Here is a 72,089-nt window from a genome sequence, read left to right on the forward strand (position 1 = left end):
CTTCACAAGGCTTTTGGGGACCAGTGGTTGTTGGAATCCCACGCATGTGAGGGATACCCCTCTGAGGAGGGGGTTTCAGTCTTGGAGCTGTGGTGGGGTTTATAGCATCTTTGAAATCATCGCCTTCAGTGCCTAAGTGTGGGTTATTTTTCTGGGGAAAGAGCCTGTAACTTTCACGAGATTCCCAGTGTCTGTGGATCCTGGTGATTAGAAAGAACCATTTACAAAAGTCATACCCCTTCAGTTCAGGAAACTTACTATTATTTCCAACCATGATATGAGGCCTCTGAGGAATGAACTGAATTAGATACAACTGACTCAGTTCATCTCTGTACTGAATAGGGTTAGATTTCACCCCTTATAACAGAAAAATCCAAACAGTAACAACTTGAGCAAGACAGCGTTTAACTTTTGTCCACTGTAAAAGCCTGGAGGTGGGGTCTGGAGCCAGTGCAGCAGCTCGAGTGCCCCTGGGGAGTGCTGGCCTGCTGTCCGCCCTCACTGAAAGACGTCCCTGCAGCTGCAGGTGAGCACAAAAGACAGATGTTTCCTCAGGCCCATTCGGCCTGTCTGAGAGCTTTTCTGGAGGCCTTACTCACTTCTGTTGCGTCTCTGTCACTGTGCTCTCTGGGCAGGGGAGCCCGGGAAGCATGAGCTTTAGCAGAGCACATGGTCCTCGATCACATGGGCTCTAGCGGTGGTGGGATGAGTGTTGGAGGCCGGGAGCCTAGGAGCTGGCAGACACCGCTCACAGAGGAAACTGTCCTCAGTCCTGAGCGGGGTGGACAGCCTGGGAGGACGGTCCATGCTGGGGGAGGAGCTTGAGCGGGTTGTTTGGGGAGAGTGAGCATAGTGCCTTAATTGCAGTCGATGGTACTTTTGTTTAAATAATCCCACTGTGGAGGTGCGTTTCTCCAAAGCCTGATTGCCTCTGCATTTGACAGTTTGCCTGATCCCAAAGGTACTTATTTTTACTTTTTCATCTGAATTTTGATCTTTTCTGTGTTTGACATAGCAGCAACCCCATTAATAAATAGCATTATTTTGCCACTTCTTGGCAAGTAAAATTCTTTCTGGGGTTTCCACTTTGTAGTTTAATAATCATTCACTTATTTTATGTACTTGTTGCCCTGAAATGCTGACCCTCTTTACTCATTTATTCAGCACAGATTCATTGAGTCCATACTGGCTGCCAGGCACAGTGGGTAGTTACGCCGTTAACCTCTGGGCAGCCAGCTTGGGCAGCCCCTGTGTGTGTGAAAGCTGCAGGTGGGCGGCATGCTACGGCTTTAACTGTCGATGGGAAAGTGTTTTCTTGGGGTGAAGGTGATGATGGCAAACTCAGAAACTTCAGCAGAATTTAAGAATATTTTCTTCGTTATGTGTTAATAAGAAACTGTTACTGATAATAAGAGTGAAGGCCCTTTGAAAGTTGTTTTGTGGAAAATTGAATAGGAGTGGTTATTTATGAAGATAGAACTGAAAAATATATTTTTAAAAAATCTCCATGAATGTGACTTGGCCTCACATGTTCTAAGTTTTGATAGTTCAGCTGATCTATAGCTGTTGTTTTGACTAAATGTGGGTCCATGTAGATGTCTGTTTTCTTCTTCTTTCCAAAAGGCTGAATTGATTATAGGGAATATTACTTGATCTTGCTCTAGGAACTGTGAGAAGCCCCGGCTGACAGAGACCCTGAAAACCAAGCGGATCTGGGACATTGCCTGTGGGAGCTCACATAGCACATCCCTGACATCCAGCGGCGAACTGTACACCTGGGCCTCGGAGAGCATGGCCGCTTGGGACATGGGGACAATACAACACAGCTGAAGATGGTGATTATACACATTCCTGTTGCTTTCAGAAAGCTTCCCATCTGCTGATTTCCAGAGGAGATAAGCTCCGACTCTCAGACAGGTCATGACACCCTGTGCAGTATGGCTCTCAGTCTGTGGGGAGAAACCCCCCTGCTGTCTCTGTGCCTGTGCTTGAGTCTGTTTTTGTGTTTGTAACTGAGTAGGTGAACGTCCTTGGCCACAGAGTGATCCAGCTGGCACGTGGAAGCAGAGATGCCCAGACCCTGGCTGTGGCCGATGGAGGTGGGTCCTGTCCTGACCCCGCTTTGCCCTGTTCTCCCTGTGCACCTGTCTCTCTGTCCAGATTTCCTCTTCTCACAAGGACATGAGCCATACTGGATTAGGGCCCACCCTAATGACCTTAACTCATTATGTCACAATGACCCTATTTTCAAATAAGGGCAGTTCCAAATAAAGTCACATTCTGTGGTGCTTGAGGTTAGACTTTAACATGAATTTTGAGTGGACTCAGTTGACCCTTCACCTGTCCCCTCCCCCAGTGATGTTTCCTGAACATACCATGTTGATGCTTCTTACTTGTGTTCTTCCCATGTCTTGGAATGCCCCCTTTTCATTTCCTTTGCTTGTATTGTCTTCATTAAAAACCACCTACTAATCAGAGTTAATGTCTATTTACCTTTTATTGTAAATATTTATGTGGCTATTTCTTACACATTCTTGTAATATTTTTGAAGACATGGAGAAGACTCATTTTTGGAATCATGCCCCAGTTCTTTCTTCCCTCCCCAAAACCACCTGTAGTGCTTTATAACTAGTGGTTACTTGAATTGAATACATTAATGAGTGTGTCTGAGCAAACAAGTTGTAGGTATGAGACATTTTACAAATGATTTATAACTTAAGGAAGGATTGGAGTCTGGAGTCATGGAAGTGATGGTAGTAAGCCTGGTGTGCATTAGTTTATATTAAACAAATACTTACTGAGCCTACCAGATACAGAACCCTTTACTATGTATTAGGAAGAGATAAACCTATGAAAATTACAGAATCTGCCTCTGTTCTCATGGGACTTACTGTCTATGAACAGTTAAGAGGTAAAAGAACAGAGAAGTTGGGCATGAAGGAATTTTTTAAGGAACCCTAGGCAGAACTTAGAGAATGATGTCATGCAAGGTGGAGGGTGAAGGAGCATTAGAGAAGCATGGTGTTAAGCCTGGATGAGTGGGAGAGTGTTGCTGGTGGAGATGGCAGGTCAGGAAAGGCATCCTTTGAGGTGTGGAGGGGGTAAGTTAGTTTGTTTCTGGATAAATAAGCAGAACCTCGAAGTAGAAAATGCCAAAATGAATAGTGAATTGGATAGATGTTGGTCTCATTCTACCACAAAAGGAGAGAGCTTGAGCAGCCCCTTCAAGGGGGGCTGATGGTGGTCAACAACAGGGTTTTTCTGGGCAGGTGCTGTTCTGAAAATGTTTGAAGGAAGAGTGAAAGGGCTGGAGAACTGGGAGGTGATAATATGATGATCATTTCTCTCTTACTAATGAGGAAGCTAGGGCACAGAAAGTTAAGAGAGGTGCCCAGGGATGCAGCTGATAAGTGGCAGAGCTGGAATTCAAACCTGGACATTGTGGTTCAAGGGCCTGTGCTTTTAGCACTACTCTATACTGTCTCTAATAATTTTTCCTTAAATGCACTCAATTATTTAACACTCCTAAGGAAACTATAATAATATTATACAGTTATAAGAACATCAGCCTCACTTGTCTTGAAGGTAGGAGTAAAAATAAATACAGTGGAACCAAAGCAATTCTGTTAAATTATTACAACTTGCAGAATGCCTACCTGAGAATAATGGAACTTTTTATGATCACTTAGTAACTAGGGGATATTCTGCTAGATGTCAGGTAGTTTAAGAAAATGGTGAGATAAACAACTCGCATTTATTAAGCATTTATCGTGCTGAGCATTTCCTCTCGGTATTAGGTGTATACTAGGGGACAAAGCCCTTGGTTTCATGGAGCTTGGATTCTAATGGCTGGAGATACACAGTAAACATCTAAGCAAACAGGTGATGTGGGAGGCAGGTGCAGCCTTCTCTAGAAAGGCCAGGGATGGCCTCTCCAAGGGAGTGCTTTACTTCAGTTTCACTTGACTTGTTTCAGATGAACACGTGTGTCTGTGGAATAGTCTAGTTGATAATGCCAACCACAGTCTTGCATAAGATCTTGCAAACCTATTCTTATATCCAAAACAACTTACCATTTCTCCCCAGTTGGAGGAGAGGAGTGATGGGTGCCCATGTGAAAGCCCAGGAAGCTCTGTGCAGAAGACTGGTCGGGGGGCCGGGGAGAGGGGGGGGCTTAGCCCTCTGCTCTTGTCATTTGTTTAGGGGAAGGGCCTCCTTGCTTTTAAAACAGCGAGTAGATTTTACTACCAGAACTGTCTTCAGCATTAAGAAAAGCACGTAGTATCATGCAGGAGAGTTGTTGCTAGTGCCCAGATGTACCATCCGTGTTTCTTGATAGTTAATGTGGATGAACGCTTTATAACTGAAAGTTTGAGAAAGTTTTCCTGAGCACCAGGCTTCTCAGTTCACTCATTTTGCATAAAATTGATTTTACTGCACTTAATTTAACTACCTCCTAAGTATTATATGTATCTGAAAACATAGACATATTAACTTTTTTTCTAAGACACGTTGAACTAAATGCATTACTATTAAGTACTCACTGCAGCAGGTACCACTCAGGAAACAAACCTGGCAAGTGGCATTTTTCAAAAATTCAAAATGAAAATAGCCTTCAGGTCCATGGGGGGCTTTAAAAAATATTAATTGGCATTATTTTCCTATTTAATAAAGTAGTTAATAGGAAAGATGCTACTGTTTTCCAGCTATTAAAGTATTAGTATCCTGACATTTGAGAATTCATAGCATGAAGGCAACTTTCACACCCTTTATCTTTGAATATGTGTGGTGTTTTAGAGTTTGTGAAATGTGCTCACATGTGTTTACTCACATGAACATCTCGTAGGTGTTGGAACGATTTATCATCCCTACTTTACTGGAAGGGCATCTTAGCCTTGAGAAAGGCCAGGGTCATCACACTGTGAGTTAGTTGAGCTGAGGCTAGACTTGGCAGAGTGTCCCCATTGCCTGCCATGAGCACCGGGTTTGGGGATGCCACCCCCAGGAAGCCCTGGCTGGTGCTCTCCCTTCTTGCTGATGGAGCACCACGTCCAGGACTGGTGGAAGGAGCTCTCCTGTGGTGCCCCCCTTGGAAACTCTGCTGCCTGCAGTTCTTGATAAAAGTCACTGCTCCTCTGGTTGCTGTTGGTCCTGTGACTGTCCCTCATTGTTAGCGCTCATCATCCTCATCAGTTACAGTGATGCCTTGGCAAGGGAGGAGGGGGCACTTGCCATTTGACTATAGAAACCTAGGTTTGTGTTTAATAATCTCTCTATTCCTGGTAGGAGAAAATTGGTTCTTTTGTATCCCCCTCCTTCCTGTTAATCTGTGTTTGGGTCTCAGGAGGTGAGTTAGTTGAGCCAGGCAGTGATGGTTTTTGAGTGCCATCTTGTGCCCACTCACCAAAGATTTGTCAGTGAATGAAGCAGCATCCTTAAGGGCTTTGTATTATAGTTGGAGTAAAAGAGATAATAACACAAACACAGGTACTATAAAAATAAACATATAAACATACAATATTTTATATGATGTGGATAGGTAATATATAGGTATATAAGCGTGTGTGTGTATATATATAATTTCAGTGCCTCACACTAACTTTGCTGCCTCTGAAGCCTCAAGACCCAAATCCAGCCTGTTGCTTCTTTTTAATAAATATACAGTCACACTCATTGGCTTATGTATTGTCTGTGGCAGCTTTTATGCTGTAAGGACAGAGTTGATTAATTACAACAGTGTATCCTCGATAAAGCCTAAAATATTCGCACTCTGGCTTTAAGAAAAAGTTGACTGACTTCTTGCTCAAGATCTTGCCAGCCATTGTACTTGAAGGTAGCGGTTCAGCCTCAGAGCTAGAAAATAAAGCTCGATTTCAGAAGCCACCAGAGATGACAGATGGTTGGAACTTTGGTGCAGAGAGGATATTTTCCATCCACTAGGTGTGGGTCACCATGAACTCAGAGGTGGACGTGACTAAGGAAGTTTTGCTTCGAGGTGGGGAGCCTGTTCTGCTTTCAGAAGAGCATTTGTTGTTGGTTTTTTATAGTAGTGTGAATTGTTCATGGTGATTTTTCAAATGTGATCTAATAAAATTGTGTACAGATTAGATAATGAGAGTTGCTCCTATTTCCTTAGAGTCCCACTCTTCAGAAATACTCATTAAGAGCTGTTAAGACATGGATTTTTCCCTCTGTCTAAATATTTCCTTCTATCCAAGAGTTTTAAAAAGATGTTTTCTGATTATTTTCTTTCACGTTGTGACCTGTTAGTTGACTTGGTTCCTCAAAATGCAGAGAATTAGGGGTTGTATAGTTGAGTGTTCATTACATATAATACTAACATAAAATATTTTGGAAAGAATTTTAGTGTAAGTCTTCCCATCAGTTATGAGTTACCATTGTAGATTTTTAAAATTATGCTTTCATGGCAAATATTAAAGCACTTTTGTGCTATATCATCATTTTAAATCTTACAAACTTTCATCAAAATTCTTCTAGTGGAAGCACCCCGTAATCTGGTCACCTGGTAAATCTTTGAAAAATATTGATGTCTGGTCCCCATTTCAGGCCTAAATGAATCCATATCTTTAGAGGCTGGGATGTCATCTTTAAGAAAGAGCCCTCCAAGTGAGCTATTGAGCAGGTGGCACCTTGTATGATACAACTTTCTTTCCATAACGAAAATTTATAGGCAGATAGGAAGGTTTAACATGCTTCTAGTATATAGTTCATGATTTATCCTGGAAAAAAATTTATATACTGAGTTCCTTTGAATCCAGATGTTGAACAAAGGAAGGAAATACATATAAAAAAGGGATTATGTCACTTGATTTAAAGAGTCACGTTAATTTACTCCCTCCCACCCTCTACTTTTGTACTTAATCACCAAGAAAAAGTCCTTTCAAAATCAAAAACACATTTCTTAACTTTTGGATGGTAGCTTTGTTTGCATTACTTTACTAATGGCAAGTGACGTACATCTGATCATTGTTTTCAGTGAAGAATTTACTAACTTCCCTAGGCAGGTGTTACTTTCTGTTTTCATTGTGCTAGGCTAACTGGTGTAACAGACATGTGACATTTCATTGATTTAAATTAGAAATTTATTTCTTGTTTATGTAATAGCCCAGTGACTGGCAATAACTGTTTTGCTCCATACAGTCACTCAGAGACCAAACTGGATATTTTTCCTATCTTACATATGATGTCCAAAGGTGGCCCTGGGTTTTGGCATTCAGTCATTGGATTGAGGGAGAGCATGGAGGTTTATGGGTCAGGCCTGGTAGTACATACGTCACTTCTGTTGATGTCCCACTGGCCAGAGCTGAGTCACAGGGCCATGCTAGCTGCAGGGGAAGCTGGGAAATGACTAGTTGCCTCAATCAGGGAAAAAAATGCCTTTGGTTGTCAGTTAGCAGTCTTGTCCATGTGGCATGTGCAGCCACTGTAAACACCAGCAGGGTCTTGATTTATTCTGTGTAACATCTTCTCTCATTGTTCCTTTTCTCATCCCCCTTTTTTGAGTGATTGTCCCTTGTTGTTCATTTATGTGCGACAGTCAGTGTTCCTGGATGCAGACAACAAACTCATCGTTGGCTAATTTAGGCAGAAAATGAATCAGCTGGCCCACAGAATTGATTGGAAAGCTGGAGACTGTGCTAGAGAAATAAGTAGGAGGCAACGTGGCAGGCAGCAGCAAAGGACACAGCCGGGTCAGGCCACAGGCCCGGTCTCGCTGCTCCTGGCTCTTTGCAGTCAGTTGCTGTGTGAGCTTCTTCTTCCCTTCCCTGCGGGGAGCACACTCACACTGCCCGTGCACCTTGCAGGAGCTGCACCTCCAGTTCTCAGGCTGCGCAGGAATGTTTGACCGTTCAAACTTGGGTTGCTAGCAGGGAGTGAGGATGAGAGAAGTTCTGTTACTATTTGGCTTTTATAGTAGGAGACACGGCTTTTTCTGTCTTCTGTGATTGCCACAAAGCATGATGGGTGTCCAGATACTGAGTGACCAAAAAGTGACAAACACCTACTTCAGGACCTTTTCATCAGAAGAAAATGTGCCATGTTGGGTGTAAGATAGGAGACTGTCCCAGTCTTGATTTTGCCACTGACCTTTTGGGACAAAACATAAAACTTCTCTGGGTCGCAGGTGTCCCCTCTATAAATTGAGATGGGGAACTTGATGTCTGATAATGCTTGTTCATCTGCACACTCATTGAATAAAATATTTATTGAATGCCTTTATGTGCTGGCATGAAAGAGAAGAGTGAGAGAGGCATGCTGGCTGTCTCACCCTTCAGAGCAGAGAAGTCCTTCTCGCACAGTTGTGGGGGTCCCAGCAGCTCCTGAGGAGCCCCTCATCTGGATGGCAGGGTTGTGGGCAGGGGGTTCACGGGTCTCTCTGCTTCGCTCACCCACTTATTTATTGTCTATTTTAAGCCTTTGCATTGTTGTATTCATGAGAATATATAAACAAGTACAACCAGTCCTTCCCTCAAGGGTTCTAGTTGTGAGGATGTGCTGATTACTTCAGCACAGCACATGTTTGCTCTGTTAACAGCAGAATAGTAGGAAAGAAACGGAGTAGGGGAGCAGCTCACTGCAAGATTCTGGGAATGTTTCTTAGAGAAAATGACATTAGATCTGGGTTTTAAAGTTTGAATCCAAGATTTCTAGGAGCAGAAAAGAGGAGAAGAGGGACCGCATTCTAGATGGGGGAGCACTTCTGCCTGGGCACTGTCAGTGCAGCTCAGAGGGAGGCCGTGTATGGGGGGCACAGGACGGAGAGACCTGGTGGGCAGTGAGACGAGATGACATGTAAACCTGGAAGCTCTGGATCCCTTAAAGTGATGCTGACCTTGAACCTTTGATAAGGAAGCAGACTGGCAGCAGTGGGGAGAGGGCACAGAGACTGGGTAAGCCTCGGGTGCTGCAGAATCGCCCCTTCATCACTTTCACTTTCTTCTGAATTAGAGCCTGACAGAGTAAAGAAATTCACAGTTGGATTTGTGAGACATTCCTGAGGCCAGTCTCAGAATGTAGTTTGTGTGTACAGGGAGGTGGGGATGACAGAGAGTTTCTGGCTCGAGTGGATGGATGGGGGATGCAGTTCATAGAACTGGGTGCACACGGTGGTCCTCTCTGTGCTCCCGCCTGGGCAGGCAGAGCGCCGGGCTTTCTGACCCGCTCAGGTTAGCCTGGGGGTGTGTGAATGTAACAACATCATGTGCTCCGGACAGCCGCTGCCAGTCTGTCTCAGCTCGTGCTTGACAGGAGACCTTGCTGCACTCTCTGTTGTGAGAGACAGGAGGTGAGGTGGAAGACACAGCTCCCCTCCACTCTCAATTTCTCTTTTCCTTGTTTTATTTTCTTCAGAACACTGGTCATTTTCTGACATTACCGAATTCACTTACTTATTTTGTGAGGGATCGTGTCCTCTCCCAACCAGCAATAAAATACAAACTCCAGGAGGCCAGAGACTTTGCCCTTCATCTTCTCTTGTGTCTTTAATGCTAAGAACTTTTTCTAGAACAGCACTGTCCAGTAGATTATAACACAAGCCACCTATGTAATTTAAGCTTTTAGGAGTCACAGTTTGAAAAATAGAAAAAAGTAAACATTAATTTTGGTATCTTATTTTACCCACTATATCTAAAATACATTATTTTAAAATTGAAAGTTTATTGATATATTCTACATTCTGTTTTTTGTACTAAGTCCTTGAAATCTTGCATGTGCTTTGCATTTGCAGCTTATCTCAGTCCCAGATAATTGCATTTCAAGCACTGAGTGGCCACCTGTGACTAGTGGCTACCGTACTGGACAGCTAAGGTGTAGAGTGTAGTTGGGGTGTGGTAAATGTTTGTTGAATGAATGAATTAGAGGATAGATTGGTTGTTAAGGGGGAGTGTAGAATCCAGGAATGTCCCATGTGCCAGGTACCAATTTAAACATTTAGTCTTTGATTTTCATAATAGTCTTGAGGTTTGAGTACTGGCTTAACCCATTCTGCAGATGGGAAGGGAGGCACAGATTTATTTACCCAGTCACTCAGTCACTGGGTAGTACATGGTGAGATTGAATCCAGACACCCCAGAGTGTTTATCACTGTGACTGAAAACACAGCCAGAGCGATGTCACTCCTGGCATACCTTCCCTGGTGCCCTCATAGCTTTTTTTTTTTTTTTTTTACAAAACCCAGATTTCTTACCCTGGTGGAGGGACTCTGGTCCAGCCTACCTGTGTATCCTTACCTGCTCCTCTGTCTGTACTCCATTCTCCAGCCAAGCCTGAAGTGACATTTGAACTGCAGTTGGGAGGGGAAGTGGGAGTTGCTCAGGCAAAGCAGCAGAGCCAGGAATTCCGAGGTGGAGGGTGTCCCTGGTATGCTGGGAGCCTGGGGTCGGGTCTCAGGGGGAGGCCGCAGGGACAGGGCTGCTGGACTGTGGCTCACTTCCTAGTCTAGTCTTTTCTCACAGGTCAGTTTTGTGAGCTCATCACAGAATTCATGGTGACTAGAGAACTGGCTTTTCTTTTTTTTTTTAAAGGTTCTTTTGTAAAATTTGATGTGAAGTTAAATCATTTTTCCTAGACTCCCTTTTAAATTCCCATCTCTTCTGGCCACAGCCACCCATTCGTCTGCATTCACCTGCATTCAAGTAGGTTGCACGTGGGAGGGGACATCTCTCGCAGGGGGCTGGTTCCCAGCCCGATTTCTTTTCAGACTTGCTGGTTCAGCTTCTCTTCACTCTTGTGAGGACCCGTCAGTCCTGTCTCGCAGGGGTGCTCCCCGAGTCTCTACTCCCTCTGTCTCTGAGGAGGGTGGACCCTGGAGGGTCTGGTTTGCCTTACCACCACTGACCAGCCCCAAGCCCATGAACGTGGGACCACCAGCTGCCAGGCCCAATGAGGCTGCTGGACTCTTTCCTTTCTATGTAAAATGTAACAGATGCTGTAATAATGCCACCTGATTTGTGGGACTTGCGTGGATCTGAGGCATACTGGCACAAAGTTTGGCATGGAGAGTGTGATGGATGTTCCTACTATTTTTTACTTTTATCACTTTTTCTTTAATTGTGAAGCACTGCTAGCAGAGCGTTCTGGTAAAGGGTCATAGAAAGCTGCTCTATCCATACTGTTGTTATTCAGGGTATTCTGTCTGGTTTGGAAAAATGTGCTTGTTTGAGAAGTAAATGATGAAATCTTATTGTTACTTATCTATGGACTTACTTTTTGACTTCTAGTGAATTTGAAAGTTTTTCCATATACTTACTATTGGTTTATGAGAATTTCATCTTTTGCCTGACTTTTTGGAGGGTGGGGGCGGGAGGCAGTGACAGATCTTAGTGTTTTTAATGGTATCACTAGGGAACTTTATATATTCAGCATATTGTATAACATTAAATACGGTAACATTTTCTATGCTATTTTCATTTGGTGTGGAACTCAGCCACAGATTTTAAACACTTGCACAGCACATATGGAAGAAAGAAAACTAATGATGAGCTCTGAAATGATGTGTTTATTTGCTACATAAGTATACTTTTAACGAGGGTTACTTTTTTTATATTATTACATTTTATAACGTCTGTCTAACAGTTAACAATTTGCTCGGTGCTTAACTTTTAAAGTGTCTCTGGTCAGATGAATATCTTGCCTTTCAAGCATTTTGTAATGGAAAATCCCCATAAATATGCAGTGTTGTAATTGGAATCACAAAGCCAAATGGTTGCCTCATTGGATAATTTTAAGTATTCTGCTGCAATTCAATATAGGTACCCAACCAAGTACTTGACTAGATTTAAAAATATCTTGTATGTTTCACAGCTGTCTAGCTAGAACTAAAAAAAAAAAAATGAGGAGAGGAGTATGTGCAGGGTTCTCCTCTTTTCTGCCTGGGGCAGGAGAGGGGAAGTTGTAAAAAGTGGCTGTGTCCCTCAGCTGCTGTTGGTCTGCTGGCTTTGAGAGAAGGCAGAGGCAGAGATGAGGGAAGGTTTGAGGCAGCTTTCTTTCTGAAGACACTGAATGTGCCTGAAACTTAGTAGCATCTTTGGACACTTCTTAAAGTGACACGGTTGTGGCCTAGCTGAAGGGGATGGCAGCCTGTGGTAGGTGAGCTTTCCACCCGTGTTGTACTCCTGGCTGCCTCTTTCTGTTTCCTGGTTCTTCTTCCCTGCAGGGAAAGTCAGCTACACAGGAAGTGTCCGGCTCTTCAGTAGCTTCATAATACTTTAGCTTCTAGATGTGTTGCAGTGCATCATGTCTCTTCTGTTTGTACTTTCAGGTTTCTGGAAGGCAACATCAGTGTGTGTGGGCCCTGGCAAAATTACGGTCAAGAGAGATGAAGAAAACTCCTGGAGTGGGGTGGGGGAGGGAGCATCTTTGGGTGATTCAGGTTTTATATGTATGTACATATTCATACACTGTGTGTGCGTGTGTGTGTGTGTGTGTGTGTGTGTATAAAACTTTGAAAGTTTTTTTTTTTACTATGTTTTTGTGTAGATTCTTTAAAAAAGGAAATAAGTTAGAATCTAACCACCATTTATTAAAATGTGTCTTTTCACCTCTAAACAGAGACTTTTGAGCACAGCCTTTCCTTTCCTCTGGCAGTGATCTGTGTAACGTTTCAAATCCATGGCATTTTATGAGGGAAGGACTACTTTGCATTTATGTGACAGGGCAAGATGGTGATGAATCTTACTTCATGTATTAGGAAACTGCCTTGTTTGTCACCATGCTGCGTTTATGCTGGGGTTACGGCAAGTGATAGGACGTCTTAAACCCTAGGTCAGTGTGTTTCTGCGTAGCAAGTTGAACTTTCCAAATCATGTATTTCTCATTTTACCTGTTTTGTAAATGAATATACTAAATTTACATGGTACAGAGGAATCTGAGATACAGAAAGACCACGGGGCTTCACAAAGTTGAGTATAAGCAGCTTGAGACCCACAGCTCTCCCATCCAGAGGGGTCCAGGGCTCTCCCTTCACTGCCCAAGGATGACTCTGACCTGAGAGGTGAACACAAACCCCATCTTCTGACTGAAAATAGGAAGTGAAATTCACCAAGTGCACAAGTTAGTTAGGCTGAATTGAACTGTTCCATGTCCATCAGCTACTGCTGGCCCTGTCTCAGGTGACTGTCTTGTAAACCATAAGTGAGGCTGCATCATCTGACCAGCACTAGTACAAGGGACAGCTGTCTGAGAGCCTTGAGCTCTGTGGTCATTTCTTTCATTGAGAGACACGCTGGAGTCTCGGGGTCTGTCTTACCATCTAGTCTGAATGGTAATGGTTTCCTAGCTTGTTTGAAAGAATTATTTCTTGATTATAACCAGTATAGTTTGTCAGTTTGAATGACTTCCGTCATTTTTGTAAAACATCTGGTATCTTCATCAGTGAAAGTTAAACTTACCGCAGGCCAAGTGACTGCAGTGAATGTGTGAATCCTTCAGCTAAATAAGTGATTAGCATCTATACAAGCAGGTTCTTGAAAATACTTTTATTCTTACAGTAGTAGTAGATTTTCTTCCCTTTTTAGGAGCTTCATCTCAGTTTAGCCTGATTAGTTACCTGTTGAATGGATCATGTTATTCTAATATATGGCCAGAAAGAAATTTATGTAAATTAGGTCCTATGTTTGTATGTAACACTGTGTCTGTACTGAGTCACTGACATTGCCTGTCAGCTAATTTCATTATTTCTATCATTTCTGGGTCTGCTAATGAGTTTTTGTTGTTTTTTTTCTCTTGAATACAGACCGCATTTTTGCTGCTTCTCTATGTGCCTAGTGATTTTTGATTGGATATGGGTGTTAAGAATGCTGAGCTGTTGAGCTTCTGGGTTTTGTTATCCTCATTTTAAAAATGCTGAATTTTGACCTGGTAAGCCATTAGTTAACTTGTAGATCATCTGGATCCTTTGAGGCTTGTTTCGGTCTCTGCTAGGACCTGTAGGCAGCAGCCTTTGCTGTAGGGCCAGTTGAGCTCTCCTCCTAAAGCATGGGTTTCCTGGGGTGTCTGGAACGTGTGTGGTGGTCAGCAGGGTCTCTCCCACTAGGTGATTTGGTCACTCCGTCTGCCGTCCTGTGCTATTTCTAGTAGTTGTTCAGCTTTCAGCTCCCTGCTGGTTGTTCTCTGCGTGGCTTTCTGGACCTTTGCCTGATGATTGTGCAGCTTAGTATTTGGCCAAAGAGTCAAAGTGATCCCTGGGTACAGATTAGTGGAGCCCCTTCTCTACATACATAGGTCTCTTATTTCTACTGCCTGCCCCACAAATTCCAGCCAACTCAGTAGCCTTGAACTCTCATCTCCATCTCCTCAGCTCATCAAGACCACTGGGTTCTTTGGAAATTGTCCCTCCCTACACTATGCTCTGGAAATTGTCTCTGGATAGAAAGCCAGGGTGACTGTGAGGCTCACCAAGTTTATTTCCCTTTTCTCGGTGATCACAGTTATGAACGGCCTGTTTTCCACTGTCAGAAAATAGTTATTTCATATGTCTTGACCACTTTTATAGTGGTTTGCGGTGACTGAGGTAGTTTAGTGCTAGGTACTCTAAAATGGTCAGAAGTGGAAGTCTGATATTACAGGCTTTAAAGATAAATGTTTCACCCCATCCCATTGTTATTCCTAACAATTTAATACACAGATTTAATCAAAGTATCAAACTGATAAACCTGAGCATTTATTTAGATCTTATGAGCAATTTCATCTTGTTTGTAGCTGTTTTGGTTTGTAGGTTAAAGTGTGTGTTTGTGTTCTGTGGTGATATACATTGGCCCCTAACTAGAAGGTTGTAAGAAATCAGTTCATTTGTCCTTAAAATTAGATAATTTACAGAAGCATAACATAGTTTCACCTTAATATATGTTTATTTAACACCTGCTGTGGAGGCAGGAACTGTGCTCTGTGTATGAGTAAGAGAAACTGACTTTCAGCAAGAGATGTACATATCCTGTGCTAGGATCATGCTGTTCCTTATTTCTGACTCATAAGCCCCTCCTTTTAAAAATTCTTCTTTCATCCTTATCCTCTGATCAGGTTTCTCCCTCTCTTTCTGAACCTTTTCTTCACATTCTAAATATTCCTAATGGACTCATTCATTTTTTCATTGAACAAATATTTATTGAATGCAGACCACACCCCAGGCACTGTTCTTGGTGTTAATGATACCCTGCTGAACCGAACTTCCTCGTGGATGTCCATTCAGTCACTCCCTTTGTGTACCTTTCTTTCCAGCCATCATTAAAAGTGCAACTGGCTATTCAGCATTTTTCTTTCTTTTGTTACAGATGTGTCTTGTTGCTAGGGACCTTGCAGATTTCTTCCCACCTTAGCTTGGTTGCCCTTCCCTTGCTTCTTAGAAGATTCTGTTTCAGAAACTTGGCCTCATAAAAGTTTCCACCTTTGAATGCTGTAGTTTTAAATAACTGGAATTATTTTCATTTATTTTTATTCTTTAATATTGTTCTGTCTCTTTAAAATCTAACGTGGATTAATACTGTCATAAGGGTGGTCCCCTATCAACATACTAATAACTAAAAGAAATTCAAGTTAGCTGCAGGTGGAGCTCCATGTGGGTCTTAGATCAGAGATTAAAAATGGTGGTTATTTTCACTCAGGGTCACCTCCCAGGCTTTTCTCTTCGGTGTTTGCTCTCCTTTTAACCCCTGCTGTTTTGAGTCTTGCTGTCTCCCAGTCTCTGAGATCTGTTCAAGGAACGTTTCTCTCTAGAATCAGTGCTAATCTCTACTAATGTTATGGTCTCTACTTATTATAGTTTCTTGCTAGAACATAGTAACTTGGCTGGAATGAGAAAGCTACTTCATTTTTTAGTAAACTGTTTAATTACCAACAACATTTTAATGAACTTTTTTTAAAGTTTCAAAAATATCCTCATAGTAAAAAAGATCCACATAGTTCGGAATAATGTAAAAAAGTGAAGGTACGACCCTACCTGCATACTTTCTACAAATTGCCTTTTGTAATATTTGGCAGCAATTTAAAATATTATTTTGAAATTGAACTACAAATAATGATTTTGAAGATAATTTTGAATTAAATATAAGTTTATCATTAAAATACCTGATACTGCAACATGTGACACATTCTAGGGCTAAAATATTGTAGCTGATTTTCAATTTAATTGATTACAGATTATGTAATATGGTAGACATAGAGCAAACCGTATGACATTGCTATTTTGTAGGCCAACGGAGGTCTGATACTAGCAATTTCATTTAGTTCAACCTAACACTTTATTATCATCAGCTCTGTTATAGGATCAACTGAATCCTTTTTCTCATTAACATTTGGATTAAAAGGGGAGATGGAAACTTTAGAAAGAATAAAAACCATGATGATTTGCTTAATTATAAAATCAGGTTGGCAAGAGAGTCCCACATTATTTGACTTTTTGGAGTCTTACTCTAGGAGAGGAATGGATGAGTGAGCACCTTAAATGCTTTCTGGCATTGGAGGAGGAAACTGAACTTGAGTCTCTTTGTGGATTTCACACACAGCAGTTGAGCTGAGAAAGGAGGCAGTGAGCCTGTGGCAGATGTGCCCAGATACAGACCATAAGTCGTGAGGCCTCAGCACTAGAAGCGTAATCTTCTTTCACATCACTAAACAGATGGTAACGTTACTAAGTAGTTCTAATAGATGGTGGAGTAAATAGCCTTAAAAAAAATCTCACAAGTGAGAATCATAGTTATTGCTAGTTAATCCACATTTAGATTACCTACAGCAAATTTTAAAAGGAACGTCAGATTCTTTATCACCTTCCTTACCACCCTTACACATCGGGGTGTGTATTAGTCTTTAAAAAAAAAAAACCAAACAAACCAAAACCCACAAACCCCAAAATCTTACCTAGGAAGGTAAATGTATTGTGTGTGTGGGGGGTGGCTATAGTGTATTGTGTAGTCAGAATATAGCTTATTTTTGGGTTATCTGTTAGTTGCATTAGTTGGAAAATAGCTTTCTTTTATTAAGGTGAGCTGTTAAATTTTTTAAAAATGCTATTCAAAGCAGCATTGGCATGATCTGGAGGTTGTGGAGATTCTCAAGCCCTACCCTAGATCTATGGAATCAGAATCTGCAGGGCTTTTTGGTTTAGTTTTAAGAATCTGCAGTTTTAACAAGATACAAAGGCAATTTGTAAGCATGTTAAAATTTGAGACACACTGTTACAGATCGTGCGTGGCACTGTTACCCCACAAAACAATACTGTGGTTAGTGTAACCTCAGTAAGTGCTTGTTGATTTTAATGCATGTAATTGGCTGGATCTAGATTCAGAAAATGAAACTAGTATTTTAGGAGTATAGTTATATAATAGTAATAATCAAGCAGCAGCTATCTATTTCTTTGTAATTCTTTCCTAGCTGTCTGGATATCACAAAATACCCATCTGTCCCTCTGAATGTATCCTTGAGTCTGATTCTGTTCATGCTGGATGATTAGTTGCTGTCTTGTGACTGTGTGTGTGTATACATACACAAGTCAACAATAGTACACAAATTAAAGGAATAATTAGATTTTGATGAGTCAAGGATATGTAGTATATATTGTAATGTATGAAATAACTAAAAATAATAAGTAATTTGCATGCAAGGAGGGGTATAAAAAGATTAATCCAGCAGAAGGTAAGAAAGGAGCATAAAACTGTTGGAATAGGTAGAAGGGTTACTAGTGTTCATACATGAATTAAACCCATAGATAACTGTTTATAAGAGGTAAACCTAAATTATAAGGAAATGGAACAGTTGAAAGTGAAAGGATGGACAAAACGCATACATGCAAAGATGAAGAGTAGGCTTGGTGTGGTTATTAGTATATATTAGTATAGCAGAGCACTACTGGAAACAGAGGGACAATTTATAATGATAAAAGATTTTATTCATCAGGTAGGTATCTATAACAGCTTTAAATTTATGTAATCCTGTAACATAACTTTTTAAATGGGAGATTTTTAATACACCTCTATTGCTAACTCATAGCAAGGATGAGTGCAGAAATAGAAGATACATATAAAAGAATATACTTAATAAAATTAATAAACCTTTGATTTATTAATCAAACTGATCCCAATCAAAGGCTTATCACACAGAAGAAAGAGGTCATCTTAGCCAGTATTAGGTGAAGGAGCTGTCACTACAAACATTGAAAAGCTTTCAAGAGAGGATGTTGTGAGGAAAGTGGTACCAGTGCATTTGAAATTTAGACGAAGTTTACGTACTATCAGAAAAATACAACCTACCAAAACAGACACCGGGAAATATAAAATCTGAATGGTCATATTAAAGAAATACTATCTTTAATTGAAAAATCTACCCACAAAGAAAACTCCAGGTCCAGGTGATTTCACCAGTGAATCTACTACAGAAGGATACTTATGACTAAACAATTCCAGGAATGCACAGTGTATGGCTTACCATTCCTAAACCAATAAGTGTAGTTCACCACATTAGCCGAGTAAATCAGAAAACTCATGTCATTTCAATGGATGCAGAAAAAGCATTTAATAAAATTCAGCATCCATTTGAGGAAAAAGTTTTAGCAAACTAGGATTAGAAGGGAATTTCTTCAACCTGATAGTCATTCTCAGTTAAATAACTACAGCAACCACGATACTGAAGAGATATTGAAACCTTTCTTTCTGAGATTGGGAATACGACGATAGCACCTGTATCTCCTCTTCTAATCACCACTGTATTGGAGTTCCCAGCAAGGAGAGTAGGGCAGAGGGGAAAAAAACTATTGAAGTCCCCAGTTTTGCTAGTAGTCACTTATTAAACTGCAGATAAATCCATCATTGCAGAACATTCTGTTGGACGGTACTGTTTGAGACAATGCAGATTCAATCAAAACCCCAGCATGGGTTTGTTTATTTTGGTGAATTCGATGAGCAAATTCTAAAACATAGATGGACACACCAAAGGCTAAGGGTAGGCAAAACATTCTTGAAGAAGAACAAAATTCTCTACTAGATATTTAAACTCCTGAATCTGCTATAATTTAGACAATGTCTGGTTCTTAGGCAAAGACATAAGAAATCTAGGTAAGTCTGTATCCATCAGATCAAAGAATCCAAAAACAGATCCAGGCATGTGTGGGTATATGATTACTACAGGACATTGGGGAAAGTTTGTCCTTTTAACAGTTGGTTCCTAGTTAATTGGATGTCCGTTCTGGGAAAAGTGAAACTTGATCGCTATCACAAACACAGAAATCAGATCCAAGAGCATAGCATTGCCCGTCTCCATGTGTGAATGGTAAAATTGAACTTTTGGAAGATAACATAGAATTTCTTCATGACTTTGACATAAGGAAAGATTTCTTAAAACAGACAGCAAAAGAACTAATTTTAAATCAAAAGTTGGTAAAATTAAGAGATCACATTCATAAAAAAACACTAAGAGAGTGACAGTGCAAAGCATCTGTAATCAATAAGGGCTTACATCCAAAATATGTTAAAAATAGACTTTTTTTTAAAAATGTAGAAATTTGTACGAAAAAGACTCTCTTCATAGAAAAATGGAAAAACAATCTGGGCATTTCACACAAGTGGCCAGTAAATAAATGAAAAGGTGCTCACCGTCATCAGGAAAACACATTAAAATCACAATGGAGTACCAATACACTGTCATGGCTGAAATTAGAGATACTGATGATTCTAGGTGTTAGTGAAGGAATGGAGTGGAACACAGGGAATTTTCATAAACTTCTAGGGAAAAATTAAATAAAAAACAAACAAAAAAATAGGACAGCATCTCTGTATATTCAGAAAGATGTATAACAAAAATCTTCCCAGTGGTAGTATTCATAATAGCTATGAACTGGAAATAATCCAATGCCAGTCAAAAGGAGAATGGATAAATAAATCGTCACCTGTTCATACAGCGGGGTACTATAAAATAATGATAATGAACAAACTGTAGTTTGTTTAAACAAATTCACTTACATAAAGTTAAAACTAATCTGATTATGGAGGTCAGAATGCTAGTGACTTTTGGGGGAGAGAGAGTTCAGCATTGACTGTGAGGGGTCGTGCACCACTGGTGGGGTAGTTCTGGAAAGATGGCAGTTTTTATTCCTGCCTGACAAGTTCAGTTGATGATAATTGTTTAAGCTGTATTCTAATTTCTGTATTTTTATATATATAACAAACAAGTTTAAACACAGAATTTAATAATGGCACTGATAATAGAAATAGAAATTAATTTTTTTAAAGTGGTTATTATGTGCCGGGTTCTATTCTGCGTGTCTACTTGTGCTATCTCATTTAAACTTTGTGACAGACCTAAGGGACTGGGGTTAGTGTAGTGACACCTCTGCTGGAGGCAGGGAAACTAGGGCCCAGAGTGGCTGTCCTTATGATGCAGGACCTTAGTCTTTTTACTCTTTATTTCTGAGTTGTTTGTATATCAAGGATCTCAGTTCTTTTCATATATATTTTTATTTATTTATATTCCTTCCCAGTTATCTTTTGTTTTTAACATGCAGATTTAAGCATACAACCCCCACCCCCACACCAATTATTTGACATTTAGATTTCCAGTTGTTTGCTGTTGCAAACAGTACCAGGTTATATATTGTTTCCTAACTGTCTTTGTGCACAGCATCTATTATTTCCTTTGGATATAATCCACCCCCCCCTGCTTTTAAACTGAACAGAGTTGCTCCTCATAAGTAAATTAACTGAATGTATTTTAAATTCTGATTAATGAATTGTTTACACAAGTTACCCCATTTGTCATGAAGACGTGGTCCTTTTACGTGTTCAGCAGACATTTATCAGTCATACACTCTGGGTCAGTTAAGGGCCTTGTGCTGTGAAGGAGGGGACGGAGGCCGAGGTCTAAAAGCAGAGCTAACGCAGGTGATGCGCACGTGTAAGCGGGGGTGAAGACTTGAGATTTGCACTTTAGAAAAGCCTCGGTAGCCATCTCACTGAAGAAATACAGAATTTCAGACGGGCAAGGTAAAGACAGAGCGAGCTGTTAGGGATTTGCTCCAGTTGTCTGAGTGCGGCATGCGGTGATGGAGGCGGGAAGGAGAGGTGGCATCCGAGTGTTCTGCAGGAGGTGGCATCAGCAAGGCGGGGCTGTTACTTGCGTGAGGTGGTCTGTGGGCGGAAAGAGCTCTACTGTGACTCCCAGAGCCTTGGTTCTGATTGACTCATGGGAGACAGTGGCATTCGCTGTGGGAGAATATAGAAGTGGAACTTCTATTTTGGGGGGAGTTGAGCTTTGTTATCTTTAGTTTGCAGAATCCGTGCGACATTCAGGTAGAAGTTGTATGCTCCACGAGAAGGATGCTCATCTCTTCATCGTGACTGAACTGTCAGTGCGGTGACTGCAGCAGATGTTAAGCTGGCTGTCAACGCCAGAGCTGTTCTCAGTACTTTACACGTAGTACTCAACCTTCACCACAGCTGTTTGAGGTACATATTATCATTATCAGGACATTAGGTGTGCAAGGCCACCCAGCTGGTGGAGTGTGGAGCTGAAATTTCAAACTGCAGCAGCCTGGCTAAGAGTCTGTGCTCTTCACTTTTCCACCAGTGCTGGTGTGTGTTTTGAAACAAGTCAGCTTGAGAAAAATACCATGGTGCTGAACAGTGTGGTGAGAGTTCGCTGGTTTACTTAAAAAAGAAAAAAAAGGTATTCTGGGCCAGTGTTGGTTGACCAGGGTTTTATGCTTTGCCTTCTGGCTTTAGTTTGTGATTGAAAGTTTTGTTGACTGTAAGAAGAAAAGCCTTTCTCTTTTCTTAAGGAAAAAGTAACTTTTGTTAGTTAGCTAGCAAGTACTTTTATGGACCAAAATGTTACTCTTCCATGTCTACCATGAAAAATCATGACCATGGTCTCAGCCTACCTGCGAAATAGTTATTGATTGTTCATTTTGTGGCAGGCTTGCCTGGTCTAGGTTCTCTTGGGACAGTGTAAGAAGCGTCCAGAGGAATACAGCAGCCTGTGAATTTGTTTCCATGTATTGTGTGCTCAGCCTTTAATGACCTGTATCAGTGGCGAGCACCATTAGGACGAATTTCTCACCTGCTTTGGAGGATGCTAGGGAGACTGTTTGCCGTACACCTGGCAGATGTAAAGCAGAGCCTCAGCAGTGTTCCTCTGAACTGATTTCTAAAGAGCTGCCCCACTGGACAGGCCTGGTGCAGGCATTCAGAGATTACTTTTGCAATTTACGGTTCTCAACTGATGAAAACCTCATATGCGAAAATAAGTATTAAAGGTTGTTTCCATTGCTTTACAAAAAGATGTGTTTTAAGATTTTCTCTTAAGACAGATTTATAGATACTGATTTTAATCACTACTGGATTCTGTACCATTTAACGTACAACAGTTGTGTTGAGTATCATATCCTTGTTGGTAGTATTAAAGGTTTTTAATATAATTGAACATCCTAAAGTTCTTAATTTAAAGAACTATCAAATAGGTCAGAAGGTACAAACATTAGGATATGAAAGCAAACTTTAAGCCTCACTTACTATTTTCTTGTAGGAGGAGAGACTTCAGCATGCAAACCTCCATCTGTTTGGCTTGCACTGTCATTATCATTCCATGCTGCTGGCCTTCAGATGGCTGCACAGATGCCCCATTCACATCAGTACAGGGACCGTCACCATCCAGACATAAGTGACCAACAGGTTTCTGCCTTATCTTATTCTGACCGGATTCAGCAACCTCTAACTAACCAGGTAAGTTTACGATGTATCAGATAAGATTTGTTGGGATGATCATTTATTCTCTAAAATGCTGTAGTAGAAAACAGGCAAATACCTTAATGGTTTTCAGTTTTACATGTCACATGGGACTTCAGATGAACAAAATACGATGTTAAGAAGTTTGCATTAAAATTTTTGTTGGTTTTTTCTCCTTCCCCTATGTTTTCCACTTTAATTAAAAAACACATAAACATAAACACATTCTCTCATTTTGCAATAAGGGGGGAAGTTATTTCTAAAGAATATTAGTTACAGAAACTGAAAGCTTATTTTTAGGGAAAGATGGTTAAGTGGAAAAATATGTTACAGGAAAACAAGTCAGATTCCATTATAACTAACTTACGGAGCTGATTTTATGCTGTTATAAACTACTTTATACACATACCTACAATTAAATATGAAACTCCTTAAATTAATGTAAATTAGTTATGCTGCTCATTCTAATATTCAGACTAGAGATTCAGTAATTTTTCATAAGAATAGTATAAAGTGAATAAATGCTGAACCCTCTTGACATACATACATATATGCATGTGTGCATGTATTTTTAATATCTTCCTGAATTAACTGCATCTACTATGTTGATTTTTGGTTTGGGAAGAATTTTTTTTTTTTACTAGCTATAGTTGTGGTAAAGTTTCTTTCCCCCTGAGGAGTGTGTGATGAGCACTGAAAGTGGCTGTTTTTCCATGTACTTAGGAATTTGGTTTGCCGCTGTTTATTTAGGTCTTTTAATATGATCAAAAACTTGGAAAATTTCAGAGTAATTCTTTTACTGGATTATTTGAGGGAAATTAATTTTTCCTAACTTAATATGTGGTTTTAATAAGCTATTGGCTACAACTAAGTAATGCCATTATTTGAGGACACCCTTGTAGGTATTAAAATAAAATATTGTCAATAGTTGACCTGATTCTACATTTATAAAATGTATTACAGCATGTAAATATCATTCACAATAAAATAGTAAGATAAATTATGGTAGGACTTAAGAATTCTTTTATGCAGTAAATTGAGGAATTGTATGTTTGAGAATCAGAGTAGTTGGTCAAAACTGGAAAGTGTGTGTGTACCAGAAGAAAATTCTCTGGACTTCCACACAGTAGTAATAGCATAATGATCCATCTGCACTGTACTTGTAAGAAGCAAAGTATGTTTGAATTCATTTTCCTGCTTGTTCAGAAGCATCCTATCAGGCAGGCTGCCTGTTTTTAATCTGTTTTGCAGCTGAAGGGACTGAGCTGCCATTTGTGATCTCTCCAAGTATGTAGGCAGTAGACTCTGGGATCCAGCCCAGGCTTCTTTCTTTTTAGATACAATGCTCTCTCCGCTCTAACACCCAGCATGTGCAAAGGACTAGGAAAAAACCCAGTCCTTAAAAGTTATTTTTATGGTTGTATTATTGTAGTAGATAATCTAGTTAGCTAGCAGAGTATCTATTTTTAGATACAACTAACATCTTATTTGTGGATTATTTTCAAATAAAAGAAGTTAATTTAGTATCCATTTTAAGCTGTAAAATATTTTTAGATTCATATTTTGTAAAAAAAACTCTTTTAAGTAATAATATTCAGCCAGATATTTTTGCCAAACTCCAGAAGTTTCTGAACCTAAGGCAGTCAGATTAAAAGCTTTCTTATAACTGAAGTGTAAAACACTAAAACTGTGTGCTGATGTGGCCTCGTCTACCAGATGTGGGTTCCAGATCCTGACTCATGATCTAATTGTATGACTTGAGTCAGGCCACATGGACCCTTCTCTCTGTTCCTTGAATGTAAGATTGGACTAGACTCGACATCCCCCCCACCCAAGTGCCTTCTAGCTCTAAACTTTGGTAATTTCATTATTTGATTTCCATTGTTACTTGTTAATCATCCTATCAGTGTCTTTTCAATAAGGTTTATTGTACAAGTAAATTGAAATGAGCTTACTTTAACATTTCATTTCTGGTAATTAATCTTTCTAATATGAGTGTGTTTCACATAAATTTAAACACAGTTTTGTTCAAAAGATAAATGTAGTAAAAGTGTAGAAAAGTGTGGTTACTGTTTGGAATGCTGAGCCTGTTTGGGCTATTACAGTTTTCATGGCACCTTTCATGGTTCTTAAACTGTGTGTTCTGCATGTGTGTTATGTATGCTGTTCAGCTTTATTAATAGGTCTCAAGATAGCAAGAATGGCAGGATATATTGTTTCTTACTCTTTACTATATATGAAAATATGAGGTAAATGTAAATAAAATGGATGGAATAGGTATTATTAAACTAGGAAACAATTTTTTAATGAAGTCCTGTCACTTACACTATGGAATCTTTTCAAGAAAAAAAGATTGTTTTAGCTCTTGTAACTGATCTAAGCAGGAGGTGAGAACTACTGCTTTTTTTTGTTTTGTTTTGTTTTGGGTCTTTGTGATCTGTGTCTTCACACAGAAAGGTCAGGAGATTTAGAGCCTTGGGGGTGTGGCTGGTTTTGGCTCCCAGAGCCAGATAGCTGAGGCAGCAGGAGAATTATCTCAGCAGCAATCCCTTTTGCAGGGAGGACATTGAGCAGCAGTGTGGAGGGGAGCTCGCTACCTGCAGCAGCTAGGTGAGCTCCTGGGTCCTCTGAACCACTGGGTTTTTTCACCCAGCTGGGGAAGGGAAGAAGGGAGCTTGTTACATTACATTCTCCTGACTTTGTGACTGTGGAAGTTGGAAGTGGACAAAGCATCAGATGCTTAGGGCTGGTTTGAGTTTGAGTATAAATTTGTAACAGTGTATTTGGAAAAATTATTTTCTAATCCTGGATTTGTGATTATGGCATGACAGTAGTGAAAAACAGAAAATTTGGTTACCTAACATGAAATCACAATGAAAGTTAGTGAAGAAAGTGTTGTTTAGTTTGTAGGAATTAATTTGTTCTTCCCATGTGTTTTGAGCATCTACTCTGTACAAGGCACTATTGGAAGCACTGAAGTACAGTCTGATCCAAAAGCCAATTTTTTTTTTTGTGGATGGAATGCATCTGGTTTATATATACATATGTTCCTGAAATAGTAACTTCTGTTGCCAAAAGTCTGTAAGAAAAGTAAGATATTTAGAATTAGCTAATCAACTTGGCCTTGTAGGTGGTTTGGCCAGTTGTGAAAAGGTTAGCAGTGTCATGACATGCCAAGTGCATAATGCACACTTACACACTGTGTGCATAAAAATGTGGTAGTCAGAATTACTTTTATAGCCAATTTCAGGTCTGTGCAGTACATTAAAAAATATTTTTTTGATTGTGTGATTTTGGTGTTTTAAGTGAGCATAGTTACTCCAGGAAAGACATAGCCATTGGTTCTTTTTTCCAGTGTTTGAAATACCAGTGGAGTTGTAAGTGGCCAAGTTGAAAACTTAAACATATTTATAGTTTTGAACATAACTGATTTTAATAAATGCATATGTTTATTTTATTGGTATATATTATGCATGGCTCAATTATTTTGCCCAACAAATAGCCTAAAAATGATTCTGCCAAGAAGCTAGAATAGACTCCTATAATTTACAGGGAGCCCCTGGCCCAGTGCTGTGATTCACAGCATGGGGTTTGGTGTGAGACTTCCTTAGTTCTCTTCTCATCTGTATTATTTTACTGGCTCTAGGACCTTGGTCAAGTAATATTACATCAGAAACACAGGTTTCTCATTTGTAACATGGTGACAGGGACGTTACTTATTTTCATGAGATTGTTGAGAAGATTACATGAAAGATGTAAAAATATGCATGCCCAAAATACAGTGTATAGCAAACACTTGCTGCTACAGTTATTATTTTATTGTTAACTACTTAAGTAATTCATTCATTTCTAATGGTAGTTATACCTTCTGTCAACTCTTACTACAGTGGTAATGAAGTTATTTCACTGGTTCGGATTTTGTGAAACCTCACAGTGAGGCTGCATTCCAGTAGTCCAAGAAGGGTCTTGCTGAGAAAATTACCTGCTTGAAAACAATGCCATGCCAGTGCTTAAAAAATAAGAAAGGAGATAGATTATGAGAAACCTGTTTCATTAACTTAAATGCTTACAGCTTCATTTGCATGAAAATAATTGACATGCTTATACTGATACTGTCTGTTCCTTCAGTCTCCAAGGACTGATATGAGAGCTAAATACTCTGTGAACCTAGTTGTTCCTGTTTATATTTAAAAAAATAAAACAATATGTATTTTAAAAATTAATTCAGATTATCTTATTAAGTCTTACTATATTTTCAGACAAATAGTTATAATCAATGTTTGTCCCCTTAAACCTTATTTGGAACTTTGAGAAGAAGAGATCATGGGAAAAGATCATTATTAACTGAATACAGTAATTCAGTGAATTTGCTTTCTGGGTAACAACTTTTAGAATTTGAGTATAGATGCAAAGGAGACTAATGTTAAGATCGGTTTGATCACTGCTGTGGTCACTCCATCTTCTCACGCTGCCAGGATGGTGATTCTTTACTGTTGCATCCATTGTTAACTCTACCCTCCTCTCTTCTTTTTTGTTAGTGTGAGTTAACTTGGTTAATTTCCCCAATACTCCAGACATTTCTGTCAGGCTTTAGTGTGATGTGTTTGCTTTCTCTCTGCCCCTCAAATTGACCAGGGTGTTCTTTGAAAGGGGCTGAATCAGGGGCTCCTGGCTCAGTAGATTTTGCTGGTATAAATGTCTGTAAGAGAGCTAGACAGGAATCCAAGCGTGGCTAGTGGTAGGGACTGTAGGTACCTTGATGTAATTAATTGGTTTTGAGGATCAGGATCTCTTGGCTGCAAGAAGCCCCACTGGGAACCCCTTTACTGAGGCTTGCCACGTGGCAGAGTCGGGTGGGAACAACAATCCAGGATCATTGGCGTGCTAGTTGTAGCGTCCCTGGGTGTGCTTGTATATGGAGGACATTCGTGTTCCTGCTCCAACCCCCATCTAGCAGGAAGTTAACAGTTGTACTCTGACTGCTTACTGGATGATGAAAGACATGGTTTAGCGTTGCGCTGGGAGTACGGCTGAAATGAGTTTTTTGAAAGAAAGTTTCATTAGTTTTAAGGTGTCCTCTGGAACTTATTTGTGGTCAGCTCTTAGTGTAATCAGAAGTAGAGATACTAGTATTATGGATTCATTTGTTTGTTCAACAGATATTTATTAAAGAACCTACTGTGTGCCAGGCACTGTTGTAGGCAAAGGTAATACAACATTGAACAAAATCCCTGTGTCACATGGAGTTTTCTTTGTAGTCAAAGGAGAACAAACTAAAATCAGTAAATGAGCAATTGTATACTAGCATGTCAGGTGGTGATAACTCAGCAGGGCGGGGGCCAAGGGAACGTGGAGGGCAAGCCCAGATGTGTCAGGTGGAGGGCGTGCTTTACTCTATTATGTTACAGAAGTGAGTGCAGATTTCAGCCTTGCTTACATTATAGGCAGACGCTTGTTGGAGGGCAGGCTCCGGGGGTGTTGGGAGCTGCACTTCTGCAGCACCAAACTCCATCTCTGCACTTCTGCAGCACCAAACTCCATCTCTGCTTCATGGTGCCAGCTGGGTCCTAAAATCTTGTCTTAGGAGGCTGGAAGATGAGTAAGTCTTTGCCTGCTGTGAGTCAGATCAGGCTTAGGAATAATTCAGAAGTTTTTCCTTGGCTAATTGTATGTTGGAGAAGCCCTCTTGGGCAGCATATCATGCATGTCTCCTGAACCAGGGGTATGTCTATAATGCTGTTATTTAATTTGGGGAACAGAACTGAAGCCTTGGGCAGCTGGGCATATTATCTTCTTTCATTATTTTTCCAGTGGTTCTCTTCATTGGATTCCAGTTAAAAGAGATAACTGAAACTTCTAATGTAGATGTCTTTTTTTTTCCATAATACATATACACAGGTTACAAAAGAGGAAGATCATGTCAGTACTGTATAGTTAAAGTGCTAGTCTTTTCTGTCTATTTAAGGTGATGCCTGATGTTGTCATGTTACAGAGGCAGATGCCCCAAACCTTCCGTGATCCAGCTACTGCTCCCCTGAGAAAAATTTCTACTGACTTGATCAAAACATATAAGCATATTAATGAGGTAAGACTATTGATTTGTTATAACACCATCTACCTTGCAATAGAGTAGGGGAAAGAAGTTATTTTGTGATGTATTTAAACATACTAAAATTTTTTACTCCCAATGATTTGTCATATTGATGACTATTATGAAGACTGGTAATTTAATGATTTATGGATAGTACTATTACATAAAAGAAAAAAGGCATATTAACAGGGACTACAGAAAATTAAGATAATTAAGGATAACTTTTCTTCTTTTTCAAAATGTTTAATATAGGCTGAGTTATCACTTCTATAATAACTCCTCTTCAAAACAAGAAAGGGGAAGGGAGGGAATAATGACACTGGAAAAGACTGAATATGTTAGAATTTTGATTGAATTTTCATTTATCTGTTTCCCTATTGCCGTGGATGTCAGGAAGCTCTGAGATGTATTCAGTACCCAGGTAACAGGCATCTGGCCTAGTTTATCTATATAATTTTCTTTTTAAATTGATATGTGTTCTTTTATCTGTGTCTTTTCATTGTAAGATATCCAAAAGCCTTTTTGGTGGAAGTAAGTATGATAAAAAAAATACACTTTGAATAACTCATCTTCCAACTTGACTCTTTGTGTCCAAAAATTATTTTTCTGGTGTTGTCTTAGACCTCTGGCATGATTGTTACTTGCTTCTAACCGCAACTCTAGCTCTGTAATTAATTATTAAATTAGCTTTTCTGGAGAAGAGTGACTGTGCTTTCTTTCCTTTTCCAGGGGGCCCTACATCCTTTCACACTGAAGGCTTATCTTCTACCAGTGTTAGAGCCACTTATCTAAAAAGACGTTCTTATGTGTGTATAAATTTTATAATAGTTTGATGGCATTTAATGCCAGTATTTATGTTACTGTGGCATTGTTGCAAGATATTATTGGAATGAACTCAATGAGGAACATTTCTAAATTGGACTTTGTACATAGTTAATGTGTTATAAAAGATGTGCCAAGCCAGCTTTGGTTATCTGAAAATATCTGATAAAATTGTCAACACTTTATTAATGTCAATTTGTTACTATCTCATAAATTGTTAAACTGTTAACAGTAACTGTGTTGAAGCTTGTTTTTAACTGTTTTGCCACCTTGTAAACTAGAATTTTTGTGATGTTGCTCCTTGCAGTGTAACTTACAGCTTCCTCAGTTAGTTACCAATCACTTGGACTATTGCCTAGTCCACCTATTATTTTTTACCAGTCTTAGAAACTATAAGAAAAACAGATATAAGGAAAATAACTCATTTTGTGATCAACCACAAGGTTCTTGGCCTTTAGTGTGTGTGGGATAGGTAGGGAGCATATCTGTTTTTCATTAATGTGTTGTTATAGGCTTAAAAACTGGGCATGTCTCAGAGGCTCCTTTTGTATTAGTAAAATGTCAGTTCATATACATTTAAACTTTCATTTTTAAACTCTTTTGCCTTAGGATCAAATATAAAATTGGGATTGATTAGAAGGGGGCATGAAGGAGCTTGAATATAAGGAGGACAAAAATGTCATTTATTTTGTTTGGGATTTGTTGATTGCATCAACATGAGCAATTTTCCAAAATCCCTCATATGATACACTCTTGAGATCTATGCCATTTCACTGTATATAAATTATATCTTGGTTTAAAAAAATAAATGTAGATCAGATCCTGTTACTCTTCTTGAATGGGAGGCGTTGCTCCAGTCACTTAACATCTATTTATAAAATGTATAAACTGTATAATTCTAAAGAGAATTTTACTGCAGAAATTTTCCCTGGTTATATATTAGTGTTATTCTGTAATTCAAATAGCAACTATAGAAAATTATTTATTTCATTTGTGTGTGTGTATGTGTGTGTATGTGTGTGTTAAAGAATAGAAATTCATCTATTTCCTACCTAGAGTAGATTTGTCTCATATATACTCTTGATATATGGTGTGCGCACCCCCTCCCAGTGATTTTAATGACACACTTAACACTGCATATTCTCATTTTAGGTTTACTATGCAAAAAAGAAGCAAAGACACCAACAGGGCCAGGGAGACGATTCTAGTCATAAGAAGGAGCAGAAGGTTTATAATGATGGTTATGATGATGATAACCATGATTATATTGTAAAACACGGAGACAAGTGGATGGATTGTTATGAAATTGACTCCTTGATAGGCAAAGGTTCCTTTGGACAGGTAAGTTAACAGAAAATGCTGAATTTTATAGTTAGAAAGAATGTATTAGTGAATCATGTTGTTACATCTTTTTCTCAATAGTACACTTTTAATGTTTGTAAATAGATCTCAGCAACGGACATGTAAGTATTTGGATTGTCATTGTTCTGTGAAGGTACTAATACTGCATCAGCTCTAAAAACTCCATTAGCAGTTTTTTGTGGGTTTTTTTTTTGAACTTATTTTCTGAGGCTACCAGGTAGCTGCTTTACTAAGTGGTTGATTTTAATCACTGATAGATAGTATTGCCTCTTTCACAGGGGCTTTGGATTCTGTGGGTGGTTCTTCATTATGTATGTTAGAGATAATTGCGCTCCTGTCTGATATTCCTCTTGAAAGAGAAAAACATTTACCATCTTCAGCTGGCTCAGCAGGTGCCCTCTCACTTTTTCAGAGGCTTGGACGCCAGGGGCTGTGCCTTGACTTTGTCTCTTGGCTCCTCTTCTAACTCTGCCAGACCTCTGAGTGGGCAGACTCTAGGATGTCCTTCTCAGGCCCCACAGTGCCAGCATGGCTAAGGCTGTGACTGGTGGAGTTCTGATGGGCAGGACCACTCACTCGGGCAGTGCGGCTGCTTAGGAAAGTGAGGAAGGAACTCCAGAGGACCTGGTATTTTCACTTCCTTCCTGGCCTCTTCTCTCTACCCATGAATCTCCTCCCCTCACTTGCCCATCCTGCCCAATACAGAGGACAAAACCCTAACTGCATCAGTGTCTTGCATCAGCTGAGCCCAGACTAAGCTGTCAGTCCTTAATCCTTGCACCTCATGAAGCTTTTCTCGGGCTGTGGCTTCCCAAGCTGTTCCCACTCCTAAGTCCCCCGTCTCATTGGGTCACTGCAGAGCTGTTTTATTTGAGGTATGGTTTCCTGTTCATCCCATTCTCCATTGCCTTGCAACTTTTCTGTAATGAAGCAGTGACAGAAAGGATACTGGAAGCCACTAGCAGCCACAGGCTGAGACCAGGACACATCTAAGCGATGAAACCTGAAGGAGGTACGAACAAGGTTGTTAGCAGAGCTCTGCAGCTCTGGGGTGGCTCTGCCAGGCCCTGGTGTCACGTGTACAGTATGCCTGCCCCTTTCCATGATGTCAAGGAATTTTTGTAATTATACAAAATTCAGGGCCCTTTCCCTTGATTCTAACCTCTTTCTTCTGAGTCAGGGGTTTCTCAGTGATATGGGAGCCCTTCTGTATCAAAATATTACTTCTTGTCAGAAGCAGCTTCTACCTCTCTGTCACAGCCTCTTAAGGAAGGGTGTTTCTGAGGCCTACCGCCTATGTAAGTAAGGCTGTGAATGCTCCGGGTGGAGTGATTTCTGTCTCCACCCTCAAAATCACACCGACACTCTGGCAGTTGCCCCCAGCAGGGCATCATCTGCCTTCTGTGATGCCCACTGTGCAAGTCGGGGCCACGCGGCTTGCTCTTTTAACTTAGTTTTCCCTGGCACTTAACCTTCAAGCTTGCAGTGACCTCCCCCCTCCCCTTTGCCTTTTCTCATACCCTGATTTCTAAGAGCACGCTAGCATCGTATACTTGTGAAAATACAGGCCTGTTTGACATCAGGATTCATTGTCCCTGATGAGACTGATTGACGCCTTTCTCCTAGGCTGAAGTGTGTTCAGGGTCAGGGCCTGTCACTCACCAAATAAATTCTTCCTTATTGATTTTGTCAGGCTCTCTCTAAATTCTCTGCCAGGTCCTTGTCAAATAAGCAGCTCCTTCATTTCTTAGGCCAGTGTTTATCAGTCCTGATTGCACATTGAAAATTTCCAGGGAGCTTTGGGGCTGGGGGCTGGGGTGGGAGGACTGATGCCTAAGCTCCAGACTAATGAACTAAGAATCTCTGACTGAATTCCAGACATCGGCATTCTTGAAAACTGCCTATTGAAAGTATAATTCAAGGTCAACAATCATTGTTTTACCACTGAGCCAGTTAACTATTTGCAAAGTCAGTAAATAGTTGGGGCCCTGTTAGTGGCCTTTGTCCTGGAGACCATTAGGATCTGGGCACTAAACGGCCACTCTTGATGTAGTCAGTATGGTCAGTGAAAGAGAGGAATATCAAAACTACTTGGTCATGGTCAGATGCTTACATGGGTCACCTCTGATTTAAAAGGCAGTAAGCAGTAGTTTATTTTAGAATTGGGTGAAACCAGAGATACTGCACTTTTTATATTTCAAGTTTGATTTCAGCTAAACCATTTATGATCTGCCATTGACAATAACCTTGACTGATGTGGATCTTGGACCATGCATCCATTCTCTTCCTCTAATCCAGTGATGCTCAACCAAAACATTGGAATCATTTGGAGTTCTACGTGCATCTCCAGACGTTCTGAGTATGCTATAAAATGTGTCTAAAGCTATTATCTATTTAGACTGTATATAATATTACAAAAGTAAGAATATTTAATCAGGTATAGTGGTTATTTCTAATTTGTATAGATACAGTTTTCTTTTATCTTTGTATTTGTTTCCTAGTTTTTAATGTAAATTTCTTTGTCAACAGTGTGAAACTTGTTTAAATGAGTAAAATTGAAAATGAGAGGTGTGCAGTCATTTGTTCATGAACACTTCAGTTTCCTTAGCATTAATTCTAATTTTAAAACTCAAAACCCTCTAATTATGGTATTTTAACTTATTTTCTGCTTACTTAAAAGCAATTTTTTAGTCTGAAGTAATTGTCTTATATGCCTATGAAAGTCTAATTTAAATTTAGAAAGTTATCTACATTTTTCAGATGACTTACAACCTTTTAAATATCTCACATGTATACTTAGAATTTAAACCAGGTTTTTCTCGCATTAAAAGAATAGTCGGACGTATTGTTTTATAATGTTATTTAGTAAGAAAGGTGGAAAACCAAAGTACTTGTCAACATTCATAATTTATTTTTGAAAGAGGAAAATAGTTATTCTAATTTTGTTAAGAAACTTACCTACTTTGTGGATGTTTAGAAATACTATAAGGATGCAAAAGAAATCCAATTGAAAAGATTGACTTAAAGTGACAATAAAGTAGTAAATGGATGCTGTTAAATGGAAATGAATAGAATCTCATATTTAGGAAGGTCAGAAAAATGGGAATTAGATAAATGTATAATTAACATGAATTGTAAATTGTTGTTAATGAAATTGATATTATTTATCTTTTTTTGCTTTTAGGTTGTAAAGGCATATGATTGTGTGGAGGAAGAATGGGCTGCCATTAAAATAATAAAGAACAAGAAGGCTTTTCTGAATCAAGCCCAGATAAAAGTGCGACTTCTTGAGCTCATGAACAAACATGACACTGAAATGAAGTACTATATAGGGAAACAGACAGACAGACAAAGCATTGCGCCCTGACCCAGACCAAAAATTTGAGTTAATGGTTATTTTTATATGATAATATGTTGATTTTATCTTAAAGTGATTGAATAAAAATCAGTTATTTCTGTTGGAGGGCATACAGATCTATATATATTACTTGATCTGGCCGTGGTATTTTAAATCTTTAGGAATTGCGTTCCAGGTGGTACATAGTCTAAAAACAAATAAGAATAGTCTCTCTCTCTCTGTCTCTTTTTTTGCAACTTATGAGTGCCATTTGTTTGCTTTAATGATACATTAAACTCCAGAGATTTCTTCGTTTAACTTTAATCATTTCTGATACAGCTCAGAAATTAGAAGTGAGGTACTATGTTGTTAATGATTATAGAACCATTTTTGGAATGTCTTCCTCAAGAAATAACAGCTGCCATGTCTTGAACTTCTACCATATTGCTTATGCTTTTCCTCCATTGTCTCTAATAGTCATAGCAGTCCTGTCAGGAAGGTGGTAGAATCCTTGTACTGCAGATGGTCTCAAAGAGTAACATACCCAAGGTCCCAGGGCTCTGAAAAGAAACAAAAAAAAGAGACAAAAGAGTTATGAAAATAGTGACTTCTAGGGCCAACTGATACATGGGTAAGCTATCTTCTAGTTATACATTCTTTAATACTATTTTTAATCAAATCTAAGACGCCAGTGATCTCCAGACATCATTGTTTTATTTGATGACACTGAAATGAAATGCCACCAAGAAGAAACAAATTGCTGCCAAGTATAAAAAAAAATGCTATAAATTTTAAGATAGGATCATTTAATTATATAATTTAAAAAATAAGCATATATTAGCAACTCATGTTCAGTAACGCTGGCTGGTTTACCTGGTAACCATGAGGTTAAGTTTTATTAACAAACTCCTTTTTAATAAATTAGGAGAGGGCATTGTGGCCTCCAAAATGATAGAAATAAACACTGATGTTTAAAGATATATGGTCCAGAGACTCAGATTAGATTTCATATATGAAACACCTTCATTCTTATTGTTGAAATAAAATGAGCTTATCCTATTCATTTTTATTCCTTAGTGTCTTTACAGATCGTCCGATACAGTCCATAGAAGTGACATTTGCATTTGAACCGTTTTCTCGTCTAATTCACTGAATGTTTGGTCTTCACTGTTAGTTACAACTTAGTATAAACTGGGAACATTTCCATTCAATGGGTTAGAAGGCCAGGAAGGATATTGTGAGGATGCTTGTCTTATAAAGGAGGCATCTGAACATATCTCACCTCTTCTTCCTCTTCACACTTATATTTAATTTTGAGTTTTTGCTTAAGTGGTAGACAAAATATTGATAGCATTATATAGCATTTTAATTCTGCCCTTTTGAAAGAAAACATGAAATGATAGCTACTTGGTTATGTTACAATAATGGCTGTCATTTTTGTTTTTAATAAACTAACTATAGTGACCGACTCGCCGAGGCATCCCCCTTAGCTGCTGTGCCACCTCCGCCTCTGCCGCCTCTGCCACCGACCTCTTCCCCTGACCTCACCACGCCCGCTCCCAGGAGCAGGCTGACTTCAAAGGCTTGAGTCCGGCGAACTTGGGGTGCAGAGGCCGCCCACATGCAAGGCAGCTAGGGAAAAGGGAGAAAATCTTCTGGCTAGCAAGGGCACCCTATTCCCCCGTCGCCGCCGCCGAAACAGATCCCCGGACCACACCCCGACTCTAGTGTGTCTGTCTGTCTGACTGCCTGAATGACTGACTATCTATTGGAGGATGGGAGAAGATAGCCTATGTGTGTGTCTGTCTGTTTATCCAACGGAGGAGGAGGCGACTAGTATGTCTCTATATTTGCCTGCCTATCAATGTATCTACGTATCTATGTATTTATGTATCTATGTATCTATCTATCTATCTAGGGGAGGCATAGCAGTAGGTTAGTGTGTCTTTTATTGGTCGCTCTGCTGGAGGAGGAGGTTAATGTGTCTATATAAGTATCTACCAATTTGAGGAATAGGAGGAGGCTAGTGTGTATATGTGTGTGTGTGTGTGCATGCTGGTCTGTTTATGTATCTGTAACTAAAGGGGAAGAAGGCTACATTATCTATCAGTCTATGTAGGCGTCTAATGGAGGAGGAGTAGGCTGGTATGTCTGTCTGTCTGTCTATCTAACAGATATCTATGTATGTACCTATATCTAATCGAGAAGAAGGAGGAGTCTAGGGTATCTATCTCTCTGTCTGTCAGAGGAGGAGAAGACTAGTGTGTCTGTCTCTCTGTGTGTCTGAGAGTTGTCTCTATCTGTATCTAATGGAGAAGAAGGAGGATTCCCATGTGTCTGGCTATCTGTCTGTCTCTCTAACAGGAGAAGGTAGAGGCTAGTGTGTGTATCCATCAATTTCACATTCTATCTAATGGAGGAGGAAAAAGAGTCTATTAAGTTTGTCTATTATCTAATGGAGGAGGAGATTAGTGTGTCTCTCTACCTACATAATTGAGGAGTAGGAGGAGGCTAGTGTGTGTGTGTGTGAGTGTGTGAGTGTCTGTCTATGTATGTATCTGTCTATCTATATAATGGATGAGGAGAACGTTAGGATATATGGCTGTTTCTAAATGGAGGAAGAGGCTAGTGTGTCTGTCTGTCTATTTATTTGTCTCTGTCTGTCTAATGGAGGAGCCTCCCAGTATTCGACCCACCTGGAGGGATGCCACTTGCCACCCTGAAGCAGCAGAGGGCGCCCACATTGCACGCTGAGGGGGACACTGGATGGAAATCCATAGGCTTGCCTGGGCAGCCCGGGCCACCTGCTTCCGCCCTCTCTGTAGTCGACCCCACCCCGCCCCCGCCCCGCCCGCTGACCACCACGCACCCGCCTCCCGGGAGCCGGAAAACAAAGAGATGTGCACCTTGTGTACCTAGGGTAGCAGAGACCGACCCTAGGACCGGACAAGGGGGAGATCTGAGCAAACACACCGGCTCGGTGGGGCAGCCCCGCCTCCTCCGTGCAGCCCCTGATCGCACCGCGCCTGCCTTCAGGCCGCAGGCTGATATGGAAATATGCATACTGTGAACTTGGGGCAGAAGAGGCCGCCCCCCCAGGCCAGGCCGTTGTGGACATGGGAGCAAACTGATCGGCTCACCCGAGGCCGTCTGCTCCCCGCGACATCCCTGTCCCCTGAACTCACCTCACCAGCATCCCAGGACCTTGCTGAAAAGGAGAATTAAATCCCGCAAACCTGGGGTTGTAGAGGCCGCCCCGAGGCCAGGAGAGGGAGAGATGGGAGGAAAATGACCGACTCGCCGAGGCATCCCCCTGAGCTGCTGTGCCGCCTCCGTTTCTGTCACTGACCTCTTCCCCTGTCCTTACCATGCCTGCTCCCAGGAGCAGGCTAACTTCAAAGGCTTGAGTCTGTCAAATCTAGGGGAGCGGAGGCCGCCCCCAGGCAAGGCACCTAGGGTCATGGGATAAAATCCTATGTCTCCTCAATGCCACTCCTGTCCCTTGTCGCCGCTGCTGAACCCCGTCCCCAAACTGCACCCCGCCGCTAGTGTGTCTGTCTGTCTGCCTGCCTGCCTAACTACCTACCTATTGGAGGATGGGAGAGGCTAGTGTATTTGTGTGTCTCTGTATCTAACGGAGGAGGAGGTGACTAGAATCTGTCTATTTTCCTGCTTATCTATCTATCTATCTATCTATCTACCTATCTATCTATCTAGAGGATGCATACCAGTAGGCTACTGTGTCTTTTTATTTGTCTGTATATTGCAGGAGGAGGTTAGTGTGTCTATCTACGTATCTAACTATTTGAGGAAGAGGAGGAGGCTAGTGTGTGTGTATGTGTGTGTTTGTCTGTCTATGTATGTATCTGTCTACCTATCTAATGGATGAGGAGGAGGAGGTTAGTATATATGTCTGTTTCTAAATGGAGGAAGAGGCTTGTGTGTCTCTCTGTCTATTTATTTGCCTGTCTGTCTGTCTGTCGAATGGAGGAAGCCTCCCAGTATTCCACCCACCTGAAGGGATGCCAATTGCCACCCTGAGGCAGCAGAGGGCGCTACCAGAGCAGGCTGAGGGGGACACTGGGTGAAAATCCTCAGGCTTGCCTGGGATGTCCGCGCCCCCCGCTTCCGCCCTCTGTGTAGCCGCATCTCCACGCCCGCATCCCGCCCCCTGACCTCCCCGCGCCCGCCTCCCTGGAGCCGGAAAACACAGAGATGTGCACCTCGTGTACCTATGGTAGCAGAGACTGATACCAGGAGCTGCCAAGCAGGAGATGGGAGCAAATACACCGGCTCGGTGGGGCATCCCCGACTCCTCACTGCAGCCCCTGACCGCACCGCTCCTGCCTCCGGGGGGCAGGCTTACTTGGAAACTTGCATTCTGTGAACCTGGGGCAGGTGAGGCCGCCCCCAGGCCAGGCCGTTGTGGAGATGGGAGCAAACTGATCGGCTCACCCAAGGCAGTCCGCTCCCCACAAAATTCCTGTCCCCTGAGCTCACCTCGCCTGCATCCCAGGACCTCGCTGTCAAGGAGACTTAAATCCCGCCTACTTGGGGTAGCAGAGGCCGCCCCGAGGCCAGGAGAGGGGGAGATGGGAGGAAAATGACCAACTCGCCGAGGCATCCCCCTTAGGTGCTCTGCTGCCTCCACCTGTTCTGCTGACCTCTTCCCCTGACCACACCACGCCCGCTCCCAGGAGCAGGCTGACTTCAAAGGCTTGATTCCGGTGAACCTGGGGGTGCGGTGGCCGCCCCCATGCAAGGCTGATAGGGACATGGGAGAAAATCTTCTGGCTCACCAGGGGCACCCCATTCCCCCCGTTCGCCGCCGCCGACTCCATCCCCTGACCGTGACCGGCCTCTAGTGTGTCTGTCTGTCTGACTTCCTGCCTGACTGCCTATCTATTTAAGGAGGTGAGAAGCTAGTTTATGTCTGTGTCTGTCTGTTTATGTAACGTAGGAGGAGGCGACTAGAATGTGTCTCTCTTTGCCTATTTGTCTATGTATATATGTATGTATGTATGTATGTATGTATGTATGTATGTATGTATGTATGTATCTATCTATCTATCTATCTATCTATCTATCTATCTATCTATCTATCTATCTATGTAGTGGAGGCCTAGAAGCAGGCTAATGTGTCTTTTTATCTGTCTGTTCGTTGCAGGACGAGGTTAGTGTGTCTATCTACGTACCTACCTAATTGAGGAGGAGGATAAGGCTAGTGTGTGTGTGTGTGTGTGTGCGTGCGCACGTGCGCGTGTGCGGGTCTGTCTATCTATGTATCTGTAACTAAATAGGGAGGAGGCTAATGTGTGTATCTATCTCTCTATGTATGCATCTAATGGAGGTGGAGTAGGCTAGTATGTCTGTCTGTCTGTCTATCTATCAGATATGTATGTATGTACCTATATCTAATCGATAAGAAGGAGGAGGCTAGAGTGTCTATCTTTCTGTCTGTCAGAAGAGGAGAAGACTAGTGTGTATGTCTGTCTGTGTGTCTGTGAGTTTGTCTGTATCTATATCTAATGGAGTAGAAGGAGGATTCCCATGTGTCTGGCTATCTGTCTGTCTCTCTAACAGGAGAAGGTAGAGGCTAGTGTGTGTATACATCAATCTCACTGACTATTTATCTAATGGATTAGGTGAAAGGGTCTATTAACCCTGTCTACCTAGTATCTATTGAAGGAGGAGGTTAGTGTGTCTATCTACCTACCTAATTGAGGAGTAGGATGAGACTTGTGTGTGTGTGTGTGTGTCTGTCTATGTGTGTATCTGTCTACCTATCTAATGGAGGAGGAGGAGGAGGTTAGGATATATGTTTGTTTTTAAATGGAGGAAGAGGCTAGTGTGTCTGTCTATTTGTCTGTCTGTCTAATGGAGGAAGCCTCCTAGGACTAGACCCACCTGGAGGGATGCCAATTGCCACCCTGAAGCAGCAGAGGGTGCCCCCAGAGCAGGCTGAGGGGGACACTGGGAGGAAATCCACAGGCTTGCCTGAGCAGCACCTGCCTCCCGCTGCCCCCTTTTCTGCAGCCACCTCCGCCCCCTCCTCCTGACCACACTGCACCTGCCTGCAGGAAGCTGACTGACCTGGAGATGTGCCTCCGGTGAACTTGGGCTGGTTGAGGCTGCAGCCAGGCCAGGTATTCATGGAGATGGGAGCAAAATGACCACCTCACCGGGGCAGGCCCTTTGCTCCCTGTGCCGCTGGCTGTTGTTGTTGTTACATATTATTAAGAGTTTCTATGTGTCAAGAATCCAGGCGTTGCTTAGTTGAGTCCTGCTTCAGGGTCTGTTATGAGTTTGTAACTAAGTTTCATCCCGGGCTGGGGTCTTCTGTGAACACTCAACTTGGGACGTGTACATCTCCAAGCTTACATCATTGTTGACAGGGTTTAGTTCCTCTAGGCCTGTTGGACTGAGGGCCCAAAACAGCTTCTCACTTTGTCAAAGTGTGTAAGTCTAGAATGCATTAGAAAGTCTAATTGTAAGATGCAAACCGCAGCTTTACGATATATAATCATATAATTGATAACCTCTCTCTTTTGCCATAGTCTATGGATTAGGTCCCACCCACACTCATAAAGTCAAGGCGTTACACAAATTCATGAATGTCAAAGGCAAGAGTAATTGGTGGTTATTTTTAAACTTGTAACTACAACTGCCCTTCCCACCTGTGTGTCTCCCACATCTGGGTTAGGAACTACCTTTGTATGCGTTAAACTCACCCAGTTATTGGGTATATCAATCACATTATAATTATACATATTTTTTCCCTGCTAGCATATAAACTGAATGAGGACAAAAATAGTCTATCTCTGTCATTTCTTTATGTTACTTCACATAAAGTAAACTTTTATTGACTGTTTACTTGTTCCTCTGAATAGGAATCATTTAGCTCTATTTTCAGTGCTTAGTACATTAGCTGTTACATGGTAGATATTCAACCCAGGTTTGTCAAAAGACTGCTTAGATGAAAAATGTTATTATTGAGATAATTCAGAAGAATTTTATTCAGAAAAAAAGAATTTCACTGTAAATTTAACATTCAGAATCACTCCTTAAAATACCAGTAACCAGGGTTACAAATATCCACACTTAAAGATAATAGCATAGACAGTATTAGACTGCAGGGGCAGAAAGGGATTTCCCGAAGAACAAGAGCTATTCTGTGAATCCCATGTCTCCTGCTTCTCTGATACAGCTGCACATATTCTGGATTATGGCGAGGGAAGTTCTACACCTCAAACCACGGGCTTAACTTCTCAGTAGACACCAAGGCCAAGCAGCCATGCCCTGTGAAGCAAAAACAAACGCCATTGCTGGCATTCTGCTCTCCGTTCCCTCCCATTTACCAGGCAGGTTGCATGGCTGCAGCTTGGGCACCGTCACCTCTAGAGTGGTTATGTTCCCTTGTCCCTGAAAGCTGAAGATGGTACTTTCCTATAGAAATAATAGTATGCATTTTGACTGGCTTCCTTGGCCAGCCTACAATATAGATATAACTCAATAAATGGCCATATTACCTTTTTTGCATTCAAAGTTCTAGAATTCAACATTTGGCAAATTTATCTGAACTACCATATTCTGTCTACATTATAGGTTAAATAGACTAGGTTGGAGCCTGAGCAATAATTGTAAACCTCCGTCTGAAATATGGTTCTCTCTGATATTCATTAATTAATTCATTAATTTAATGAATTTTTATGAGGACATTCCCATGCACAGCTAGAGCAACATCACCGTGCTGTTGTTAGAGCCCCAGGTAGATGGCAGCGCCAGAATGAGACACACTTATACAAACTGATAATTACGATTTAATGTAGAGTTTGTGTGAGAGGAGAGGTGAGCATGCAGTGCTCTGGGGCACCAAAGAGGGAGTCTGCCTAATGGAGACTTGACTCTATCTTGAAGAATTAGGAAGCATTTATCCTAAATAGAAAGATGTGTGTGGCATTTTAAGTCAGAGGAATACCACATGCAAAAGCCACAAACTTCTGAAAGGCATGGTGTTATTTAAAAATGACCAGAAGAAATCCAGTGGTGATAAATAATGAGAAATGATGGGAGATGCAGAAAACAGTTGTCAGAGCCTTGACTGAAAAGGTTCTATGATCAAGAGTGAAAATATTTCAAGAAGGGCTTCAGTGAAGTTTATGTGGAAGAGTGACTAGGTATGATTTGTTTTGTAGGAACTTTGGGAGCAGAAATATCCAGTAGAAAACTCCTGAAAATGTCCAAATGTGAAACAATGATAGTCTTATTTTGGCAATGGCAGCAGCAGAGTTGAAAAGGAGGATGTTTATGCAAGAGACAATCCTGAAGTAGACATATCAGAATCTGATGGTGAACTAGGGAGGCAGCGGCAGAGGACAGGAAGGATAACAGTGTTGGAAGAAATGGGAAAAAAGAGTAGAGGATACTGCAGAGATTTGTGTTTGAGGAGCTTAGGAAATGTGCTCGTGAAATATGAGAGAATGAGCTGAATTGGAGTGATAGATAATGAATAGGTGATGCTTGGATTGGAATTACAGTTTTAAAACTTAGGAGCCTACATGATTTTCTGAAAATCTCTTCCAAGTTTCAGTATCTCCTTTTACTTTTTTCATATCTTGGGGCCCAAAGGAGTGACTGATTTTCATTTTATTCTCAAATGTGCCTTCTAGCCAATAGACACCAATCTCAGTTCAGTGTTCCTTTGGAATCTAAGCGAGGCAGAATGACCACCCTGCCTTGGGCCCCCACTCTACTCCATGCAGACAGTTTTATTTTTGTTTGTTTTAATGAAAAGTTGTCAAGACCTGTATCTTATATGATGTATGATTTTGGCACCCAGAATAAATGGGTAAATGAATGAATAAGCTGGGTTCTGGTTCAAGATGGTGGTATAGGAAAACCTTGAACTAACCTCCTCCCAGAGACATACGCAATTACACCTACATAAAGAATAATTCATCCTGAGGAATACCTGAGGGCTGATTGAAAAGCTTCTGCCCAAGGAAAGATAGAGGGGCCACACAGAGATGGGTAGGAGAGAAAGAGACATGGTATCAGTGGGAACCCCACCCTCAGGCTGCAACTTGTAGTGGGAAGGGATATCACTGAGGGTCCAGCATGCAGACTCATCCACCATGAGAAATAGTGGAAAAAACAGTCATTTAAAGGGCACCTAGACTATGTGTGAAGGAAATCCATTTGCTAGCCCTAGAATATCTGCCAAACAGGCAGGGAGCTGCTAGAAGTCTCTTTGGGCTTGGAGGAGCTCAGGAGTACTATGTTTTGCATTCTTCCAAAACCTTGATCGTGCCAGGGGGAACATGGTTCAGGCACTCTAGCCAGCTTGCCAAGGTTACCGCAGAGTGCCCCAGGGCCATGGCACACACCAGGTACAGCCATTCCCCCAAGGCAGCCCTGGTACAACATGCCCTTGGCTCCCCTGCCCATACCCATTCCAGCGCCATCTGTCTCACCAAGGCTGCCCCATCACAGCACACCCCAGGACCCCAGGTCCATATATTTTCTAACTTGAGCCATTCCACCAAGGCAGCCCTGTTGCAGTATGCCTGGGACCTCTGTACAGGTTTGCACACACTCCATCTCCAGCCAGCCAAAGCTGCCCAGAACATGCAGTCTATCTACACCAGGAATGTGCCTACATATACAATGCCATGCTTTCAAAACCAGGTGAGGTAACTATTTTGCCTAATTCATAGAAACAAACACAGAAAGTCAAACAAAATGAGGGGACAGAGGAATATGTTCTGGGAAAAGAACAAGCTAAAACCCCAGAAAAACCCTGATGAAATGGAGATAAGCAATTTACCTGATAAAGAGTTTAAAATAATATTCATAAAAATGCTCACCAAACTTGGGAGAATGAAGGAGAAAAGATCTTCAACAGAGTTAGAAAATGTAAGAAAGAACCAATCAGACCTGAAGAATATACTAACTGAAATTAAAAACTTAGTATAGAGAATCAACAGCAGAAGAGATGACACGGAAGAACAGATCAGAAAGCTGGAAGATGGGGGACAATTTTAAAAAGATAAGAATAGTTTAAGGGATTTCTGGGCCAACAATAAGTATACTAACATTCTCATTATAGGGGTTGCAGAAAAAGAAGAGAGAGAAATGGATAGAAAACTTATTTGAAGAATAATTCCTGAAAATTTTCCTAACCTGGGGAAGGAGACAGATAGTCAGGTCAGAAGTTCAGAGTCTCAAATAAAATGAATTAAAAGGGATCAACACCTAGGCATATAATAAAAATGGCAAAAGTTAAAGAGAGAATTTTAAAGGCAGCAAGAGAAAAGCAGAGAGTCACATATAGGGGGCCCCCCATTAAGTTAGCATCTAATTTTTAGCAGAAATTTTGCAGGACAGAGGGGAGTGACATGGTGTGTTTAAAGTGCTGAAAGGAAAACACAGTCAAGAATACTCTACCAGGTAAGACTGTCATTCAGAACTGAAGGAGAGAGAGAGCACTTCCCCGACAAGCAAAAGTAGAGGAGTTCATCACCACTAAAGCAGCCTTATAAGAAAAGTTAAAGGATCTTAAGTGGAAAAGAAAAGGCCATAACTAGAAATAAGAAAATAAATGAAAGAAAAAAAAAAAACACTCACTGGTAAAGGCAAATATATAGTAAAGGCAGTGATCACCACTTTCAGCATGAAGACTGAAAGACAAAAGCAATAAAATCACTGATACCTACAATAAGTAGCTAAGGGATGCACAAAATAAAAGATGTAAAATATAACATCAAGAACATAAGATCTGGGGAAGGAGGTAAAAATGTAGTACTTTTAGAAGGCATTTGACTTAAGCGACTATCAGCTTATTAAATTAAGTGCTATATGAATAGGTTGATATTCACAGGCCTCATGGTAACCACAAACTAAAATGTACAATAGATACATGACAAATAACACTAAAGGGATTTGTCAAACCATAAGGGAAGAGCTCAAGAAAAAAGAGAGTGGACCCAAATAAAATCAGAAGAGAAGTTACAACTGAGCACAGAAATGCAATCATAGGAAACTACTGTGAACAATTATACACCAATTTTTCTAAAGAAGACATACTGATGGCCAGTAGGCACATGAAAAGATGCTCAATATCACTTCAACAGGGAAATGCAAATCAAAACCATAATGAGATGCTACCTTACATCTGTCAGACAGGCTTGTATCAAAAACAAACAAACAAGAAATGACATGTATTGGTGTGGATGTGGTGAAAAGGGAACCCTTGTGCACGGTTGGTGGGAAGATAAATTGGTATAGCCCCTACGGAAAATCATATGGCGGTTCCTCAAAAAATTAAAAGTAGGACTACCATACATTCAGAAATTTCACTCCCGGGTTTTTATCCAAAAGGAACAGAAACACTAACTTGAAAAGATACATCCACTTCATTGTTCATTGCAGCATTATTTACAATAGCCAAGCTATGGAAGCAGCCCAAGTGCTCATTGATAGATGAGTAAAGAAGATGTGGTGTAAAAAGCTACAATAGACTATTACTCAGCTCTAAAAAGAATGAAGTCTTGCCTTGGCAACATCATGGATGAACCTAGAGGATATTATGCTAAGTGAAATAAGCCAGACAAAGACAAATACTTAATGATTTCACTCATATGTGAACTCTAAATAACAAATGAACAAATATGACAAAACAGAAACAGATTCATAGACTCAGAGAAAAAACTGGTGATTGCTAGAGGGTGGGGCATGTGGTGGATGAAATTGATGAAAAGGATTAAGAGGTACAAATTTTCAGTTATAAAATAAGTCAACAGTATATAATACACAGCACAGAGAGTATAGCCAGTAATATTGTAGTGATTTTGTACGGTGAACAACGGTAACTACACTTACTGCTGTCATCATTCCATAATGTGTAAAAATATCCAGTCACTGTGTTGTGCCTTGATACTTATATATATTGTAAGTCAATTATACTTCAGTTAACAAAAAAGAAGAAATAAACTGCAGTGTTTGCCATCATTCCTAGTCTTTTAATTCAGTATCAGTAAGGAATAAACTGGAGAAGTAGAAACAGTAGCAATATAGATGTATTTTTTGTTTTTATATTACAAATCAAAGGCTTGCTTACAGGGAGTTAGCTTGTGGGGCTGGATAAGCAGTTCCTACCAGGCCGTCTCCGCACCTGGTGCTGGCCTGACGTTCAGAGGGTGGGCGGTTGGGAAGCAACAGTCACTAAGCAGACTAGAATCACATGAGGATGCACTGGAAGCTCATAAGGATGGATGGAAATCCATGTTCATTCTTGCTGCTTCTGACTTGGTGATGTGGGTAATCTGCAGAAGCTGAGACCCTTCATCACAGAGCCAAACACATACACCTGACCCAGGCACTGCTTCGTACAAGTGAGTTCCGTTCCCAGACTGGCTTTGAAAGCTTTTTTAAATACAACTTGGACATCATGTTCTACAGTTTTTGTTACTTTCACACAAGCTAGAGAAGCAGCCCCATGTCCTTCAATCACACTTACTTGGTTCTTTCCTAATCTTGGGTAAGCCTCAGAAAGCTTAGCTCTGTCAGTGACAGCGACATCACTGTGCCAGCTGTGCTCCTGAGTATTTATGCCGCCCAGACTGCACTGGCTCTTCACTGCTCGTTTCCTACTTGTTTATTAGTTCACACTGATGACTTGCAACTGTGTCTTTTCTGAGCCTTTTTCATACTTCTCAAGCTCTCAAATTTAGCCTCAATCTTCTAACATGGACTATAACCTTATCTCTTCTATCTCAGAGAATATGAGAAATAAAATCATGTGAAATTCCTGAATTTCTTTTCCTTCTCTGTGGCCTCAGAGAAAAAGTATCTGAATCCTCTCCTAGGCAAGTTACTTTCCTAAACCTGGTGATAGGACTTCACTACCTCAATAATCTCTTCTTCCTTTTGAATCTTTTCTCTCTTCCCCTCCACTAAACTTATATACATGATCACATCATCCATTTCCTTCAAAATGTATCTTGAGTCCCACCCCTATTCCTTTTTTAAACCAGCTTCCACCACAACCACTCTATGAAAAGTCCTAAAAACAAATAACCTCCTAACTGGTAAATGTAACAGCCTCTTTCCTGTTGTCATTCTCCCTGGCCTTTCTGCAACCTGTGGCCAAGTTTCCATCTTAATGCTGTCATCTTCAATCACTCCCCAGTCTCCTTTATCATCTACTCCTCCTCCTTTCCTGGCTCCTAATGTAGGATTCTCTCAAGATGATCAATATTCTTTCCTTGGCCTACTTACTCTAAGCTGTTCCTTTTGTGATCCTTAAGAATTCAAAGGGTTCCTTTATGTGAATAATTGTCCAACAAAGATATAATTCAAGCCACATATGTGACTTTAATTTTCCTAGTAGCCACCACAGAAAAAGTAAAAAGAAACATTAATTTATCATACTTTAATTAAATATACCCATGATACATTTTAACATGTAACCAATTAAAAATTACTAATGAAATATTTTACATCCTTTATTTGTAACATGTCTGTCAATATCCATTGTGTACTTTTACACTTAGAATACATCTTAATTGGTACTAGTCTTATTTCAAGCACTCACTAGTCTCATGAAGCTAGTAGCCACTGTCTTGGGCATTCCAACTCTGGAATCTACAAACCTGTCCTGAATTCTGAGTTCCACAGCTGGAATCCAACTGCTACTAAGATCTAACATTCATCCTCTTGTATAATCTGTCACTCATAGTGGCAGCAATTATCTGTAAAAGTATGAGACAAAGATTTTACCCCATTACTCACATATCTTTATGGCTTTCTACTTGCCGAATGAAAGGCAGTATGATGAGCATAAATCTTGGAGTCACAGATAATTAGACAGATAATTGAATCCAGGCTTCATGGATAATTTGTATGCAATTTGGGACAAGTTACTTAACCTTCATGAGAGTCTGTTTTCTCATCTAAAATGGGGAACACAGTCTTTCCTTCTGGGTTTGTTATAGGAAGACGTTGCTATTATTTCTCGCACAGTGCATGACCCATAGTAATGTCACAATAAATGCTAACTGGGCCATTAACATGACATTCAAGGTTCTCCACTACCTGTTTCTAATATACCTTCCCAACTTTGTGTCCCACTCTGACTTGTACTCTCATTCATCTATGCCTTCATACTTTCATTCTTCAAAAAACATGTACTGTGAGCTGGGCCCCATCACTAAAACTTTACTTAAAGAGCTTATTTATTTATTTATTTATTTATTTATTTATTTATTTATTTATTTTCTTGTTTGTTTGTTTCTTTGAGACAAATTGATTAAACATTGGTTTGTGCTGACTTCTTTTTAGATGCTTGAGATAAACTACTGAATAAAACAGACAAAACATTTGCTCTTGAGAAATGGACATTTTAGTTGGGAAGACAGAAAACAAAGAGTAAACATAATTAATTAGAGAATGATAAAGAGTAGGAGAAGCCTATCATGCTGTGAGGAAAAAACAAAAACAGAACAGAGTCAGTGAGACTGAGGAGGGGAGGAGTCTCTTACCCACTGTTAGCATCCTGGATACAACAGTTTCTCTTATGCATTCACAATAGTACGTAACTAGTGCTTTGAATGTAATAAGGGCTAAATAGAGAACTAATGAATTCAGTGGGAATGCATGGGGAAATGAGATCTAATTTCTAACTAAACAGTTTAGACATGCACTTTATGAACACTTTCTGTGTTAAATTGGAGCCCTTTTGATATTCTCTAGCAGAGTTCTTGGAGCTGGCATTTTAACGGGTACCTTTGTTTCCCCATAATTTTAGTCCTTCTGATGGGGTGCAAGGAAATAACTATAGGGGTGGGGTATGGATCCTGTGCTAATTGGAACCGAGAGCCTATGTAACTACGGATAGTTATAGTTCTACACAAACAACATGGTGGGGCTGGTAGTTAGCCCCCGAATTTTGGAGCAAAGTCAAGCAGCCTTAAATATGTGAATGTATCTTAGACTCTCCAAGAAGACTACTGCATATAATACACAGCATTTCTTAAAATTAATTAACCATAGAACTCCTGGTGTATAGAGAAATTAGAGTTTAGGTAAATGTACATTTGGAAATGATACTCTAAAAAACAAATGGTAATGTAGTCAGAAGTATTTAGATTATAAAGAGGAAGGTCATATAATTTATCATTTAAGACAGACATTTTTAAGAATGAAATGGCACTGCTAATAACTATGCCAGGAAAGCAGGAGTCAAACAAGGTTATCCCAGTAAGTTAGAACATGTGGTCGCTGCAGTTACAGTTTACTGCACATTCATATCTTTCCCCCAAATACACTTTCTAGTTTCTCCAGCTCCCTTGAGAGGTGGGTCCAGGGGAAGCCCTGTGTGTAAGGAGACAGAATAGCTGTGCTCCTTTTGGAGGGAGGTCTTTTGAAATCCTCAGCAATGCAGTGCCCCTAAAAAAGAAAATTAAAAATGAAAACTTCGAGGAAATACGTGTTTAGCCTTTTCAAGCAAAATAAGGAATTAGGTCTCCCTGAAGATGCTAATTTACTGAGACTTTTCAGCTTAAGGAATTATTTTGGTTACCTTTCCAGAGATACTATAAAAAAGATCATCTTAGATATATTGATAAATTTGTGGCTGTGTTTGATATGGGGGTCACTATCAATACCTATGGAGTAAGGTTGAAAAAAACCTTTTTATGGGTTCAGAATTTTATAATAAAAAGTAAATAATAAGAATATAATGTTCATTAAACAACAAAATAAATTTTGCTTTTTAGTAAATACATGAGTGCTCACTTGTATATTTACATTTCATGCATCTCACTGTAAAAACCTACACTAAACTAAGGAATATATCAAACTACAGTCTTCTGCAACATGTTATATTTTTGTTCTTCATGTAAATAGTCAACCAATAACTTGCCATTCTCAAAGTGGAATTCAGTATTCCTTATATTAATTATAGCCTTCCTTCAGCAAACAGTTTTTAAACACAGCATCTAAATTCAGGATCATTGGGCACTAAAAAAGAAAACCTATTCAGAAATGCTCCATAAGCTAAATGGGGTAATATTTTTATAGAGTTTTGGATAAATGTTGTATGACTCTCAGAAGAGAGAAGTTCTAATTTTATTAAAGAACATTTTGTCCTCAAATCTCCTTTCCAAGTTCAATAAATAGAGAAAGCCCCCAGTGCAAAAGCATGAAGTGCCTACATATCCACCAGAAAATAATTATGTTAAGAAGACAGTAATATTTGTAACATTTAAAGAAATTCATTATTAAAGAGAAAACTTCTCTGAGTTGGGGTGCAGGACAATCACATTGTAGTTTTTCTGAAACAGCATGAACATCATGATTTGCATTTTCTGTTTCCTTTGACCTGATAGTCTGATTGTCTCTAAATGAAATAACTGGCCTTGATGTGTATAGACAGAGGACATGGTTACCCTGGCAACGGGTACCATGGACCACATGTGACCCTTTTCCAAAGAAAATCTATGCCTCTTTTTTAAAACATAAAACAAAACAAAACAAAGTCTACTGTCTCCTACTTAAAACAGAACAAAATAAAATCCCAGTTTTTTAACACTAACAGAAGAATATTCCCAACTAATTTCAACTTCTTTATTTAGCAACTCTTTTCCTGTGGATTTTGAAATGGATCAACATCACTTCTTTGTGTTAATCTCATCACCATGAGTGAATCCAATTGGTTGGGTAAATGTAAAGTACTGAAAACTCTTTCTGGCATTCACAGTCTGAAGATCCAGCAGAGGGAGCCCACATGTTACTGCTGTTTTTTAAATGTCAGTCTAAAATGATGATACAACTTTAAAAGTTCCAGTAATAGAACTTTTTGGGACTCTAGAGATAACTACCCGGCAAAGTGTAAATCCTCTAATGTCATTTTGTTATTGTTGATGTTTAAATCTAATGAAGTGCCAGCATTTTTAAACTTATGTTTATGTAAGTAAAGAGTTTTTAGATCCATTTATGCAACCAATTCAAGGCTACCTAATGGGACAAATCTAACCTTTATTTCAGATTTCCCAAAAGTTTTTAGTCATATCCACATCTCCATAAACACGCATCTCCTAAAATGCTGGCTGCAGACAGCCAGGGCACACCCATGAAAAATGTCATGGAATAGTATTCTAACTGAGAATAAAAGACATGAGGAATCCCTAGCTGGTTCCGTAAAAAGAACACAAGTAGTTTTCACGGCATCATTTTCATGTCAGGAAAGATGTCTTTGAAAATGACATGCCTTCCATGGGAAGCTGTGGGGCCCCAGGGCCATCCTTGCTCCTAGAAGACACACAGACATGCTAGGTGATGCTCGTCATCAGCCAAGGAACAGTCACTTGTCCAATCTTTTCCTTCAAAAATGTTACTTGATTTCCTTCTCTCTTCTGGTTACTGTTTCAAGTTTGGAGAGCAGAAGCATAATAAAAATAGCTACCATATATTGTGTTGTTATGATGATGTAGACACTGTGATGCGTTCTCTCTTCCTAAGGGTTACAATAGCTAATTTACTGATGAAAAACTGTATGTATCTCAGAGAACTTAAATAAATTGCCTACAGTCCCAAAGGTAGTAATTGACAGTTTGCATTTGAATGCAAGTCTCTAAGACCCTGCAGTGCCCACCGGTAACCACTGTGAAATACTGCCTTACTAGACTAAGGAGGTTCACAGCCCATCAATTTCACTCTTGTTTCTACTGAAACAAGAATTTCTTGTCCTTAGCGCAAAGACTTCTAGAAAGGAAAATGAAAAGTGGAAAATATTTGAGTGTTTATCATGAGCCAGTCACCACATTAGATGCCTTATATGTCTTATTTAATCTTTACAGCAGCCCTAGGAGGTACATATTATCCACATTTTACACGTGAAGAAATGGAGGCCCAGGAGATTATACAATATACCCAAGATATAACATGAACTCAGGATTTGAATCTAAATCTTTCTGATTTTAAAATCTTCATGGTCATCCTGCTTCTAATTACACAATTATTTCTTTCAACAGTTTCTCAAAAATATAAAGTGTCTCAAGTAGTTATTTGGAGTTAGCTCAGTAAGAAGAATTTTTAAGGAAATTTTCTAACCTTCAACTCAAATATTCATTCACAATTAAGTTTGTTTGTTTGTTTGTTTGTTTGTTTGTTTCTTTCCTTGTAAATTTATATTAATTTTTACATAGAAACATGGTTAATTTTTACATAGAAATCATGTTTCTCATCATATAATCTAAACAGAACAGAAACAATCATAGGGTTTAAAAACTGCAGTCAGTGGGCCTTAGTACTCATTAAGTCTGATTCTCTTAGATTATTAGTGAGAAAACTGAGGCCCAGAGAAATTGACTTGGTTGATTTCCTATCATTACTAAGTGACAGCACAGAACTACCATTCTAACCCAGGAAAGCAACATTCCCCTTACCCTGCTTCAAAAAGAATTTAAGATGACTTGTATTAGAAACAGATCTAATCCCTGAGTAGTGACCTGGGTCATAACCTGGCATTGAGTTTGGAAAAGTTAAAGTCAGTTTTATGAGGCCAGTGCAGGATTGTACTCAAGGCATGAAAATAAAAACTAAAGCTAGTTTTATTCAAAGGTAAAAAAATAAAATGGACTCACTACTCAAAATTTAATAAAATTAGTTTCAAAATTCTTTTAAGATCAAACTAATGAGCCAAAGATAAAATTTATAGAGTTTTTAATTTGGGTAAAACAGCAAGTTGGACCATATAATGAATATCGCAGTATCAAGCTCAGAAGATGTGATTATGTCATTGATTTACTATGCCACACCACTAATTTTAGCTACACATGTATATTGTACATTTTAATTCAGCATCACATACAATTTTTGTGGGTCCCTTCTGTTATTTGCAGATGGACAGTTTCCACAGATAAGTTTCAAAACACACATGTGTACAAGCACACACATGAACACACACAGTTTTTAAAGCAATCCATGACACCTGCCATGTGTTTAGAGTTACAGCAGAAAATTTGGGTGTGTGAGGACAGGACAGCAGCTAAATCCTGTTGAGATCGTGACCCCTAATATCTTGAACAGTTCTGAAAAAGTCCAGTCTGTTGGGGTGACAACATCTGATTAGGAAGACAAGTTAGTTTTTAGAGGCCTTGCTTTCATAAAAGTCCCCTAACCCGGTCAGTTTATACAGATGTCCATAATATGAAGTCAGCAGTGATAAGACTCATGTATAAGAAAGTCTGACTGAGCCTTAACTACGTTACTGGTCGAGTATGTACCCCCTAAACTTTCAGTACTGGCCTGTGGCAGAGAAAAATTAGTCAACCACAAAGTAATCATTGTATGCTAGGAGCGACTCAAAGGGAGCTGCAGATGTGGCATACAGTTTTAGAGGAGCTCATAAGCCACTGGCGGAAATAGGGCCAATGGAAAAATACCCAAGTTCACAAAAATTTAAAAAATGAAATAAAACTTAAAAATAATATTTTAACCATATTATCATCCTATTTTAGTCATTTTTTATTTGCTACCCATAGCTTAGTACCTGGTAATTGTAAGCATTCCATAATTGTTGGTTGAATGGGTAAAACCTGGCAGCCAAGATTTATTGAGCACTTTCTGTGTGCTAAACAGTAAGAACTTCTAACTGCATTATCACACTTAAATCCATGATAATTCTATGAGGTCTGGTTGTGGAAACTCGACTTCTGTTACATATCCAAGGTCACCCAGTGAGTGCGGGAGGCAGGATTTGAAGCAAGGTCTGGCACTCCAGGGGGGTTCTTTTGATCACTAGGATACAAATCCTTAAAACAGGTTAAAGTTGGAGTGTTTCTATCAGGATCTAAACTGTTGGTGAACTCTTGTTCTGTTCACACAAATTTTGTTATTTTTTTAATGGTAATGATTATAGCATGGTCATATTGTTGCTGCAAGTTTTACTGGCTTATGTAAGGTATTTTATTTGGTTTTCTATAAATGCCTTTTTAAGAAACTTAGGGACACTGTACTTAAATGTAACTTCAGGTCACTGGTTGAACCAGCTCCAAAAATTCCTGTGAAAATGTCGCTTCCCACAGGTAAAAGATAAATTCAGGATATAGGAATTGATGCACAACATTTTAATTCTTGCTACAAAGCCCAGGCTTCTGCACATAAATGGGCTTTAGATCATGTCATGTTATAGCAGTCTACCACTGTGTCACCTGGATGTCACCTTCCTGACATTCAAATTCCAGGAAAGCTAGAAAAATTTCTTTTCCCATTGAACAGTACTTTAAACAAAACTTAAACCCAAAGTGGGATTTGGAGCTCACCTCTGAGCTCACGGAAATGTGAAGAAGGTCGAAGACCAGATCAAAGTGGTCAAATCGCTTGGAATTCGGTCTGATATTTTTTCCTTGTTAATTAAAAAAAGGATTATTTTCTCCTTCCAGTGAGTGGCCTTTGGGTTGGGAATATTGTATAACCCAAGAAACCATCTTAATAAATTAGTCAGGAAATACGTTGTTCAAGCAATCTTGTTTTTTGTGCTTTGGGGAGAATATACGGCTAAGTGATCCAGGGGGGAGGGTGGGGCAGGAAATCTGCAAGATGAATGTTGGAGAACTGCATTCTTTGTGCATTCAGGACCCACCATAATTCATTGTATTGCTCAGATGCTTATAAAACAACTTCTAGTATGTTGGATCCATAAAAGACACTTATCACTGTTTTAGAATAGCTTACTACCTGAGAAAATCATTTGTTATGTAATTGAATAGATTAATACTTCTTCCTGTACGTCCTTCCATGATGCCATAAAACAAATTAACTCTATTTTTTAATCTTGAGTTCCTTTTTCTCACGGGATGCAAGTTGAGACAAAATATGTCCTAACTGGCCATTCCTCTGCAGATGACCTCTTTCATTTGGTATAAATATGGATAAGTGTCTTGCTTAGCCCAAGTCATTCCTTTGAAAATAGCTTGAGTTAAACGTGATCTTAAAGTGACAGTCTTGAGATGGAATCTAGAAACAACTAGATTAAGCTACCTCTTTAATCACAGAATCTCTTGTTTGAAAGGTACCTCAAAAGGCCACACAGTATAACCACATTAACTACAGTTTACCATTAACTACAATCAGTCAATATTCATGGAATACTTGCCAGCACCTATGCTGCCAAGTTGTTTAATTAAAAAATAAATAATTTAATTTGATTCCCTGTGCCTTTATTGCCACTTCAGGACCTCTAAACAGTTCCTGCTCAATGCTATTTAAGATACAGCACGATAGTGGTCAGGCAAGGAACATGTCTGTGGAAATTTTGATGGCAGAGTGGTATTGTGTGACCACTGACAGGCTGTGTTGCCTGATAACTGCACAAAGGGGCTTCTCAGGAGAAGGTTGTCTGGGTTCAAACGTGGCTCTGATGTTTGCTCGCTCTGCGATCTCTGGCACTGTACTAGTCTCTAAGTCTCTCAGTTTCCTACTGTATCAAAAGGGAGAGCGATGCACTGGCCTCACAAGCTTGTGTAAAGGTCAAATGCAAAAGCACACATGCACAACTTAGCATGGCTCCTTGCCCATGGTGTGTGCTCAATTCATGCAGCTGTTACATAGAACACGATTATGTGATTATCATACTGTGGCCTTTGTGACAGCGTAGTGTCTGCCACATAATGGGTGCTCAGCCCACATTTATCAAGTGAGTGAATGAATAAATGAGGGGACAGCTCCTCTACTGTGAGAAAAGTCGATCAGAATGAGTGCAGTCAGCCCAGATGTTTGCTATTCAACGCCTCCGGGCACAACCTTTATTCCCAAGTAAGTTGATAATGTTGTCAAACTCGGTCAGTAATCTCTTCTCTTTTCTGGAATTCTAGACCTTGACTACAAGGTAGTTGAGGTTTAGGGGCAAACGCAGCATGCAGTAATTTTACCCGGAAGAAAAGCTGTCATTTTTATGTACAGCTAAACATAGGAGTCTTGGCTCAGACCGGCTTCATGGTCCAAAGAGGTCTGATAGGTTTGAAGCAAATAAAATGAAGCACAGCTGTTGTTTAAATAAGGCCATGCAGAGACGTGGATTCAGCGTCCTTACGTTGATTTTAGGTGGTGTTTACATTTCAAGATACAAAGTGGTGTTGGCTAATTTCCACAGTAGAAAGTTGCCCTAGTGAATATTTTCAGTAATTTCTTTTTCTTCCTCATTCTTAATAAAGAAAAAATATTTGAATATCTGATATGAGTGATTGAAGCATGCAAATGCAAATAAGAAGGACAATTTTATTGCAAATCACTAATAACATTAATAAAAAAGACATTAATTAAAAAGAAATGACATCATAAATTTTGGAAAAAGAAGTTTTTCACATATATTTTTTAAATATTGAGGAATTATGGTATTTTACATTCTTAAATTAACAAATTCTTAAAAGCTTTTATTATATTATCATCTGTCACTTTTATCGTGGGTTGGTTTATTTCAGCACAACAGCTATTTTTTGAGCACTTACTCTGTACTAATGATTTGGTCTCTGAGGGGTTTGCACAAATGGGGGAATAAAGCTAGTTTTAGAAGACGGTAAGTGCTGTGATGAGTAGGAGGACGTTATAAGAGAAACCAAGCATAGGTCACAGCGGTCAGAAAAAGTTTCCTAAAGGAGGTGAAACTTGAGTCATGTTTTGAAAGATGAGTAGGAGTTAGTCAGAAGGTGGAACAGGGCATTTCAGGTAAAGGGAGCCAAAGACACGTGGGAAGGGACATGCTGCTCATGAGGAAATGCAAGTCACAGGACCCTCAGGAGTTGTGCTGTTGGTGGGGGAGAGGGCAGAAAATATGAGGGCAGTGGGCTGGGTCAGTCCGTTTACTTTATTTCCTTAGTGTGATCAAATCACAATGTGCCAGCATTTTCAAACTGTGTTCCACTGCTTGTTAGCAGTTGTTTGGGGAAAACAAGAGATCATGAGTCAAACGCTTATGGGCCATGTTTTGTTATACAATATTGTGTGTTTCTTTACTTCAGGTCTTTTCAGGACCTTTATTATGTTGATGGCCTTTGTGATTTTGCAAGAGGAGGACACAGCATGCAGCGTTTTCTAAACTTACTTGGACATAGATCATCTTGTAGCTTTTGTGTTTCATCTTGCAGGATTTGAAGCATTTTCTAAAGTTATTTCAGTAGGTCATCTTGCAGGATTTGAATTTCATGGAAAACCCTTTTGGCAAAAGTGCATTCTAGTAGAAAAGTAGAGGAAGAATGTGAAAGGGGAAAATTAGATGGAGGCAGATTAATTATGATCTCATTGTCATAGTCCTGGAGTGGCCTAGAGAGGGACGGGGCAGAACCAACCTTCATTAGTAGACAACAAAGACGAAGAGCAGGTGATTGAAAGCATTTTGGAATCTATGGGAAACACGGATCTGGTGATTGCCTTCTCCCATTAAATTAGGAGGTTAAAGTCAGCAGGACTAGGCAATTGATGGCCTATGAAGGGTGAGGAGAGGATGAGTGAGTCAATACTGACTCAGTTTCCTGATCTGGGAAACTGGGTGACAAGTGGTACTTTCAGTGAGACCTGAAATACTAGAGGGACAACGTGGAATTAAGAGTGCTGGGAGGTAGGCTTTTAGACATATAAATGTTAATGTGTCCAGGGAACAAGTTGAATATTTAAGTGGATGTGGGAGACAGGAGCACACAGCAGTAGTTCAGTCCATGTGAGTGGATGAGATTACTCATCCAGGGAGGAATATGGGTCATTTTACCAAAAAGCAATTTGCAAAAAGCTGTCCTTCTCAGGGAATTGCTTTCAGAGAATTATCCATTTAGGAAATTGCCTTTTGGCTAATTGTACACTGGCAAACCATCTGTAGGCAAATTGACCTAGAGCCACCAGGAAAGCTGTAGGGCAGGAGAGGATTCAGGACAAAGATGGACCTTTGAATTAAGACACGGCAGATTCAAAGAAAAAAACTCAGAAAAAAGAAATGAAGGACTATGGAATGAAAGGATATATTTTCACTAGTATAATTTGTTCTGCGAAACAAGTATTTATTTATATGAAAATGTCTGCCTCAACAGAAGAATTAATACCAAACTCTTTAAGTTGCAAGATAGCTGGGAAGCTGTGTTTGTTCTGAAATGTGCTTGAATAAATGGTCCAAGGACAGGATTAACTGAACTTCTTTATCTCTAACAACAGTACCCTGTTATCAGTGTTATCCATTCCTACTGTGTATTTTTAACATAGCTCAGACTAAGCCTAGATCTTCTTGCCTATAATAGTGATGACTGTACACAGCTAGACACATTACATGCACATAATATCAGCCAACATGCTTCAAGATAGAAATAATATGACTATTTTATTTTTGAGATCTCTTGCTTAAATGAGAAATGATGATGATTCTTGGATTCTAATTTTGTACTCTTTAGTGAACTCATGGGTTTCTTCAGCAATGATCCGTCATCTTCAGAATTAACTGTGCCTTGTATAGCTGCTGCTGCACTAAGACCTGCGCCTGAGATCTCAGATTATCACCAAGGAGTATGTGTGTGGCCTTGTGTGGGGGGACTGTGTGGCCATTAGAATGAGCAGAAGACAGGGTTTCTAGCCCCATGTTTTGTTTATTTATCTTTATTTTTATTTTAGTAAGAACACTTAACATGATATCTATCTTTGTAACAAATTTTTAAGTGTACAATACAGGATTGTTGATTACAGGGACAATATTGTAGAGCAAATCTCTAGAACTCAGTCATCTCACATAGTTGAAACTTTATGCCTGTTGCTTAGAAACTCCCCACTTCCCTTCCCCTCCATCCTCTGACCATCATCATTCTAGTCTCATTCGACAAGTTAGGCTATTTTAGATACCATGGGTAAGTGAAATTATGCAGTATTTGTTTTGCCACGACTGGTTTATTTTATTTAGCAAAATGTCCTCATGGTTTGGCCATGTTGTCACATACCGCCACACACTAGATTGCTTTTTAGCAAAAAGAGAGGGAAGGAGTATATATCAAGTTCTATTGCAAGTGGCTGTAAAGCAGGGAAGATAAGCTAGATCAGAGGCCTAGCAGGAAAGCAGAGGACAAGCTGGGTGTCGACAGTAGCTGCTCATTCTCTGAACTCCCTGAAGTTTGAGTTTCAATTTTTCAGACAGGCAATGATGATCCATTCCTTAAATGAAAGCCTTGGGTCGCAAACTTCTAAAAAGAGAAGACAAATACTGGGAAACCATGTTTGAATGATACCAACATCCACGAATTAAAGAAATGTTCTAATACCTTATCCACCTAAATCCAGGCAGCCAGACATTGGTGTCCTGCATGTTCTTTAGAGATGAAGTATTTCCTCCACATTGTCTGTGCTGGGCCAGTCCAGCCTGGCATCTAAGGGCATGCTGTGCCCATCCTCTTAGCCATACAGATTCTATCTGTCCTTTATGATTTAGCTGAAGATGCTTTTGTCCATGAAGATTCTCCTGACTTCTCTTGTTAATATCTCATTGCTCTATATCATTAGTTCTTTCCAAATATATTTATTGAGTGTCCGTTATGTGTCAGACTCAATTCTTGGTCCAGGATTATAGCAGTGAACAAAACCGAGCCCCCTTTCTCAAAAAGGTTACATTCTAGAAGGAGAAATTGACTAAGAAAATAAATAATCTCTTTGTCTCTAGATAGATAGACAGAGACAAAAATGGATAGATGGCTGGAACGACAGATGGATAGATGGAGATAAAGTTGATAAAGGCTATAAGAAAAAATAGGAAATAAATAAATAATAATAGTAGCAGATAAAGAAAATGTGAGTGAGTGATCAGAGTGTGTGGTGAAGGTGAGCTGACAAGCAGGACTTATTATTATTAGCGTTTGCTGCCATATTGTGAACTGCTTGAAGAGAAGTGCTCTGTTCTGTTTCTCTTATGCTCTCATCAGTGCCCGAGCACAGGGCTGGATATAGGCAATAGGCTTAACAGATGTTTGTTTATTGACACAGTTTTTCACTTTTCATCCGGATGTTTTGGCATGACAGAGGTGCAGCTTTAGTTTCCATTGAAATATCAAATTGGTCTAAATAGGCTGGGCTAGAGGATTGGTTTCATGTTTGTATGAAGAGCAATATGCTCTAAATAAATCCAAGGGGATTTAGTGACAATTTTTGGCAGCAGTTTCTCCTTTGTGCTTCTGTTTTTCCTTTCTTGGTTTTCCCTGATGTCCTTCCATTACCGAGAGATTTCCGAGTGCAATTAGTGTGGCTCCACCCAGTGGCCTTTCGCCTTTTCCCTGAACAGATGATAAAGCTGAACCAAAGGAAAGGAGGATCACAACAGAGGCCACTGAAAAGCACTCTTTGGGCTTGGGAGGAGTGGGAGCATGTAGGGGTGATGTTCTCTTGTCCATTTATACCTCACCCCCTTCAGATCTCACTGAACCTGCTGAAGAAGGGCACAGGCTAACAACAAGGAAGACTTTTGCCTCAGGAGTTACCAGGGGCAGTGCCAGGAAGGAGAAAAGCAGAGTGAGAGAGAATGGAGGAGGGAGGGGGAAAAAGGATCTCAGGATAGGGGGTCAAAAACAAACCAGGCCAGAAAAATGCTTTTCCTAGCTTTTGTATGAGACATGGCATCCCCAGATAGAATTTCTTAAACTCAGTGAACTTTCAAATGGCATTAGAAAGTTTTCCACCTGGAGTCTGCGGAGAATTTATAGTATTCTTGGAAAGGGTTTTTAAACATCTCTAGCCTGCAAAGAAACTAAAACAACACTCTCCTTTGCTCTGTGCTGTTTGCATTTCCCCTCCTGTTTATTAATGCAGTCTTACTTTATCAATACAAATGAGAACTGCACGAACTGGGCCTCCGTGAACACAGGCCTTCTGCCCGCGCTGTCTAATGTCAGCTCACCGTGATCCCTGGGAGGGAGACACGGTTACTTCTCTGTCACAGAGGAAGAAACCCAAGTCTGAAGAGATTAAGAGCCTTCCCCCAAGCACACAGCTGCTGTGTCAGATCGGAGATTCGAACCCAGGTCTCTGGGGTCACAGTCAGAGTCCATGAATTCTTTATGTCTTTTAACAGGCATCAAATTGTTCAGGTGAGAAATTACAAGTATAGTGCTGATGGCTGAGAATAGAGTTACTGTTCTCCCCATCACACACACACACACACACACACACACACAGAGCCTGGACGTAGAGGGACGTAAATAGAATAACAAGTCATGTTACCGTCCGTCCTTGCCGGGCTCCATATGGATCTTCTGCCTCATTTCTTTTTCCTGCTCTGATTCCTCTCAGACTGTGGGCACGCAGGCTGGCTTTTATAGCCGTGATGATTTATAGTCATGTTTTACTTGGCTTGCCATGTAGGAACTTATCCTGAAGATCTCCAACCCCCGGAAGGTGTCAAACAACCCTACCATGGGATTGGAAGGTAATTTTTATGGAAATCAGGTAAGACGGTGAAGAAAAGGAAGGGAGAGAAGATTCTATTAAATAGACTTCAGCGGTAAAGATTAAAAGTGAAAAATAAAATTTGCTTTTGGTGCTTGGCTACTGAAATCCTGATTTGGAGCCTGCCCTTCAACATACAAATTGTAAAAGTACAGTGAAAATATTATGAGAGTGTGTCAGCTGACTTCTAGTTGAAAGACACTGCGACCTGGGGAAATCCTTGAGTTATAGTTTCCTCGTCTGCAAAATAAAGGGATTTATTTTAGATCATTCTGTGTCAAAATTTTACGTTCTTTTAAAATTTCCCTTGTTTAAAGTTATGTTTTTTAGCCTCTAAAATGACTCAAATAATATTCTAAATATTCTTTTTAAATATTTTATTTTTAAAATAACTATCTGAAGATTATACTAAGTGTACAAGGGGACATAACCTGTATTTTGTGTTCATAATTCACCTAGAATCACATGGATATAATTATCCTCACTGCCGTGGCTATTTGTAGAAAATGGATGCATTTGGGGGTCATGAGCATGAAGTCTGGAGGTTCAGGGCAGTGACATCTGCTCTCTTGCTGAGGAGATTTCAGAAACATCATGCAGCCCAGAAAAGCGGCCCTCAGGAGCTGTCACCTAGTGAAACTGACAGAGCAGCCTGTGCGGAGGCCGCCAGCCAGGGGCACAGGCACACAGCAAGTGAGGGGTGCCAACAGCCTGCTGCTTTTGGTGAGCAAATGCAACAGCCTCAGCCAACAGCCACCAGAACAGCTGTCATGCTGAGGTCACAGCACAAGGTTACAGGACACGGCATCCGGGAAGCATTATAAGGACAGACAGGTAACACTTCAGCAATAGCTAAAGATCAGAAAGAAAAGAGATCTTTTCAGCTGAGAGGAAGACAGAGACATAAGGAAATATTTATAGCAAACGATTTCCAGTGTAATCTAGAAATGTTCTGTGGCAGTCATTGAAACTTTGTAGTGAAACCACAGTAATTCTTTGGTCGCAATTCTTAGTGGGGACTTTGGGTATACATGAAAAACAGAGACTTTGACCAAACTGAGCTCCAGACAAGCAAAAAGTAATTCAGCAAATCTCTGTGCATTTCTGAATTCTCAGGTATTACTGAGCCTCGTACCCTTGGATCACACGTCGTATCCCATTGGTATTAGAGATGGTGGCTTTTCCTTTCCTTGCTGTGTGTCCGTCTGGTGCAGTGTGTATCTGTGCTTTCCCTCTTTTTAATACAGGATTTGTCAAAGTAATGTGTATATTTCTTTAAATTCTGCTGTTTAGAAATGTGTTTATCTTATGGGTTTTATGATCTTTCCTTTTAGAAATTGACTTGAATAATTTTGATGTTAAAACCTTTATTAGTTTGATTTTTAAAACATTTTATGAACATTCTTTCTCACTTCTGACTGACCCCATAACTGCAAGATATGTAATAGTACCTGTGTAGGATTTGAGGGACATTGTCACTTTGTATAGTGGGTCTTAGGGTGTCATATGACAGTCATCCTTAAAATGAATGAAAACATTTTCTTAGAGGGAATTTTGGTCAATTTGAGGCTGTTGTCTTTTGGGAAATCTGATACTCATCAACCAAGGCTGGGGTTTACTGTTCTGAAATTGTAATTTTGCATAGCAATGATCTTAGAAAATGTCTACAGTGTTTGTAGCTGCCCCAGAATCATTCTTTTTAAATGAAGAATTGGCCAGAATTGAGAGCTGTGTCTGTAGAGGAAACTTACACAGGCTGGTGATACTTGCAGGAGGAAAACAGGGAGGCCTGGTTCCATCGATTGTGAAATTAGACAGAACACAAGTGAAAGGACAGGGAAGGAGTGAGGCTGGGGGTATGATGATAAGGGACACCAAGCCTGCTCACTGCTAACCAAAGATAAGGTGGGGGGATGATAGAAATTTCTTCGTTATGTGAAGTGCAGTTCCTTTGCGGGAACAGATGCAGGAGATCTGAAGGGAAAAATCCCACTCTACAGGCTATGGCAAGAGATAATCACTGGTGTGCCTGGGCCCTATGAGTCCCAGGCCCTCCCCAGTAGGAGGAGTTCCCACTCTACACAGTGGAGACCAATGGAAGCAGGAGAAGCCTCAACATGTGGGAGGCCAATCTGAGGAGCTGTTCCCATCCTCATTCCTGACCCCTGCACCTGGTTGCCTTCCTCACAGGTGGGTGCCTGGACGTAGCAAATTTGGCTGGGGAGGGGACAGCAGAGATGGCAAAAGTTGTAGACAGAAATAAGAATATGGTGCTACAGTGCATAGCAGGGGATTCTCTGAGGGGCAGCAGGACAGGAGGCCAGAGGTATCTCCATAAGCACCTGGCCACCAAGAGAAGCGAGGCAATTGAGGGGCACCCCAGAGGGAAGAATTTGGAGGGGCTGTTGTTCCAGAGACTCCACTCTGTTGTCCCTGTTTTGTTCTGTAGCTGCATCTAGGCCTCGAGAAAAGATTTTACAAGTGAAACAGAATTTTGGAAGAATGAATGATGAGTGAGAAGAATGAGTAAAGAACTTACACTGAATATTAGAGGGCTCTGTGTCCATTGACTTGTTAGATTATGCCTTGTTTTGTATGTTTGCTAGCAACTCATTTTAAGAAAACTGAAAAAAAAAATAATGTGTCTTCCTTTCATGCCATTCCATGGTTCAAAAGCACTTTCACATGTTTTGCATCATTTATAAAAAGAAAAAATTATGAGATAAACAAGGTTTGTTTTTCCAGTTTTGTGGATTAAGAAACCAAGCTCAGGATGATGGTTAAGTTACCGTTCAAGGTTACATAGTCTGTAAGTGAATCAAGGTTTGATTCCAGTTCTTCTTTGTTTTTATTCTATTATGTTTCTTTTTGGTTTGGGTTGTTTACACATTCACATGATTAAAAAATCCAACTGTAGCAGCATTAAGAAATCCCTCTCCAACCCCTGTCCATGTCGACTATAGTCACACCCCCTTTTATAAGTAAAAGATATCATACTATGTACCCTTTTTTATGACTTTTTTTTGATGCAGTTAGTAATTTATCCTGGAGCGCTTCCCAGGGCCACGCACAAAGCTCCCCCTCCTTGCTTTGTGTCGCTGTATGCTGCTCCCTTGGGTGGAGGGTTCACAGGGTATAAGTTTGAGTTTGATAACATTTGGGTTTTTTTCTATTAAAAACAAGGTTTTAGTAAATAGTTGCACATACATCATTTCATTTTATACATATGCTTCTGTAGGATAATTCCTCAAAGCAAAGTCTTGGGTCAGAGGATAAATGCATTTATAATTAAATAAAAATTGCCAAATTTCTCTTCAGAGGAGTTACACTATTTTCACTTTCACCTGTAATATGTAAGACCGTCAGTTTCTTCATAAAATTGCCTGCAAATTGGTATTGTCTAACTTTGAATTTATGCCATTATGATTGTTCAGGCTAATTGCTTGGTGTAATCTTAATTTGCCTTTTTGGGGAAATTTCTCCTTTTGATTTTAATTTTTTATTGAATAATATGTGATTTAAAATATTACATTAATTTCAGGTGCAGAACATAGTGATTCTAAATTTTTATAGTTTATGCTTCATTTAAAGTTATAAGTGTTGGCTATATTACCTGTGCTGTACAATATGCCCTTGTAGCTTATTTATTTTATACATAGTAGTTGTACCTCTTAGTTCCCTATCTCTAAATTTCCCCTCCCCCTTCTCTCTACCCACTGGTAACCACCAGTTTGTTCTCTTTATCTATGAGTCAGTTTCTGTTTTGTTATATTCATGTTTGTTTTATTTTTTTAGATTCCACATATAAGTGATAACATACAATATTTGTCTTTCTCTGTTTGATTTATTTCACTAAGTATAATACTCTCCAGGTCCATCCATGTTGTTGCAAATGGCAAAATTTCATTCTCTTTTATGGCTGAGTAGCATTCCATTTTATATATATATATAAATCACATCCTTCTTTATCCATTCATCTATTGTTGGACACTTACATTGCTGCCATATCTTGGCTATTGTAAATAATGCTGCTATAAACATTGGGGTGCATGTATCTTTTCCAATTAGTGTTTTTGTTTTCTTTACTTATATACCCAGGAGTAGAATTTCTGGATCAAATGGCAGTTCTATTTTTAGTTTTTTGAGGAACCTCCATACTGTTTTCCACAGTGGCTGCACCAATTTAGATTCCCACCAACAGTGTACAAGGGTTCCCTTTTCTCAACATCCTCACCAACATCTGTTATTTGTGGTCTCTTTTGATGATAACCATTCTGACAGTTGTGAGGTGATATCTCATTATGGTTTTGGTTTACATTTCTCTGATTAGAGATGTTGAGCATCATTTCATGTGTCTGTTGGCTATCTGTGTGTCTTCTTTGGAAATATGTTTAGATCTTCTGTCCAATTTTTAATTATCTGTTTTTTTAAATATTGATTTGTATGAGGTGTTTATATATTTTGGATACTAACCCCTTGTCAGTCATATCATTTGCAAATATTTTCTCCCATTTAATAGGTTGACTTATCATTTTGTTGATGATTTCCTTTGCTGTGCAAAAATTTTAAAGTTTACTTAGGTCACATTTGTTTATTTTTGATTTGTTTCCTTTTCCTGGGGAGACATATCCAAAAAAGTATTGCTATGATTTATATCAAAGAGTGTTCTGCCTGTTTTCTTTTAGTAGTTTTATGGTGAATGGTCTTAAATCCATTTTGAGTTTCGTTGTGTACGTGCTGTCAGAGAATGTTTTAATTTCAGTCTTTTACAGGTAGCTGTCCAGTTTTCCCAGCACCACTTACTGAAGAGACTATCTTTTCCCCATTGCATATTCTTGCCTCCTTTGTAATAGATCAGTTGACCATAAATGTGTGGGTTAATATGTAAGCTCTCTATTTTCTTCCATTGATCTATGTGTCTGTTTTTGTGCTGATACCATACTGTTTTGATTACTGTAGCCTTGTAGTATAGTATGTAGTCAGAGAGTATGATAACTCCTGCTCTGTTCTTCTTTCTCAAGATTGTTTTGACATTTGTCTTTTACACTATGAATTGAGATTAATTTTTTCCTCTATCATTTGTCTTTTGATTTTGCTACTTCTTTCTTTCTTTTCTTTTTCAATAATTTTTTTATTGAGTTATAATCAGTTTACAATGTTGTGTCATTTTCCAGTGTAGAGCATAATTTTTCAGTTATACATTAACATACATATATTCATTGTTGCATTCTTTTTCACTGTGAGCTACCACAAGATCTTGTATATATTTCCCTGTGCTATACAGTATAATCTTGTTTATCTATTCTATATATACTTGTCAGTATCTACAAATTTTGAGTTCCAGTCTGTCTCCTTGTTTCTTTTTAATTTGGTATTTAGACATATTTTTTGGTAGACAAAATGATTATTATTATTATCTTTTTACAATTTAAAAATGATTCTAGATTTTAAATTAGAAAGGCTTTCTCTAACCTAAGGAAATGTTTTCTTCTATTGGCATAACAAGGTATGAAAATAAGATCAAAGCCAATATCTAAAAGTTCAATGTCTCCAGGTTAGCATGTTTCATACCAGCACTGGTGGAGGGCTAAATTTGTGTCCTCATTTTCCCATGACACTAGCAGAAACTGTAGTGCAAGACCTTTTCAAATACTTTTATGGGTTTTTCCTTTTTGAAACTTATGTAGATATTTGCAGCATATCTTCTTGAGAAGGTAATCATCATTTGCTAATGCAATTCCTCACTTGCCAATCTTTCTTAAATCAACTCTGCTTCAAATCAGCAGCCTACATTCCCACTATTCTTCTGAAATTGCTCTTTTCAAGAGCATCTATCACCTTCATGTTGCTTAAACCACTGGTCAATTCTTAGTCCTCATATTAGTTGATCTGAAATCTACATTTGTCATTGATCATCCTTCTCCTTGAAACATACTTCATTGGTTTCCAGGACACACACTTGCCTGCTTCTTCCCTACTTCATTGGCTACTTCTCTTCAGGCTGCTTTGCTGACTCCTCCTCATATTCCTAATCTCTTGACACTAGAGCCCCTCAGAGTCCAATCTTTTCTCTTCCCTAGCTACCCTCACTCCCTTGGTGGTTACTTCTGTTCTCAAAGTTTCTGCTTCTCACGTCTCTCACCTTTTGAACCTCCCAGATGATACCCAGATTTACATTTCCATTATGGGTCATTCCACTAACTCTAGGGTCATCTATTCAGATGCTTACTAACTGTCTCTTCAGTAAGTTCCTCAAATTTAACATATCTGAAACTAAGCTCCTATTCTTTCTCTTTCCGAAGTCTGTTCATAGTTTTCTCCATCTCATTTAACAAACTTAACTTCTCATTTGCTCAGACCTCTCTCACACCCAACATTCAAGCCCCAAGGAAATGCTTCTGAACTCAGCTTCAGAATATTTGCCTGAATACTCATCCCCATAGCCTTTGCCCTCATCAAAGCTGCCATCGCCTGGGTCACTGAAGGAGCCTACTCACTGGGCTCTAGGCTTTTATCCTTGCCCTCCTGCAAAGTAACTATCCCTTTAAGACGTAAGACATCACATTCCTCTGATTAAAATTTCACAATGGCTTCCCACCTCAGAGTAAAAACCAATGTTATTACACAGGCTGCCAAGGCCATTCATAATCTTCTACCTCCACCCTTTCACTCTGACCTCATCTTCTAATACGGCACTTCTCCAGACTCACAGACCTCCCCACTGCTCCTTGTTTAATAAGCAAGACACTCCCTCACTGTATTAATTTTCTACTGCAGCTGTTAAATATTATCACAAAATTAGTGATTTAAAGCAACACAAATTTATTATCTTACAGTTTTGTAGGTCACAAGTCTGACACAGGTCTCACTGGGCTAAAATTAAGATGTTCGGGTGTCTGTATTCTCTTCTGGAGGCTGTAGAGGTAAATCCATTTCCTTTCCTTTTCCAGCTTCTAGTGGTCACCCACATTCATTGGCTTTTGGTGCTTTTTCTCCAACTTCAAAGCAAAAATGATTGCATCTCTCTGATCCATATTCCATAGTCGCATATCCCTGTGACCATAGCTGGGAAAGGTGCTTTGATTTTAGGACCCAGTGTGGTTAGATTGGGCCCACTTGGATAATCTCTTCATCTCAATGTTGGTAACCTTATTAATATCTGCAAATTCCCTTTTGCTATGTAAGTTAAACACACTTAAGGTTCCAGGAATTAGGATGTGGATATCTTTGGGAGGAGGGCCATTATTTTGCTTAGCACGCTCGTCTTTTTTAATATTTCCTCATAGATCACTTTTCTTATTTAGATCCACCACTACCACTGTATTTCCTCTCTTACATTCCTATTTTTTTGTTCTAATAACACTAATTACCATATAATATACAGTGTGGTATATATTAATAATTGTTTTTTTCTGTCCCCCCTCATCAGAGTGTAAGCTGTGTGGTGTCGCCAAAGTTTATGTTTGTTTCATGCTCTACCTGCAACGCCTTGAGCAGTGCCTCAGGATAGCCTTAATAGATACTTGCTGAACGAATGGATCAAAGAAAGAGTGGGGATTAAAACCCAAGGATCCTACCTTGTTTCTAAGGTAGACTGTCAAAATCAAGGGATGAAATACATTTTGAGCCAGTATCCCCATGGATTGATTGTAGAATTTATAAATTTACTTTTACTGATGGACTTATAATAAGTAATGGAATTTACTGGGCTTTCACACGTGTATAGTGACATAGTGGATCCTTAGCCCTTATAATAGGGCCTTATTCATAACACAGGATATGATCTAATTTGATCTCAGTTGATCTCATTTGATCTATAGTTTATTGATTTCATAAATATCAAGTTGAGGATGATTCCTTCTATTCCTAGTTTTCTGAGTTTTCTGAGAGTTTGTACCATGAATGGGTGTCACACTTGGTCAGATACTTTTTAAGCATCAGTTGATGTGATCAGATGATTTCTCTTCTTTAGCCTGTTGATATGGTGGATTATACTGATTGATTTTTAAATATTGAACCAGACTTGTATCCTTGAAATAAACTCCACATGCTCTTTATATGTTCCTGGATTTTATTTTCTAATATTTTGTTAAGAATTTTTGCTTGTATATTCATGAGGGATATTTGCCTGAAGTTATAATTTTTGTACTATCTTTGTCTTACTTCAGTTTCAGGGTAATAGTGGCTTCATGGAATGAGTTGAGAAGGGTGCCTCCTCCTCTGTTTTCTAGAAGAGATTATGGAGAAGTTCTAGCTGGGGAAAGAAGGCAGGAAAGGGAAATAAAAGACATAAATTAGAAAGGAAGAAATATACTGTCCCTATTTGCAAGTGACATGATAGTCTATGTACAAAACTCAAGGAAATCTACAAAAAACTTCAAGAACTAAAAAGTGAGTTCAGGAATGTAGAATATAAAATAAACATTCAAAAATCAATTATGTTTCTGAATGTTAACAATGAAAATGTAGAAACCAAAGTTATATAAAAATACCATTTATATCCATTCAAAGTTAGTTGTAAATTTAATAAAACATGCAGGACTTGTATGCTGAAAACTACAAAACACTGATGAAACAAATCAAATGAAGAAACAAACCATGTCCATTGATTGAAAGACTCAACATAGTAGAGCATTGCAAAGATGTCAATTCTCCCCAAATTAACATACAGATCCTATAAATATCTCAGGGAGATTTTTTATAGATGTAGACAAAATTATATTGAAAAGTGAAGGAACTAGAATAGCTTAAACAATTTGCAAAAAGAAGAATGAAGTGGGAGAACTCACTCTACCTGAGTTCAAGAATGATGATATACCACAGAAACCAAGACTGTGGTGGTCCTGGTGAAAGGAGAGGCCCAGAGATCATTTGGAGAGAATAAAGAACTTAGAAATAAACCCAGACAAATACAGCCAACTGATTTTTTTCTAAAGGTGCAAAAACAATTCAATGAAAAATGAATAAACTTTTTAATAAACAGTGCTGGAGAAATTGGATGTCCACAAGCAAACAAACAAACAAAAAAAGTTTCAACATAAGACTCACATGTTATACAAATATTAACTTAAACTGATTAATACGTTTAAATGTGAAATGTAAAACTATAAACATTTTGAAGATGACATTGGAGAAAATTTTCAGTACCTAAAGTGAAGATTTATTAAGGACAACACAAAAAAACATTATTCACACAAAAAATGATAAATTAAACTTTATCAAAATTATAGACTTCTGCTCTAGGAAACCTTATTAAGAAAATTGAAAAGACAAAGGAAGACTTACAGACTGAGAGAAAATATTTGCAAGTGATATATCTGACAGCAGACTCACATGTAAAATATATAATGAACTTCCAAAAATCAATATAAAAATAGTAAATAATCTAATTAGAATATGAGCATAGAGAAGAAGAGAAATTTCACTGACAGGAGTACATTATGGCAAATTAGTACATGAAAAAATGTTTAATGTCACTAGCCATTAGCAAAATACAAACTTAGATAACAATGATGTATTAAGCCACACCTCTTAGAACAGCTGAAATCAGAAATAGTGACAATACCAAATCAGCATTTGGGAAGGATGTGGGGCAAGTGGATCTCTCATATATTGCTGGTGGGGATATAAAAAGGTATAGACACTTGAAAACAGTCTGGCAGTTTCTTAAAAGAACTAAATATACATTTATTATAAAATCCAGCAATAGTATTTCTGGGCATTTATTGCACATTTATTAGAAATTTATGTCTACACAAAAACCTGTACACAGTTATTTGTAGAAGCTTTATTTGTAATAGCCCCAAACTAAAAGCAACCAAACTGTCCCTTGGGAGGTGACAGTTAAACAATTTGTGGTACATCCATACCATGGAATTTTACTCAGTAGTGATAAGGAATGCCTGCACAACTTGGATGGATTTCAAGGACATTACAATGAATGAAAAAAAAACAATCTCAAGAAATCACATGCAACATAATTCCCTTTATGTAACATTCTTTTTTTAAATATTTTTTTATTGATTTATAATCATTTTACAATGTTGTGTCAAATTTATATAACATTCTGAAATGACAGAGTTATAGAAATGGGAAAACAGATTAGTGGCTGCCAAGGGTTAGGGATGGTGTTGAGCAGAGAATGTGAGCACGACTGTGAGGAAATAGCATAAGGGAGATGTTTGTGCTGGTGGAATATTTCTGTTTCTTGATTGCAGTCATGCTTATACAAATCTATACACCTAATAAAATGGAAAAAGCCAGTAAAGACTTGCTTTCAGATAAGTCTAGGTCTGGGGTA

At 39.6% G+C, this 72,089-nt stretch overlaps 1 protein-coding gene across 2 annotated transcripts; it reads left to right on the forward strand.

Moving 5' to 3' along the window:
- Positions 1-22,544: 22,544 nt before the first annotated feature.
- Positions 22,545-35,319, forward strand: LOC141573417 (dual specificity tyrosine-phosphorylation-regulated kinase 1A-like). Of its 2 annotated transcripts, XM_074341511.1 has the most exons (4): positions 22,545-22,718; positions 28,714-28,806; positions 30,787-30,975; positions 34,181-35,319. In XM_074341511.1, exons 1-4 carry the CDS (start codon positions 22,599-22,601, stop codon positions 34,361-34,363), a joined length of 585 nt encoding a protein of 194 aa, XP_074197612.1. In that variant the 5' UTR covers positions 22,545-22,598; the 3' UTR covers positions 34,364-35,319. The 2 variants fall into 2 exon arrangements, 1 of the variants encoding a protein (XP_074197612.1); XR_012499107.1 differs by lacking the exons at positions 22,545-22,718; positions 28,714-28,806; positions 30,787-30,975 and adding an exon at positions 32,938-33,355 and having other exon boundaries at positions 34,181-34,320.
- Positions 35,320-72,089: the final 36,770 nt, after the last annotated feature.

Source organism: Camelus bactrianus, chromosome 15 (genome assembly GCF_048773025.1).
Source record: "Camelus bactrianus isolate YW-2024 breed Bactrian camel chromosome 15, ASM4877302v1, whole genome shotgun sequence".
Taxonomy (NCBI): domain Eukaryota; kingdom Metazoa; phylum Chordata; class Mammalia; order Artiodactyla; family Camelidae; genus Camelus; species Camelus bactrianus.

Coding starts and splice junctions, on each gene's coding strand:
- LOC141573417 (XM_074341511.1), top strand. CDS start 22,599: ATGGCTGCACAGATGCCCCATTCACATCAGTACAGGGACCGTCACCAT. Junction 22,719..28,713: donor AGCAACCTCTAACTAACCAG/GTAAGTTTACGA, acceptor GTCATGTTACAG/AGGCAGATGCCCCAAACCTT. Junction 30,976..34,180: donor GCAAAGGTTCCTTTGGACAG/GTAAGTTAACAG, acceptor TTTTGCTTTTAG/GTTGTAAAGGCATATGATTG.